We start from the raw sequence: 72,089 nt of genomic DNA on the forward strand, positions 1-72,089 counted from the left end.
CACATGACCAACATTATGTTACTCGTTCATGTCAGTACTTCAAATATAATCATGAACAGATTTACTGGCTTACATCCCTTAGCTTCTAGATAGGCTCTCAAGGAGAGGTGTACGTTTGACCTTTACATACCATGGGTTATATTTACAAGGGCAGTGCACCACCGGAGCGTCATTTTTCAAGATGCTCCAATGGGGCAATACCCAGCTCCATATTTACAATGCCGTGTTAAGCCACTTTGCGTGTCTTAACACCGCTTTGCAAATATTGTACCATTTCATGAAGATATCTGTCTGAAAGGAGAATACAATGGGTGTTGCTATGCAGGACCGGACTGGGAACTGAAAGCAGCCCTGGCACATTTTTCCAGAGCAGCCCCCATACGGCGTGTAGCGTGTGAGCCTGACCACTACTAGGGGGTTTTGGGGTGGTTCTCCCTCAAGAAAATTTTGGAAAAAGACAGACCAAAACAGTGCATTTTACAGCACATTTTTCATTACAAATTTAATTGTACTAAATTTTAAAGCACAGTAAATAGTACATGATTACCTTAAAGAGCACCAGGTTATCCAGTCATTATGCCTAAAGTAAGTGTACGCGGGCCACAGCCTGCACGCACAAGCTGCACGGCACCCTGTCCCTGCGCACACAGAGTACAGAAGCTGGCTGGACTTGTATGTAAACTTGGGTTGAATTTAGAAGTGCATGTGTGAGGCACATGCACTACTAAATTCAATCCAACTACTGCACCGCCACTCACTCAGCTGACCACAGTAGCGTGCTGCTTGCACTGTCCACGGAGGGAGCAGAGCTCCGTTTGCCTTTTGTTCCCGTTTTGTCTGCGTGCCGCCTCCCCTCTACGAGGACTCGCTGGTGTGAGCGAGCCCTGCAATCGGCAGGGCGTGCACAGCGCTCCCAGCTTGAGTCCCCTGGGTCGAGGCTAGGCAATTGAACTCACCACCAACAAGCCGGGGGACTGCGAGGACCAGCAACCTCCACGTTGCACAGCTGGTTCCTCTTCCCCCGGCGGAGACGCCCACGGACACGCCCATCAGCCTATTACCTTTCGTGACACCCGCTTCGCGGGTGCCACTCACTCAGCTGACCACAGTAGCGTGCTGCTTGCACTGTCCACGGAGGGAGCAGAGCTCCGTTTGCCTTTTGTTCCCGTTTTGTCTGCGTGCCGCCTCCCCTCTACGAGGACTCGCTGGTGTGAGCGAGCCCTGCAATCGGCAGGGCGTGCACAGCGCTCCCAGCTTGAGTCCCCTGGGTCGAGGCTAGGCAATTGAACTCACCACCAACAAGCCGGGGGACTGCGAGGACCAGCAACCTCCACGTTGCACAGCTGGTTCCTCTTCCCCCGGCGGAGACGCCCACGGACACGCCCATCAGCCTATTACCTTTCGTGACACCCGCTTCGCGGGTGCCACTCACTCAGCTGACCACAGTAGCGTGCTGCTTGCACTGTCCACGGAGGGAGCAGAGCTCCGTTTGCCTTTTGTTCCCGTTTTGTCTGCGTGCCGCCTCCCCTCTACGAGGACTCGCTGGTGTGAGCGAGCCCTGCAATCGGCAGGGCGTGCACAGCGCTCCAGCTTGAGTCCCCTGGGTCGAGGCTAGGCAATTGAACTCACCACCAACAAGCCGGGGGACTGCGAGGACCAGCAACCTCCACGTTGCACAGCTGGTTCCTCTTCCCCCGGCGGAGACGCCCACGGACACGCCCATCAGCCTATTACCTTTCGTGACACCCGCTTCGCGGGTGCCACTCACTCAGCTGACCTCAGTAGCGTGCTGCTTGCACTGTCCACGGAGGGAGCAGAGCTCCGTTTGCCTTTTGTTCCCGTTTTGTCTGCGTGCCGCCTCCCCTCTACGAGGACTCGCTGGTGTGAGCGAGCCCTGCAATCGGCAGGGCGTGCACAGCGCTCCCAGCTTGAGTCCCCTGGGTCGAGGCTAGGCAATTGAACTCACCACCAACAAGCCGGGGGACTGCGAGGACCAGCAACCTCCACGTTGCACAGCTGGTTCCTCTTCCCCCGGCGGAGACGCCCACGGACACGCCCATCAGCCTATTACCTTTCGTGACACCCGCTTCGCGGGTGCCTCTCACTCAGCTGACCACAGTAGCATGCTGCTTGCACTGTCCACGGAGGGAGCAGAGCTCCGTTTGCCTTTTGTTCCCGTTTTGTCTGCGTGCCGCCTCCCCTCTACGAGGACTCGCTGGTGTGAGCGAGCCCTGCAATCGGCAGGGCGTGCACAGCGCTCCCAGCTTGAGTCCCCTGGGTCGAGGCTAGGCAATTGAACTCACCACCAACAAGCCGGGGGACTGCGAGGACCAGCAACCTCCACGTTGCACAGCTGGTTCCTCTTCCCCCGGCGGAGACGCCCATAGACACGCCCACCGCCCAGAAGTATATAACTTATACTACTTCCTCCGCGCAGCGGGACGCGCGCGGGTCGGAGCCCGGGGCGAAGAGCGGGCCGTTTGAGGCCGTTCGAGAACGTGAGAGTCCGGTCCGGCCCACCCCCTTAAGTCCTACATCCTGGTCGTTCCAACACAGGTATTAACCATCTTAATTGAATACTCTTATAACTTAATAGTTAACATAAAAAGAGCTCCTAACGCTTAAATATTGGAAAGTGACCACAAGAATGAATACAAGATCTAGCAAGCAGAAAAAACCAAAAAAGAATGGTATAGGAGAAATACTATTGGGCCCAATGGATGACTTTTTAGCTAAAGCAAACACATTTATCGACCAAAGCATAAGTCTAATTGAGAGGAGAGTCTCAACTGAACTTGAAATCGCTCGTCGATCCTCACTGGGACTACTGGCAACCGCAAAAACCCCAGAAGTACAGTCAGTACCTAGCCAAACCGTGGTGATCGCAAATAGGCTTCGTCTTCCAAATAATATATGGGCCCGATGTAGGTCGGTCGGTAACGGCCGAAAATCGGTATTTTCGGCCGTTACCGATCGGAATACAGACAACGGGATGTAGGAGGCCGAAATCCAGCGAAATCGGCGATTTTACCGAATCGGAAAGTCACCGAGTCGGTCGGATTCCGAATCGGAAAAAAGTAGTAATCGGAAAAAATCTCCGAATCGGTAGATTACCTATTCGGAGATTTTTCCGATTCCTACATTTTTCCGAATCGGAATCCGACCGACTCGGTGACTTTCCGATTCGGTAAAATCGCCGAATTGGTATATATTCCGATTCGGTGAAAATCCGATTCCATGCGAAAACCCTAAGATTGAGATGTAGGTAAGCACAGAAATACCGATTTTGCTCAAAAATCGGTATTTCTGAGTCGGAAATTACCATGGATTGGAATCAGGTGGTAACCAGGTGCAACCTATAAAAAAGGACCCAAAATGCAGTTCTACTTGCAACATGGCAGCTTTCTATGTCATAGCTAGACGGCTACGGCTACAGCAGGAAGGAGAGAGGGAATGGCAGAGAGAGGAGCAGGTGTACAGGCAGAGGGTGACCCTGTGCATGCTGACAGATCCAGAGATCCTACAGAGGTACAGGCTGGAGGCAGACACCATCAGAGACCTCATCAGGGACCTCCAACCCCTGTTGCAGCACACCACCCCAAGGGCACATGCAATCCCTGTGCAGGTGCAGGTGCTATGCTGCCTACACCTGCTGGCGTCTGGCAGCTATCAAAGTGTAGTTGCTGTGGCAGGAGGGGTGACCCAGAGCAGCCTGTCAAGGTTCTTCCACAAGTTCCTTGATGCCATGATCCAGAGGATGGCCCACTACATTTCCTTCCCTTCCACCCATGCAGAACTGGCACAGACAAAAGCTGAATTCTATCAGATGGCAAGATTCCCCCACATCATTGGCTGCATAGATGGCACACACATACCGATTTGCCCCCCTGCTGACACCGAATACGTATACCGCAATCGGAAGTCACGGCACACCATAAATGTGCAAGTGATATGCAATGCCAAGTGTGTGATCACTGACCTGGTTGCAAAGTTTCCGGGGAGTACCCATGACTCCTATATCTTCCAGAGTAGCGGGATTTATGCACGGCTGATGGCAGGGGAATTTGGCGAAGGGTACCTCCTAGGTAAGACACAGTGTCAGACCCCCATTACCAAAATTGCAGTGTGAAATACATGTATGCATGTGAGTAATGTTACCCCTTCTCCTTCCAGGCGACAGTGCATATGCCCTACGCTCGTTCATTCTCACACCTTACCTCAACCCCTCAACACCCAGCCAAAGGAGGTACAACCGTGCACACAAAAGCACGAGGAACGTAGTGGAAAGGACCTTTGGCATCTGGAAGAGCAGGTTCAGATGTCTGCACAAGAGCGGAGGTGCAAGGCAATATACCCCCATCACCTGCTGCAAGATTATTGCTGTCTGTGCAATGTTGCACAACCTTGCAGTCAGGAAAGGCACTGAGGTAGAGTTATCCGACTACGAGGACCCTGACGATGACAATGCTGTCCCACTACCACTACCTGCTGGAGTCTCTGCACCATCTGACGGCAGATACAGGCGTCAGGAGATCACAGACAACTATTTCTGAGTGAGTACAGATGCACAAACAGGTCAATGTATGTGTTCAGAAATTAAATTTAATAATGTTGCATCAACGTTACTGCACTGATGTGCAACAAAAGAAAAGTTAAACAACAAGGGGTAGGAATGTCCAATGTCCGGGTTGCCTCACCCGCAGTGGCAGTCCTATTTTTTGCTGCGCTTAGCAGGCCCACTGGGATGAACCTCACCCCCTTCAGAATGCCCTGCAGCCTCAGCTGAGCGCCTGGTGCTCCGGCGCGGCTCTGACGCAGCGCTGGCCGGGCTGCTGCGGCTGCTGCTGTCCCCAGCCTCGCCCAGGACGGGATTCACTACGGTGTTGGAGATGAGTAGTGTCTCCATGGCTGTTGTTATACGGCCCATGCCCCTAGTGACCTCGGACATGTTCTGTGTGAGGCTGGCCTCCATGTTTGCCCCACGTTGGCATAGCTGGGCAGTCGCAGCCGCAAGGCGGTTGAGTGACCTGTTCGTGACTCTTGCATCCCTGCGACGACTCAGCTCATGGTCATCCAACCTGGTGCAGAGCTGGGTGATGGCAGTGGTCATTCGGCCAATTGATGTTGCTATTTCCTTGTTGCTGTCAACGAAGGTCTTGAAGCCCTGTGTCATCTCACCCATCTGCAGGTTGTGCAGGCGCAACTGGCGATGGCAGGCCAGGATGGATTTCGCCTGCATCCTCTGTATTGTGACCATGCTGGTCTCCAGCCCTGCGAAGACGCTGCCTCCCGGTGCTGGTATTGGGCTGCTGGTAGCACGTGGCCTACGTGGAATTCTGCTGCCCTGCTGTGTGTGCTCTGGTGTCGCTGGTGTCACGGGGTCTTGTGCAGGAGCCTGACCCGCTGCCCCCTCCATGATGACTAATGGAGCCACTATTCTCCTCCGGGCCGGGGAAGTGGCAGGTGCAGGGTGGCTCTGTGGTGGTGTGTTGTCCGGGGAGAATACCAATGAGGGCGACTGAGACTGAGACAGTCGGGGGGAGTGTGGAGTTGTGAGGGAATGTCCTGTGTCCTCCTCATTTGCCAGGGCACAGCTGTTGTCCTCCTCCACCTGTGCTGCTGTACTGGTGCTTGCCACCGCCGCACTGGCTGTTGGTGCTGGAGCTGGTGCTGGAGCTGATGCTGCTCCCCCGCCTGATGGTGCCCCTAGGTACAAAGAAGCATTTGTCAAGTGGGTGCTAATGTGTTCCAGTCACAACTATTAAAGCATTGCACGTCTCATTACAAACACGTTGATGCTGTATTACAGTTATTTATCTCATGCTCCTGCTGTGGCATTTTTGGTAACTTTTGCTGAGTACATTTAGCTAGATGCATTGCTCATGTCTGTTGCTAGCAGTACTGGCCTGGGGTTTGGTTGTGCATTGGGTCTGTAGGGGAGGTGTCTGGTATGGTGTGTCAAGTTGCGCATGCTTCTTACCTGTAGCTGTAGCTCGGGATGAGCTATCCAGGTCCCCAATTCCCACGACACTGGCCCTCTCGATGGTGGTCGCCACTAGTTCCTCCAGCTGAGTGAGGGGTGGCGCACGGTTTGTTCCTCCTCCAGTGAGTCCAGCCTGCTTGTGCAGGTCGGCCAGTTTGCGCTTGGTCACGCCACGGATGTCATAAAACCTCTTCTTGAGGTCGTCTAGGCTCCTGTGGGTGACACCAACTGCATTCACTTTCTCCCCGATGTCGATCCACAGCCTCCTCTTGGTGCTCTCCGGGACAGTCAGGGACTGCCTGCCATATAGCTGGGTGTGCACCCTCACCACCTCCTCCACCAAAGTTTGTAGCTCCATGGTGCTGAATTTAGGATTGCGCTTACGCCCTGCCTTCTGGCTCTCTGTGCTGGTGTCCATGTCTCTCAGGGATCCTGCTCACAATGCTGCTCTCTCTGTGTTTGCTCAGCTCAGGCAGCTTTCCAGAAAGTTCTGATGAGTTGCACCTGCCTGGGTTGCCACACCCTGTGGGGGAGGGTGCTTACAGCTCATTGGCTGATGTCTTCAGTGTCACTCAACCAGCTCGGCAAAACGGCATTCTCCGAATCGGTATTTTCCGATTCGGTATTTTCCGAATGTGTTCGGTAAATACCGATTCGGAATGTATAATGTCTTCCTATTGGCCTTTCGGCCCATGGGGCGTATTTATTATTCCGATTCGGCGTTTACCGATTTGGTTGGTTCCGCATTTTTTTTTTCCGATTCGGACTTGTCCGACCCGGCCTATACCGAATCGGTAGTTGCCGATTCGGTACGTATCGACTCTCGATACCGAATGCTACCGATTCGGTATTTTTCCGATGATTATTTCCTACATATCATTTTCCGATTTTGAAATACCGATTCGGTACGGATCGGTATTTTAAAATCGGTAAATGCGTTTTACCTACATCGGGCCCTGACCTTTCAGCATCACAAATCTCAGTAACTTTTACAGAAAGCGATCTGGAAAAAACCCCTGACATTTTCCCTGATCCAACGCCTGAAGAAACGAGGCAAATGAGAGGGAGGCGGGAGGGAGCTATAAAGAAAAGGAATGTAAGGAAAAATTCTGAACTCACCGAAAATACCAAAGCAACCGATCATGCAATTTTGGTCGATGACACAAACTATCCAACACTATCCCATCACTCTGTTCCCCCAACAAATAATGTTGTAATAGTGCATCACTTACCACACGATTTACAAGATTCTTTAACTCCAGAACCCTCAACCCCACAGCAATCAGGTAGAGAGAGAGAACTAGCGAGGCTAATTAAGGAGATAGCCTCTCTCCTGAATTCATACATTCGCCCACTAGAATCCAGACTCACCAATATTGAGAGTCAAGTAACAAAAATTTTAGGCTCTCTTAAACATATTCCCTTACAATCTCATCCAAAACCACCCCAAAGTTCCACGATTACTCTTCCTGCAGTTAAGAAATCTGTAACTTTACCTCCCCCACAGTCCAAAACACAATCTATACCAGCCCTTCTAAAACCAGCTAATCCTCCTGTTGCACAAAAACCAGTTCCCAAGCCCTTGACCATTTCCTTACAAACCAACTGCCAATTAACTCCAACAGCAACCACCCCAACTATAAACACACCCGTTCCTAGTACCCCTGCCGCAATAAACACAAATCCACCAAAACCAAAAAGTGCCCCAGGAAGGCCTATTGATCAAAGACCTACTCTAAATATGCCACCTGAGGCATCTCCATACGTGGTAGTTATGACAGGGGTACCCGAACTCACAGGTGAGGGAACTGAACCCAATTGGTCTCTACAGAACAAGGTTCAGCATTGGTTGAATACAAACCGCCCCGTCCCGCCCCCCTGGAACAGCAGAATAGCGTCAGTATGTCGGACCCTGTGGGTAGGTTACAGGAAAAAAACTCTCCGGGGTGATTGCATCGTAATCACCTTTGAGGATCCCAGTATAGCCGAGTACATCTGCTCCGGGGAATTCAACAGCACCTCGGGGGGGATCGCAACAAGATCGTTGTCCTACTTCTACCCAAAAAGGTATAACACCCACAATCATACTCGCCACACTGATAACATCTGGCGGAAACCAATTCCGCAGCCGTGGGAGCTAGAGGTCGCTGGGCCAAGGCTACCACCGTGTTATAGCAACCATGATGACTCCTGGTGGTTAGTAAATCGAAATCACCAGCAGAGAGAAGTACCTTGGCAGTTCGTGGGCCCGCAAAACAGATCTAGAACTTGGGAGCAGTGGGAGAGACCACCTCATCAATTATATGGATCCAACTACAGAGATAACACCAATGGACAAAACTGGCGAGGTATATCGACCACGAACAGGTTCAGCGGCCTGGAAATGGTCGATTGACCAAAAATCAAAAGTCCGGAGGCCTCTCGAATAACTCCGGATCCTCGCACCTCCCCTCCCGCCCCTTCACAAATGAAAAACACAGCCTCAGACAATACATCTACCCACCTTTCGATAGTTTTTTGGAATGTGGCTGGCCTCAGAAACAAAATCGAGGATGGTTCGGCTGCCGGCTTCTTGAAGCATACACAAATCATCTGCCTACAAGAGACTTGGGCAACGACCCCCCTTCACCTCATGGGGTACAGGACATTTACATCTCTAGCCCTTCCCAGCACCTCAGGCAGACCCAAAGGGGGACTGGTAATCTACCTGGCAAATACAATTGCTGACACAAAGATTTACAAGGCAGATTTACTACCGAATTTCCAGATCCTCACCCTAATAATTGGTAAAAATCTCCCCATTACAATAATCAACATATATAACAACCTAGAGGATGATAACTTCATAGTCGTTCTTTCACGAATTGAAGAAAAAATAGTTGAACATTGTCATCCTAAACAGAAAAAAAGAAAATTCCCATGTAATCTGGGGAGGAGATTTTAACCTTCATCCTTGCTCTAACAATGACAATTGTGGATTGGTAGACGAACACGATAACCCCCTTGTCCACTTTATCCACTCAAGAGTGGGGCAAACCATGAATAGAATACTTTCTGATCTGGATCTGCAAATTATTAATCCCATCCAAAAGTTTAATAATAGGCTAGAACCCACTTACAGAGGAAGGGGCCACGAAACCACCGTGGACTATGTAATTGTCACTGAAGCATTGAAAGATCAACTTAACAGTATGTTAATCTTGGAAAACAACCTCAGCGATCATTCCGCATTAAGCCTAAAACTTCAAACAACCCGACAAAGGTCACTGATGGCAACCATAGCAAATACGCTAACCCAGAATAGGCTTGAACTGGGTAAAACTAACGGTTTCACAATAAAATGGGAAAAAGTGGACCCAAACATTCTTACAAAACGGTTAGTAACAACCGCTTATAACAACATTTTAATCTGTCTTGACCCACATGCAGAGCCTAACCAAATTTTGGAAAACTTCAATTTAATAACAGAACAAGTAAAAAAATTGTTAACCAACACACCCAATCAAAATAAGAAAACCTCTATAGGTTGGTTCAATCGAGATTGTACTAAAGCGCAGACCAACTTGAGGAAAGCTCTCGGAAATCCAATCAGAGATAAAACAACCATCCAAGCTCTTCGACGGGAGTATAATATTGCCAGGAGCACAAGGAAAAAAGAGCTAAAACTATCCTTGTGGAATGCCTTGCACAAGAGTGCACTCCAGAAAGACAGTCAGGCATTCTGGAAAATAGTTAAATCCCCGCTGCTAACCGATTCCAACGCCCCAAAAATTGACGTAGCTATTGATGAGGATACGTGGGTGAACCATTTTTCAAAAATCTTCAAACTGCGATCCAACACCGAAGATCACGAGTCCAACTTTAACCCAGTAGTCTATCCCATACAACTGGAGGTCGATCTGCAGGATTTTGAAATGGCGCTTTCCTTAAGTAAGTCCGGAAAAGCCCCAGGCCCCGATGGGGTCCCAGTCGACTTATTTAAACATCTTCCCGACCTTTGGGCACCAATAATTACAAGAGTTTGTATAGCAACATCGAAACTCGGCCTGTTAGACTCATGGTCTTCTTCCATCATGGTCCCAATCTATAAGAAGGGGGAGCGGCAGGACCCTAAGTGCTATCGCCCAATCTCCCTTCTCGACTCTTTGGGCAAATTAGTCGGCAGAGTTCTACTTGGAAAGCTACAACAATGGGTAGAAGACAAAAACATCCTCTCGCACCTACAGTTTGGCTTCAGGGAGGGCTTTGGAACCATCGAACAGGCCCTAAACCTAAGCCTGCTTACATCTAAATATACCCATGCTAAACCTGGTGCCATTTACATGGTATATGTGGACTTTTCTTCCGCCTTCGATTGCGTTTCACACGCAAAGCTTTGGTCACTGTTGGGCACCATGGGGGTTGATCCCGCCCTTTTGGATTTTTTAAGGGAGCTTTACAGTAAAGCTACTGCGAGAGTGAGGTATGGGACAAAAGGAGAACTGACGGCAAAATTCAGCGTAGAGAGAGGAGTGAGGCAAGGTTGGGTCCTGGCCCCCTTCCTCTTCTCTCTCTACACTAATGGACTGGAAGAGGCCATGTTGAGAGGGGGGAAGGACCTTCCAAAAGCAAAAGATCGCTTGATCCCAGCGCTACTCTACGCTGACGATGCAGTCATTTTAGCTCGAACTCCCATTGAATTGCAGAAATCCTTATCTAAATACGCAGATTTCATGGGTGCCTTGGATTTGCATATCAACATCAAAAAAACTTTTGTTATGGTGGTTGGTGGACCAAGAAAAGTATCCAAGTCCATCTTTCTGAACAACCAAAAAGTTGAAAAAACCTCACAATACCCCTATCTAGGTATAATGATAGATGACGCCCTGAACTGGAAAGCGGCGGTTGAGGCTAGGAGACATCTATTTAAATGTGCAATCATGGCGCTGATTAAATTTTCAAATAAGCTTGGAAAAAAACCTCCAGTAGAACTATTACAGATATATGCTGCGAAATGCCAATCCATTGCACTATACGGTGCAGGGATCTGGGGTCATACATCCGTTTGCTCCATACAAAAAGAAGAAAACATTTTTATGAGATTCCTTTTATCAACTCCACGAGGCACTTCCACCTATGCCTCACACATAGAACTGGGAATCTCATACATTGAAGATCTAATTAAAATCCAACCACTCATGCTTTGGAGGCGAGTCTGGCTGTCGGAAAAAAATAATTTGACCAAAAGCATCTTACAGGATACGATGGGTTTGGACCACGCCAACAAAATAGCTTGGCTCTCCTATGTAAGACACTTTTTTACCGACTTGGGGTTACCACAATATTATCACGAACCAGAAAACCTAAAAAACATATCTAAGAAAGATCTGAAGCAAACTGCTTTGAGCCACTTGGACTCCCTGAGACTGTCCTCATCGATTGCAAACAAATCTGTCACGCATGCAATTATGACGCAGCAGTCTCTGAAGATGCAGCTATATCTGACTCTAGAGATATCGACATACGAAAAGATGCTCCTTACTAGGTTCAGAATGAACCTTTTTTTCAGACTAGTGACATTCCCGGAAAAAAACAACTGGAACACTCAGATGGATCTATGTCCATGTGATGGCTTCTCCATACAGTCCACCATCCACACAATATTGTTCTGCAAGTTTTTCCACCCCCATCAAAAAACATGGCTTATTCCTCTATTAAAAAAATGGGGCCACAGACAATGCCGTCCAGCTATGCTGGCACTACAGCACTTGGACTCTGAAACCACCGTGTACCATGTACTAAATTTCCTTAAGTGCATCATAAGGCACAGAAACAACCTTTAAAATGTAGGGTATACCCATATTTTATGTAAATCGTTGGCATTTTTATTTTCATTTCTAATTGTATAATACTTTGCATTTCTTAATGTGAATGTTTGTATTTTATGACATCTTTTATAGTTTTCGCAAATGCTAAAAAACCGAATAAAGATTACATTATTATTATTATTACTGCACCGCAGCACCTCTGTCTGCGTGGGTAAAAAGCACCACTGCCATTCATGAGTGAGAGGTCACCTCACCAATGGCAGTTGTGCTTTTTCTCCGCAGGGCAGAGGAAGGAGTTCAACTGCACTGTGCATAGCTGCCAAGGTTTCAGATTGCTTTGTGTGACATTTTCATAAATTCAGTGTAATTATGAGTGATATTCAATGACTGTGAGTGACACTTTCTCGCGAGCAATAATCAAGCAATGAACATGAGGGAAACATATAAATATCAGATATTGCACCCATCTGAACAACAAGAAACTCCAAGAAGATATTAAAACTGCTGCATAGCTCCCGAAATGGAAGAGCACTAACCAGAGACAGACTGTGTGACTGCAGTTCGCAGTAACAGAGGGCAGGAAGGCACTACAGTGCTCACAAGATGATCTCATTGATCTGATCATTCATGACCACACACTAGCCTAAAAGCTGAATTTATAGCATAGCAGCCACATTTTCAGATTGCCTATGTGTGAGATTTCCATGGTTTTAGTGTACTTTTGAGAGACATTCTACTGCCTAATGTGTGGCAAAATGAGTGGCACTTTCTCCCCAGTAGAAATAAGCAATGAAGTCCATAGTGAGAGTTAAATATCACAAAGTACCACCTTTTGGGCAATGAGAAGCACTTACCAGACAATATTGTCCATTTTAACACCATTAACAGCCAATCACAAGTAGCCTGACCCACTCAGTGCATCCTAACTCCATTGACCGGATCAGAAACAGACAGGGCCAGCCCAGTGTATTGGAACCCTGAACACTTTCAGCAGATTTACCCCTGCTCAATGCACTCTAACCGCCTTACCTCCATTAGAGCCATCCCAACCAGCTGAATTTCATTCTTGCTCATTCATATCCACCAGAACTAGTGTGACCCTGCCCAGTCCCTTCTAAACCGTTTAACCCTCAACAAAACCATACGGGCACTGCCCAGTCGCCTTCTAGTAGCCTTTTTCCAGTTTGATTTAGTCAGCCCCGCCCGGTGCATGCAAACACCATGCAACCCAGTCAGTTTAAGCAAATCTGGCCCCAGATACAGCAACCAGATTCAGACTATAGAGTTGGTACCTGGCTGTTTTTTAATCTGGCTAATTACTATTTTAATGACTCAGCACAAAAATCACTGAAAGCTGGCATTTTTTCCCTCTTATCAGTGCACATTTAAAACAGCAAACATACAAGTAAAAGCGCTTTAAAATGTGTGGAGGAGCTGCTTTGATGGTCCGTGACTGATAAAGTAATAGAAGGCAGAGAGTCAGTGTTGTATAGAGTCCTGTTTATCATGTCTAGACCTTTGGAGAATCTTCAAACATCAGAAAGTGTTGGTATTACTTCCTGGGAAAGGTGGCAGCCGTACTGGCCTATCCCTCGCCACCTTATCCCATTCACAGTACAACTCACCTGTGACAAGTGCACCTCAGTGCCTACCTGCCGGGATGAGCGTCAACGTGTCCTTATTGGGCCGGGCTGGGCGGGCGACCAGGAGGTGCTCTTCTGTGCTGAATATTGCACAGAGAGTGAGTACATGCTGCCTTGCTTTAGAGCCTACAGGGATCGGTCCGTTGCTGCTAAAACAAGGCTGCCACCCACCACCTCAGAATTCACACTGTGTGTGAGACCTGGGACCAGTCACCACCCGGCTCGTCCCAGAATGTGACTGCCGGAATATAACAGATGCACTGAGTGCATATTGTTACAGACAGAGAAATCGTCAAGTACTCAGGCTTAGATTATTATTTTTTCTAGGTTGTAATTTTATTGGCATGAACACTTCAAGAGTTTTGAGTAACTATTAGAACATGGCAGTGAAGGGAGTTGTGGTAGCGATCCAATTAGTAAAATAAATATTTGAATACAGATATTATCACTGATGAGGCAATCAGCATGGGTGAATTGTTCCATTGTTGATATTTGTTGTGTAGCAATGAGCAATTTGTTGAACATAAAATTAAGAAAATCAACATATAAAGATAAATGAAAATGTATGTGTCCATTTTCAACATTATTTAAAATGCACTGCTTATGCTAATTGGAAAAAGTATATGAATAGAGAGTGTAATGGAGTCCCTTTTCTTTTTCAATTGTACTTTTTGAAAAGTCTCTACTGCAGCATTGAGCACTAGCAATTGGGTTTTTGTCAGCTCCCAACCCACAAATTATATGCCATCCAAATGCAACAACAACTCAGCCTAGCCTGGACGTGTGTGGGGAGGGGGGTTGGAGCAGGGCTAAGGTCTCATCTGTTGTGAAGTCCTGTAGTAGATTGAGATCGCGTGCACTCTGCTGTTCAGACCGTGAATTAAAGGCACATTTTTTAAAGGAAATGATGCATTCTGGCCGGCAATTAATTGTGTGGAAAATCAGTGGCATTGCATTAGTAGAAGACGAGTCAATGAGTGCGTTTAGGCCAGCCGCAGGGCAGTCAAATGTTACATCATCCGATCAGTTCTCTGCCAGAGTAAGGTATCGTGGTGTGCCTGTGTCTGAAGTGAAGTGTGTCGCTCAGTGACAGCCCTCACTACCTCTCCCTCAATGCCATTTCCTAGTTAGTGTGCCTGGGTCCAGGGCCGGACTGGGAACCAAAACCGGCCCTGGCAAAGTGCTCGGCCGGCCCCCCTCCCCTCCTGTCGGGGGAGGAGGGGGGGGCGGCCGCGCTCTTTGCTAGGGCCGGCTTTCGGCTGATTTAGTTACAGGGCCGTTTTTGCAGCTATGCAGCTATGCTGCAAAAACGGCCCTGTAACAAAAACGGCCCCCAGGAGCCCCCAACCGGCCCCCACCCATGCGGCCGACCGGGGGATTGCCCGGTGCCCTCAACGGCCAGTCCGGGCCTGCCTGGGTCACTGCGCCCTATACTCACGGTTTCTCCGCCCAGCGTTTGCTCCTCAGTGGACTCTGCAGCGGCTCGGTGTTCGGCACCTCAGTCTCTTCCAGGAGGCCTCCTTCTGGATCCCAAACTGCGTCTGCCCCTCGTGCATGGTTCCTCCCTCTGACCCTCACATGTCACCCCGTACGCTTCTACTCGCCCACAAGTACATATTATTTATACTGCGTGTGATTTTTCATATGGACACTCCAGGGTCGGATACCTGTTACGATCCCATGCTGCCAGAGACCTGGAACTTGAAGCAGGACGTTCTTCTGATTTTGTTGCTGGGGTCCGATTTTCAAAAATCGGCGGCCCAGAAAAAAACGGCCCCCACCCGTTCCGTCCTCCCGGGGGATTGCCCGGTGCCCGGTATTTGCAGTCCGGCCCTGTTGCTATGGGCTGTCCACTGCAGCACCCATTACAAGGACATATAAATCTGAGGCAGGGCCAAAAATCTAACATCACTGAAAAGCAGGCATTCCATTGGAGCAACGAGGAGAAATACTTTTATTTCTCATCGGTTTTTCTCTTTGTATGTGTGCTGCATTTTGCTGCACACATAGATGGAGCAAATCGCCTTTAATGATTTATGTGCAGGAAGGTATCTGCACCAGGGTGCATGGGCGTCTGAGTTTCTGGGAATCACTTTGCAATGCAGGCACTCTTGCACCATGGTGCAAGGGTGTCTGAGTTGGCACAGGCAGCTTTTTTAGTCCCAGCGTAATGGAAAACATAGTATTCTTGTAAATATGGTGCATCCCTACATTTTTTAAATGGCATGGCGCTGCTAAATTACCTGCAGTGCTGCATTGCGCCCTTTCCTTACAAATATCCCCCATGTACACGTAGAGTGGTGCACATTCCCAGTGTGCAAATTTTTGACATTTATCTATAATCCTCACTCAAAACCTCCCACCCTCTGTCGCAGTCCCATCAGATTACTGCTACCAATAGTCTGTATGTCTACGTGATCTCATTTTCAAATATAATACTGAGATCTTTTCCCCAATCCTGCCAAAACTCTACCTTTTAGTTGCCTTCAGCATCAGAATCCCATGAGGAATGTGTGCAGCCAGTTTCTGATTTGCGGCAAGATGTTAAACCGGCGATGATGCCCAAAGAAAAGGGCTGTGAATAGTTCTTGGCAGCATTTGTAGGCAGTAGATGTCCCTTTTAAGTTGAAAATTAATTCTTCCACTCAGCAGCTGAAGATCCATGGAGCCTCATCGTGTGATCTATTGATCAGGAACATTTTGCCAGGATCGCAGTCAATATCAATTATGCAGTAGTATTGCCCTCTTTGGAGACAGCATCCATTGAACATGGAGGCGAGAAAATAAGGGGATGCATTTCATTCAATCAATATTGGCCATTTTAATTCAAATTTAATTTTCCAGTCTAAGTGCTGAGAATAAATCACAAACTTCAGTTTACAACTGGAGCTATCAGCTCAGCGTACCGCGTATTAATATCACTTCCCTTGGCCAAGGTGCCGGAATGGAACGGTGTAGCGCCCACACTTGGGAAGCCTACAGAAGAACCGACAGCTGAATATCTGTGTAGCTGCCTTTAGCGTGACTGAGGTATCTTGGGCATTTGTTAGGTATGATATTGCCAGAGTTGTGGGTAATACCTATTGCTAAAACATTTAGACATACATCTTTGAACATACGCATCTGCTTTGAAGAGTCCACAGCTGTAACCATGATTAAGAACAACATCTCAGATAGAGAGAGGACAGTTGTAACCATTTTGTGTTCACAAGCCAGTGAAACCAGAAGTTCCCCCTCACCCCCCCCCCCCAGCAACAGGGATATTCTACATCAGAGGGTGCTTCTGTAAGCTGTTTAAACTGTGTTTACTAGGGACTGTGCACTTCGTTTTTTGGCCAGGAGAGGGATTAAAGTTTTAGTCAAACAGTATTGTTAGATTTCAAGTTAGTGAGGCCTTTACCTGCAGAAGTCCAAAGTGTGGATTGAGCCTGTCTGTCTCCTAGGAGATTCTGAACAGGAGAAGCAGCTTCCAACTACCTGGCCAGCAAACCTTGTCTGAGGTCGCTGGGACCTTATATGGTCTACTAGTGGTTGGTACATGTATACACTGATTGGTGGTTGTATCTGATGTTTCTATTGGATTAGGGTTAGTGTCCTCATTGGTTGGGTATTTGAGTGTTCTGATTGGTTTCTGGGTCTGTGATTCAATCAATGTAGGGTTGGGACTAGGGCTAGGGTTAGTATTTCTATTGGAAGTAGGGACTAGGGTTTCCTGTGTTATTGGTTGTTGGGACTAGGGTGGGACTATGGCTAGGGTTAGACCTTTAATTGGAAGTAGCTATTAGGGCTTCTGGTGTGATAGGTTGCTGGACTAGTTGTGGGACTAAGAGTAGGGTTAGGCTTTCTATTGGAAGTAGGGACTAGGGCTTCCTGTGCCATTGGTTGCTTGGCCTTGGGTTGGGACTATTGGTAGGGCTAGGGCCTCTATTGGACGTAGAGATCAGGGTTTTTGAACTGATTGGGTGCTTGGACTAGGGCTAAGATTGGCTGTAAGGTCCTGGTCTCCTATTGGTTCTAGATTTTTAGTGCTAGTGTTCTGATTGGATAGTATTAGGGCTAGGGTTCCCATTGGCTGACGGGGTCACCTGATTACTAGGGCTATAAAAGGCCAGGGTTAGGGCATCTCAGCCCGGGTGTCGAGGCTAAGGGCAAAGAGGACAAGGGAAGTTGCCTGTTTGAGCCTGTTCGAGACTGGCCAGGGCCAGAAATGCTGCCCAATATACATACCTCCTTTATGCATCTATATACATTCAATGAATTTATGGATCTATATATTTATCACTTTCAGCTAATTTAGCATTTCCAATGCACTTCCCTATTTCTCAGCCAATACTTCGCTCAATATATCTTCTAGCCCAACCTTCTGACTCATCTCAAACTTCTTTCTACTACTCTTTCCAATGCAATACCCTATCTCTCATCTATCAATAGATCCTCTATATCCACTCTCTCATTTATCCCAAACCCCATATCACTACTATGATCCCCAAAATAACCCTTTTTAGACTCTCTCCTACTCTACCCCTCCTTGCATCATCTGACACCTCTTTTACTATACCGATCCCCCAAAACAAACCTTTCTAAACTCTTCCCTCTTTTCTATCCCTCCCCAACCCTTCTCAATGCAAATAACTGACTAACATATCTGCAACTAAAATTACTTTCATGTTTCACCATACTAATTCAACACTAATCCTGATGGGTTCCAGAGTAGCATGCTACTTGCGCTTCAAAACCCCATCAGGTGTAGCAAGAATTGTATAAATACAAACCTCTTTCCCTTCACTATCCTGCCACCTACCCTTCTCTATCAAATAACTGAATAACATATCCACTACTCAAATTACTTCATATTTTTACTGTACTAATTTTCAACACTAATCCTTTATGGGTTCCGGAATGGCGTGCTACTCGCCAGAAAAGAGCTTCAACATCCATCAGGGGTAACAAGTGCTATATGAATGCAAACCTTTCTTCCCCTTTTATCCCTCCGCTATCCTTCTCACTCCAAATAACTGACTAATATCCACTACTGAAATTACTGTCATATTTCACCATATCAATTCACCACTAATCCTTTCGGGGTAACAAGCGCTATATAAATACAAACCTTTTTTCCTCCTCTATCCTTCTGCTATCATTCCAAATCCAAATAACTGACTAACCTAGCCACCACTTAAAATGTACTTGCATGTTTCACTATACTAATTCAACACTAATCCTCTATGGGTCCCGGAGTAGCATGCTACTCGCAAAAAAAGCGCTTTGCCGCCACGTATGGGGTAGTAAGCGCTATATAAATGCAATTACAATACAATGTAAAGGTAGGTTCTTTTAATATACGTATACAGTTACAGAAGACAAAGACAGCCGTCATGCTTAGCCTCCTCTTTCCTCTCCAGCTGCCTTTCTCACATTAGTGCCCCCCACATTAATCCATGTAAGAACATAGCAGGATGAGCAGAAGAGGAATGGAAATACACAGAAGAGGAAGACATAATGCAAGGTATACTGCATGATTCCCAGTGACACAAACACACTCAATGTAATCTCACGCACAGAAGACAAAACAAGGGGTGTAATAAACCTCAACTCAGCCTTGCAAATAGGTGATCTCTTCTGCAGCAAAGAAAATGGGATCTTGACATTATTTCTGACACACCTTGTGTATGGAAAGGAAATAGGTATCTAGCAACCCATACTCAGACAATGTTCCAGGGTATCTTAGGCTAGCAAGTAGAAGGTGGTCTCCCTTTACCCACCTTCACATGTATATTGTATACTGCAAATATCTCAAATTCAGCATTGTCTCCAACCATGCTATACTGTCTATAGGATGTCTAACCAGGCTATCCTGAGTACAGAAAAGATGACCTATCTACGAACAGGAGCATGACGTAGGCACCTGAAGCCCCGTAATGTGGTGTGGGGGGCAGGGTTCCATGCTTTGGAGGGGGGGGCCCTAACCTCCCAAAGCCATGCCATTGCATGCCTTGCAGAATGCGTGCAATGGCATGAAATAAGAAATAGTTAAACGCTAGGGAAAGTCACTCTGCATTCCGAGCAGGCCGCCTGCAGTATAGGGGGGCCCCAACATTTCAGGGGGAACCCCATGGAGACCAAGATCAATGAATACATGTGAGATCTGGGGACAACAACACTCTTCAGCACACTTTGCAGGGGTGGGCCATCATTTTGTGTTATGTCACTGTGTACAAATTATAAGAATTCTTACAGCCTCTATGGCACGCTGTGGGCCAATGACCGCCTACCAACAAAGCATTCAAAATAAGCCACTTCTGCATGTACAAGTCACAAAGCCCAGAATTCAAAATCCCTGCTATCCAGTGCATGGTTATCACTCAATGAATATTAACATTTATAAGAACATGCAATATGAGAACCAAAACACAAATATTAAACATTAATCACACCTGGTTTGCTCTTGTCCAAATACAATATGTATCCAATGGTATTTCATTTTAGGTATGGTCTACTCTAAAGACGGATTTAGTTGCCTTGCAAGCCTCATGTTTTTATAAAAATATCATACAAAAATAGAAACATATATAGAGAATCTCAATCAACAATCTTTTGCACCATGTTCAGTCAGCCACTGGATGCCTACATTTTGAGGGAATGCACTTGTTCATTTGCATATGTATACATACATCTAAAAAATAGTTCCCTATGATTAAAACCTTTTAGACACTTGTACTGCTAAGTGACAGCTAGTTCTTGTGTATAGCAGGGTGTCATCAACTATTTCCAAAACACTTAAGACATTTATTATAAGTGCAGCATTGACTCATCATTATCAACCAGTTTTGGCATGCTTGTTTATCCTTTAGAAAAATAAGCACAAAGCATTTGAGTAGCAAGAGTGTGTATCCAAATTCCTAGGTGAGAGCCACATCCCCTCACGCTTTGCGATTCACATTACAGGCAATTTTAACTTGAGAGGGATCTCCAGTAGCAACTCGGGGAACTGCAGCAGCTTTGCAGCCCTTATATTTCTTTTCGATACACTGATGTTGCAGTTACAGGTATTTATTGTGCAAAAATGCCAAGATGTTAGAATCATCTGGAATAATTGTCCATTTGTGAAAATCATTTGAGTAGCTGTGCGCTGGGCATAAGGAATGAAACCTCGTTCCTTTTTTAGGTCTCGCCTTTACCATTCCGAAGGAATGGGAAATGGCGAGAATTCAAGTGCTCGAACTGATTGTCAAACCACCGCATTTTTTCGTGGCGTTTTCTTCGAGTGCACGTGGCCACAGGCACGCGCTTTTGGCCCATACACTTTCATGGCCATCTGTTCCTCAATGTCCCTCCCACCCTTTGTTTGATCTTGCCGCGAGTTCAGGCTAATGGCCCTCCCCCCTCCCCCAGCACAGAGCACGCATCGCGGCCGCACAGCACATCAAAGGGCTTCTCCCAGCGTGTGCTGTGCAGCTTCTCCTCCCCTAATTATGTGGCCAGCCGTACTTGTGTTTCCCGGCCGCTTCCCGGCCGCTCTTGTATTTAATTAGCAGCAGCAGCATTTCTCCTGCGCCAGGCCACATCAAAGGCTCTGTGCCACTTTCACCCACACAGCAACACTTACAGACACGCAACGCCACTCACACCCACGCAAGCCCACTATCATCCACACAACACCACACTCACCCACGCAACGCCACTCACCCAAGCAACACCACTCACACACGCAACGCAACTCATCCACGCAACCCCACTCATCCACGCAACGCCACTCACACACGCGACGCCACTCACACACGCAACGCCACTCACCCACGCAACGCCACTCACACACGCAACGCCACTCACACACGCAACGCCACTCACACACGCAACGCCACTCACACACGCAACGCCACTCACACACGTTATGGACTACATATCAGAAGACAAAAATTATGTTTTTTTTACAACCGCAAGGATGAAATGAGGGAGGTAATCCAAAAAGATAATGAAAAGAAATGAGGCATAGTGGGCATGACTCTGAAGAAACCATGGATGACTTATCTCAATAGTTTGTTTGCCCTGCCTGTTATGCAGGTCCCTCCACTATCACACACTAGTGATGACAGCCTATCCAACTGGAAAATCAAATGAAAGCAATTCAATGTACAATTACATCCCTGAGACTGAGTAGAGCCACAGGTCCAGGAATTGTCCTGTGGTAACTATCAAGTCTTATCGGAGGGCAAGATATTTTCACACCTGTTTCATTGTATAGCTAGAACTGGGGTATTTCCAGCACATGGAAAGGCACTGTGGTAAAACCAATTGTTAAGAAAGGTGATGGAAGCCTGTCGTCAAATTACAGACTAGTAAAGCTGCTTGCTGTTTCAGAGGAAAGGTTTTTAAAAATCTGACTGAATCACCTCGAGGAATGGGTTTTGGACAATAGTCTTCTCCCCATTGAACAAGGCGGGTTTCGGGATGGTCACTCAACCACTGGTCACTTTTTCGCCAATTATTAAGAAATCATTGGAAGTAAATCAGAGGCTGTGCTGTTCTTTCTTTGCCTTTTGATACGGTTGAAAGAGGACAGATCTGGGAAAAACTGAGAGCCTGGCAAATACTCCAAGACTTTTAATTTTTGATACAGGCATTATACACAGCCAACTGGGCACAGGTGGAAACGGATACATCAGTACGTTTATCAAAGAAAATCACAATGTTGAATAGCCTGTGTCAATGCTGTGCCCCGGAGGCTTTTCTTTTCAGTTGGTTTATGTCTGATTTATCCACATCTTTAAAGGCAGCTAAGTTCTTTTCACCCAAAATGGGCTCCACTCATATTCCATGCCTCCTTTATACGGACGATCTAATCCTTTTAAATTACACGTGGTTAGGTCTCTAGATGGAAACCCGATGAGTTATCAACATACTGTAAGGAACATGTTCTGAAAATAAACTTAGAAAAAACAAAAATTATGATTTTCTGAAATAGCAACATAGTTCAAGAGGGTATTTGATGCAAAACAGATTGAGATGGTGTACTCTATTAAATATTTAGGATTGCTGTTCTTTGAGAATTTACCATATGACCACATGAAACTGATGAAAACAAGAATCTTGCTGCAAACAGATGCAATGCAATCAGGCTTATTGGGGGAGGGGGTTTATTAGCACTCCTTAGCAAAGCTTGTGAGTGTATAATCCCAGTTCTTGCTTTGTATGGAGCAGAGATTGTGTGCTTAAAATCTGGGTATATCTGCTGAGGGAACAGTGTTAAAAGGTTTAGTCAGTTTACCCAATTGGCTCATGGTCCAAAGCATTCAGTGTGAATTATATCTTGTGTCATGGTATCATGTGACAGGCACACGCCTTTTAAGATTTGTAAATAATCTGTCCTTAGATGGCAAGTCTGCAAAGATCTCTAAACTAAGGGGCCGATTCCTATTCTGGTCGGAAGGGCTCCGAACCATGTTCGGAACACTTCTGACCGCATCGGAATGTGCTGGCCGGATTCCTTTCCAACCGAGCCATTCTGATGGGCTCGGTCGGAATGGAATCCGACTTGGATTTCCGGAAAGCTTACGATGGGTTCGGAGAGCCCGTCTGCCATCCGGAAATCCTTCAGTACTCCCCCGGTCGCCTTTTTACGACCGAGGAAGTATGATGGCAGTTTTTCACTGCCTTTTCGTGCCGGTATTCCCGGCACGAAAAGGCAGTCGGAAACTGTCTCTTGGGGCACCCAGCAGAGCCCCCATGAGTGTGAGGCCACCAAATGGCGGCCTGGGGGCACCTATGGTGCCCCTCTGTTGATCACTGCACCCGGTGGCAGGCACCTTGGGGTGCCGGCCACAGGGTGCAGGGAGGAACTGCACCCCTGCTTTACACAATGCAGGCATGCATTACACTCGGAACAGGGTTTGGTCGCACCGTACTTGCAGGGCCGTAACCGTTGACAGCAGGTCGGTCGGTTACGGCTCCTGACCTATGTCGGACAGACCTGAGTCCGTCCGACATTGGAATCGGCCCCTATGTTGGGAGAAAGCCCTTAACAGTGACCGCAAAAGGGCCATAGCTTCGATCAAAAGAATTTACAAAATTAAAAGTATGCATAAAGCATTTGGAATTGCAAGAGCGTGGGTGCTGTTTCCAAATATAAAAAGTTTGAGAGAGTAAATCTTTCAAGTGTCCCAGGTGTTTGATATGAATTATTTGGCCCAGAACCTTCTATTATGTTCACACTTAATACTTTAGGTCACGTGGATCTTGTGCCATATATAACAAACGTACCCAATCCCAAATTGCATATAGAAATACAAAAAATACAGATTGGCAGTAATCTGACATTTTCAAGGCATAAAAACATGTGGGACAATAATGTTCCATGCCAATGGTCTACAAATACGACATGTGCTATTTGTCATGTTCTTATTGATTGTCCTTTTTTATATAAATGCTAGTAGAAACATTTTAAAACTAGTTTTCTAAAAGTATTAGATATGGTTATGTCATGAGGCAATTGCACTTTTGGCCAACATGTGCTTTTTTGATGTTGCAGCAGGAATCGCACACTTTAGACATTTTTATCAACTCTGGAGCTTCAGCTGATGGAAATTTGTAAATTGTAATTCCTGTTCCATATAATGATTTCTATTGTGTTCCCTATTTTTTGTTACTGCATATGTCCCAATAAACTCAACTATCTATCTATCTATCTATATATATGTATATCTATCTATCTATCTATCTATCTATAAAGAAAGAAAACGTTAATGATGGGAGACAGTCCATGGCAAATCTGATCTTGCAGAAGCTACTATGTTTGTTTATTGCACTTGTTTGAGGAAACCCTGGGCCTAGGTGCAAAACAGAGCTGTATGTATTTTTGCAAGATGTCAGCATTGTGTGCCTTTTGAATAACTCCCTCTTTAACAATATACACGTAGGAAGGGCGATTACACCAATGTACTCTTCTGTGAGAACCGCTGTTGGTAGTATAGTACAACAAGCTTTCCATCTCCACTGCACTCTTCTGTAAGGACCTCTGTTGTTAGGTACAGCGTAACTGCAGCTTTCTATCTCCAGGTCCAATGTATGCTTCTGTGAGACCCTCTGTTGGTTGTAGAGTGCAACAAGTTTTACATCAACATTGGACTCTTTTGTGAGGACCTCCGTTGGTAGTGTAGGCCAACTGGAACTTTCAATCTCCTTTGCTCTCTTCTGTGAGAAACACTGTTGGTAGTATAGCGCAACTTCAAATTTCAAGCACCCTTGTATTCTTCTCTGAGGACAACAGTTTGCAGTACAATGCAACAAGCTTTCCACCGCCATTGAACTCTCCTATGTAGGCTGCATCCTGACACTTATCCACGGCTATTGAGAACGTGAACCTAGATGCAGGTCAGTGCTGTATGCATTTTGTGAAATGACAACTTTGCTTTGTATGGTATGGTGCAAGTATGGATTTGCATTTACACAGAATAAACAAAGAGGTTGTATAACTCAATCAATTGAACACTAAGGGGCCCATTAGGATGGCGGGCGGATTGCCACCGCCAGCCTGTCGGCGGCAATCCGTCTGCCATCCGCACTTATATTCCCCACCCCCGCCATATTAGTATGGCGGGGGGACCGCGGCGGACGGAAAGTCCGTCCACCGCTTTTCCGCCCCGGTCGCAAGGCGGAAAAGGTTTAATATGGTGGCGGTGTCTAATAGACACCGCCAGCCATATTCTGATGGGCTGCTTTAGATGCCTTTCCGCGGCGGGCCCCCAGAGTGAAGGAGAGGTGGGGGGTGCACACGGGGGGTACCTGTGGTACCCTCCTGCATTTGCATAGACAAAGCGGCAGGCACCACGCGGTGCCTGCCGCTTTGTCTATGCAAATGCATTAATGCATTGTTAGCATTGTGGCGGGCGGTGCTGAGAGCACCGCCCGCCACAATGCTAACAATGCAGGATGTGCCCGCCACTGTGGCGGGCACATCCTAATACCCCCCACGGGACTCCCGCCCTTATGGCGGGCGGTCCCAATCCCCGTGCAGATGGCAGGCGGGCAAAGTCCACCCGCCATCCTAATGACCCCCTATGTATTGATAGTGCAAGGCAGATATATTTTTTTTCACCTGCTACTGATATTCCTATCTATAGTTATTAAGAAAATATTGCAAATAACAGAATGAACGAGAAACCTAAAACTGTATGTGTGATGTCAGGAACTACTTTTCAGATATAAAATACTTCCTCATACATTCAGAAAAAAGAGGATGAAGTACAAAAGAATAAAATGCTACTAAGGGATGATCCAAGATGTGTTTAACAATGTCTCAAGCCAATAGTGGAGGAAGGCAGACCTGAATCCCCTTTCTATACGCAATAAGGACGTACTGAACAGAATATGGTTACCAAAATGGTGCAAATACCATTACAAGTCAAACCTAATGCTGGTGGAAAAGCATTATTTTCATTCTTTTATTAAATGTATAATGCGCTCAATAATGCCATATCAAAGATACAGACCTAATGGCTTTGCCAATGCCTTTTTAGGCAATAATTGTTTTTATTTTATGTGAGAAGCAAAACATATTCCAAACAGTATGCATTCTGACAGATATGTCTATAACAAAAAAGGCATACAATTGGATGAAAAGTAACACAAGATACAATACAAGACATCATAACATTTTGTTGAACAATTTTAAAGGCATATCATGACAGTTGCTACTAGCGCCTTGATATCCTCCGGGATGAATGCTTCGCTTTATAAATAAATAAAAATAAATAAATATCACTTAGGACCTTATTATGACTTTGGCGGTTTAGGAGCAGGGCCACCATGCCGCCGCCCTGCTCTAAGACTGCCAAAGATGTATAATAGAAAAAGTACGGAGGGACCAATCAACTTTTTATTTTCGTAGAAGGCACTATCAATTACCCTGAAGTTTACAAATGTCTTACATCAAACTATACATGATTCAATAAAATACACGTCATATGACGGGGCTATGTACATGAAATCAAATACTTATACGTTAGACGTAATATATACAAAACTTAAACCAAAACATAAAGTCACAACACATATGTAGAACAATACATATACACAATATATTCAACATTTACAAAAAACCCTAAATGTAACTTAGATAAATGTACACTCCATATTCTGAGTAATACACTCTGAGGAAGTCCCCTCTGCGCCTGAGGTAACACACCACTTTTCTCTTATGTCTATTGGTGCCCTTACTCTAAGGAAACATTCAAAATAATTAGACTCCTCCTAAATTTGATAAAAAAGTTGATTGGTCTCTCCGTACTTTTTCTAGTATACATCTATGATGTTCTATGCCCAGGTATAGGAGGGTCATTTGGGCATACCCCTTCTATTGTTACTAAGACTGCCAAAGCCATAAGAAACCACCATCCAGATTAAACTATTTTTGTCTCTGGCAGGCATTTCTTTGGCAGTCCCACTGAGGTGCCTTTGAAAAAAACACTGCAATGGGAGCATCAAAGGTAGTTCCTACAGGGCATGGTCTGTCAAGGCCATGCCCTGCAGGAACTAGGAGTGCATGCATACAGGTGGACACACCATGTGCCCCTCTGCATGCATCCCCTGGAGCAGAGGCAACAGAGGGCCCTGTACGGCCCCCTTTGTTTCCTCACCTCCACACTTTTCATGGCAGTCTTACTGCCATGAAAACTGTGGCGATGAGGAAACTCCTAATATGCTTGGTGGTGCTGCAGTGGCACTGGCAGCATTTTAGGTGCCTCAGACCACTGCAAGACCGCCAGGGATCGCTGATCCATGGCTTCAGCAGCGGTCCCATGGTGGTCTGACCGTCCTACTTGTAATAGAGCGGTCAGACCACCAGTGAGGCAGTAGCCGCACTGCCACTGTGTGTTTGGCTGTCAGCCAAGCTAGCTTGAATCCAGTGGCACAGTGAGCAAGGGACCCACGTCTGGGCATACCCATCCCACTTAGGATGAAAAGTGTAACTGCAACAAATGATGGATGTTATGCTGAATGATTCAAGCATACTCCCCCAGTCAAGCGATCTGGGTTAAATCCATCGTTCTTTTGCCCACTATGCCATCCCAGTTTGGACCCAGCCATATGCAAATCAGTCTTGACCATGTGCCTCATGGGAACAGTCCAGACCTAACTGCCACACCAGGTCCTCCCTGGACTGGAAACAAGCATCCTGGGACCGGTTTCGGGGTATGTCATCAGCCAGGCTAGCTTGAATCCAGTGGCACAGTGAGCAAGGGACCCACGTCTGGGCATACCCATCCCACTTAGGGCGAAAAGTGTAACTGCAACAAATGATGGATGGAATGCTGAATGATTCAAACATTCTCCTCCAGTCAAGAGATCTGGGTTAAATCCATCGCTCTTATGGCCACTATACCACCCCAGTTTGGACCCAGCCATATGCAAATCAGTCTTGACCCTGTGCCTCATGGGGACAGTACAGACCGAACTGCCAAGCTAGGTCCTCCCTGGACCAGAAACAAGCATCCTGGGACTGGTTTCAGGGTTTGTCACCCTTCATCAACCAGGCTAGCAACAGTGAGCAAGGGAAACAGAAAATGAAAGCAAAAGTGCACTCAACATGGTGCTGTAATGTCTTATGTTGAAGCCATTCTGAACTCTACTACCCACCTGGAAGATAGCCTCTCTTGCAAGTGTAACCTCAGTCTAGAAGGCAAGGGAGATTCATTCATGCTCCTCTGAGGCACTTTTCATCAAATTTCACCATGAAAAAATCTCACTTCTGGCATATCTGCCGTTCATACTGAAGATGGTGTACAAATTTCACCTCAACCAGATTGCTTTGCTGGTGTTTGTAGAGGTGTCCAAGTCTAAAGCAGAGAGAGCACTGCACATGCTGAGCATGAAGATGGCACATAGCTACTAGATTGCCACAACAAAATCTCTGATCTCTCTCACTCATCTGTTTATGTCTTTTGGGCAGCCCAAATAAGTCCAGGCAGATTCCAAGGCTATCCTTGCCAGATAGCTAAAGGACTGAATCAGGTTTGCCTTCCAGACGGCAGACAGACAAATGTATGATAGAGTGGCTTCCCACTCAATGAGGGGGAGGGATGAGTCAATGGTATTCATGACCAACACTTCTCTGATTGGCATTTGTAATGCACCCATATCTAGTCAGTTTTCAAATGATAAACCCATCATTGTTCGTAATACAATATTCTGGAGGATATGTTCAGACCAGTTTTCCTTATTTTTTCAGTAATGGTCCAATCAATGTCATTCTCTTCATCTGTCAAAAGAATGTTTAGTTAGTTTTGAGTTTGTTTTCCTGTCCCTAAATGCGCCTCTGCATACGAGGAAAGCTATCAGCATGATAGCAACAATATAAAACAATGGAAACACTGCCCCGTGCTCACGAAAGGCGATCACCAGATGAGGAGATATAGGTAAAATTACCAGAAACAACCCTTGGCCTTATAAGACCATACCTTAAGTTTAACTGAGACAAAATCCTAACTTTATGAATTTTGGTATTCACAAAGGGCATTTAGGAGTAGTAAAGTTAGGATTCCTAACTTTACTACGCCTAAATGCCCTTTGAGAATACCAAAATTCATAAAGTTAGGATTTTGTCTCAGATTTCTTTTGTGAATCGGGCCCTACATACCCATGGTGTTAATTGCTTAAGGCTAGGAGGCTATAAGTAAGGGCCATTTCCTCTCACTCTTCTCTAAGTGTATAACAAACGTCATGGCAGTACTGCCTGGTAAAGGTGTGGATGGACACCCATGCAACAGACTGGCACATATTAATTTCCGGAACACTCCTGGCCAAGGACATAGTGGGAGCCTTGGCTCTAGTAGAATGAGCTAAAGGCCCTCAGGAGGCTCCTTCTTGGTGAAGGCACAGCACAGTTTTATAAAGAGCACGAACCTTCAAGATATAGTCCACTTTTGGAATGTCATTTGCTTCTTAATATCCGTAAACCTCATCAAAAGTTGGTCATCCCTACAGTGCTTCCTCCATTCAATATAACAGCTAAGGGATCTCCTGGGGTCCAACCGGGGCAGGCTGTCCTCCTCCTCAAAGAGGGATGTAGTGGAAAGAAGAAAGCAGGGCGCATCATGGACTGGCAACACCACTTTCAGCAGAAAAGATGCCCAAGTACGGAGCCCCAGTTTGTCTGGAAAGAAGGCGGTGTACAGAAGTTGCAATGACAGTTTGCTTAGACATCACACAGAATTATTCACAATGAGAAAGACAGTCATAAGGGTCAGCAGCCTCAACAGGTAGCTCAGCCTATGCTCAAAAGATTTACACAAGAGTATAAGCTCCATATTAGAGCCCAACTGCAGTATAACAAAAGACGAAAGAAGAAACATATAAGTAAGCTCTTTCAGAAAACACATCACATCAAGTGACGTAAATAAAATGGGTAAGGCAGACGCAAATAGTCTTTAACAGTCCTCATGGTAAGACCTTGCTGGGCCAATAACAGAACAAAAAGAAGTACTTAAGAAAGCTTTGTCTGCAGAAGATTGACCCTAATGGTCCTCACACCAGGTACAAAGTTTGCCCAGCGTCCAGAATAGATCAATTTGTGAAGGCAAGACAAGTAGTCAAGATGACGTCCACCACTTACTCAGACAGGGCAATACCACTTAGCTGGTTCTGCTTAATCACCATGCATGGAGGTGAATGTTGTAGAGATGCATACAAAGAACCCTGCCCTTTTGCTGGGACAGTAGGCCCTAATGAAGAGAAAGACAGAGTGGAGGGCAGATGCGCAGAACCAGCAGTTGGGAGTTTTAAATCCTCCAAGCCCAGTCCGGGGCTATCAGGATGATCTGAACCTGTTCCTTTCTGACCTTTTTCAGAACCTCAGGGAAGCAGCAACAGATGTGGAAATGCATAAAGGCCACCAGAGACCCATGGGAGATGAAACACCGTTTTTTCAAGGAGCCCTGCGGTGGAAACTCCAGGGCACAAATGGTGCGAGACTAAGTGCCCTCTGCAGTAGAAAAAGCTCTACAAAGGCACGCTCCTCTAGGTGAAGATGCCTTAAACCACTGTGTGCAGACATGACTGTGGTTGGCTATATGACATCTGCAGAACTTATCCACCAAAGCGTCCAGCGAGCCAGCCAGGTGGTAGACTGGTAGGGAAATCCCTTGAAGGGCCAGCTACCTCCAGAGTCCAGTACTTTCCTAACACAGCACACAAGATCCCACACAGCCCTGCTTGTTGCAGTACTACATGATGGTAATGTTGTCCATCAGGACCTGAAAAGGCTTACCTGTTTGGCTGCAGGAAGGCAGTTACGGCTAACTGAATCATATAACTGCATCAGATTGGTATGCTGCCTCTGCTCAACTAGAAACCAGATGCCTCTGATCTCCAACTTGTCTAGGTGACCACCCCAGCCCGCCCTTTCATCAGTCACTACCCTCAGCTCTGGACTGAGATATACAAAAGGGCTGGCCACAAGACATGTTGGCATCCTTCAGTCACCACCAACAGTACTGGGCTACCATGTCTGAAATTATACAGTCCAAGAGGCATCTCCAGTGTTGAACCCACTAAAAGTGGAGGCTCCACTGTAGGACCCTCATATTCCACCAGAAAGACACATGAGGCTAGAAGACCAAGAAACAACAGAACCATCTGGCAACAGCATAGGGAAAAACTTGGATAATTTCTTGAAGGCTTCAGACTTGATGCAGAAGAACTCCACCATATCTAGGACCACCTCTATAAAGAGAATTCTCCGCAGTGGCCAAAGATGAGATTTAGGCTTGTTGATAGAGAAACCCAGGGAGCACAGCAGAGAGACAATCATCCTCAGGTCATCTATGAATGTATGCTGTGAGCCCGCTTCAGAAGTCAGTCAACATACAGAAATATGTGTATCTATGACCTGCGAAGATGGGCCACAACCACTTCTTCATCTTTGCAAATAACCAGTAGCCAAGTTAAGGTTGAAGGGAAAGAAGGTGAACTGAAAGTGTGCAGACCCCACAACAATATGGGGTAATCACCCTTGGGGTTACATTGAGGTTACAATAGGGACACATGAAAGTCAGCATTCTGCAGGTCCTTAGGCACCATCCAATACCCTTGGCCCGAGGCAGACAAAACCAGAGCCAATGTCAGCATCTTGAACTTGTCTTTAAGGAAACATTCAGGAACCAACGATCCAGACTTGGTCTGAGCCTGCCGTCTTTCTTGGGGACTAAGAAGAAGTACCGGCTCTCATTCCTCTCCACTTGGGAACCCTCTCTATTGCCCTTTAGCGAGAAACAAATGGACCTCCTTGGCAAGGATGTTGACATGATTTACCAAAGTCTGAACAAAAATGATGCGCAACCATGTCTGAACACAAATGGGAGGAAGGAGAGCGTAACTATGTTGAACAATATGCAGGACTAATTGGCCCGAAGTAATTGCTCCCCACCAGCCCCACATGACCATGGCCTCTACCTGTACCACATTATCTTAAGCCAAGCAGTCTGGGTCAGCCGTTGCACCGGTTGTGAGAGTTTGTCTCTAGCAGTAAATAAGGATCCCCAAGTAGCCTCAGAACTTTCGCTAATATTTGTGTACCTAGCAGGATGGAGATTGCAAGTTTCCCAAGGATTCTGCAATAGCACAGCTATCTTTGAACTATACCGATGGCAAGCCAACATGTACAAAAACACCTTGTCCATAAAGGACACCTGCCTGTCCCCAGAAAATGCTGTGGTGAAAATCAAGGAAAAAACAAATGGAGGAGTACCACCAGTGAGAATTCACAAGTCGCTGTAGGGGTGGACGGTTTTCACAAGGTGGAGGAAAACTCTTTTTCTTAGAAACCCCTCACTCATCACCTAGTGATGACATGCTTCATCATCGGGGTCCACCCTAATGACCTAGCGTCATCAGGGTGTGCTTCAACACCTGATTGCAGTGGAGCAGGTTGTGAGTGGTGGTGCGTGAAAATAATAAAAAGTAAGTGTGTTAAAAATTGTCCTGGTTTGAACTTGAAGAAATAAAGATTTTTTATTGGTAAGCAACTGGACAATGTTAAAATCGTGGCGAGATAAAAATAAGGGCAGTGATGAGCCCGTGTATCTCTTTATTTATAGGGTCTATGTGTTGGGTCTACATGTTTCAACCTTAGCGGTTATGGTGAACCAGGTTTTCGTCAGGACCTCAAAACCAAGTTGGTGGATGGTCTGTGTCCCCTAAAAGACGCACCCAATCCTACCACCTGGGACCACTGGATGGCGAAAATGTGCCCGTGGTGTTAGCTCGCTCCACAATGGGTGAGCTCTAAAAAATTAAAACACCTGTAAAAGAAAATACGGACATTTGTCACATATTGAGCGTATTTACAAGCCTGTAACGTAGTGCAGTGCTTCAACGTTGTGTCAGCATGCTGTCACACCCTGTTAGATGGTGAATTCAATGGTAGCATCATACGTCTAGCGTTACCGGTGTTGGGCTCTACTCCAGCATAATTCTAGAGGAGGGAGGGAAGTGATAGTGCACAATGTGGGGCGGTGAAAATTACCCGCAACTTGCACACAGAAGGAGTATTGTGATTATTTTTCTATTTACAACTTTTACGCAGTACAATCAATCATCACCGCGTGGTACTAGCTCGCATACTGACTAGTTAGTGCGAGGCTATATCCATTTGGATAGTGCATGCATTGTCAAGGTAAACTGTACAACACAAAACAAAACAAACACGGCACAGACACGTGACAGACAAAGAATTTATAAACAAGGCTCACTCTCAGTGGAGTGTTCAAGGACTTCATGGGGCAGGGGAGGTTACCCTCGTGAATAAACGTATTCTGTAAAAGAATGGTATTTTAAAGGAAGACGTTATTGCAGGCAAGAATGGCTTGTGAGCATCAAGATCGTGTCCTGTGTGCGCTCGTGGAGGCGCTAGTTGGAAGGACACGCCCTGAGGGAAACGAGCTTCTCTACTTACAGTTTGACGCCGAGGATTTCAGCTTGTAACCTACTGCCTGCACCGCCCCGCTAGTACTGGGCTCGGTGAAGGCGGTGGTAGATAAACTACAAACGCTTCCGTGATGGGCGTGGTTAAGCCGCGATCACGTGTGCAGGGGCCCGGCAGAGGCACTGGGACGGTGGCCGCATAGGATCAAACAGGTACAGCATTAGCGAGAGTTCGAACCTCGGGCAGGGTGGCTAAAGGAGATGACGGGCTCAGTGTTATTACATTAATAACTATAAACGGACTGAAACTACTAAGCAAAGTTAAGTGATTATATAGTAACCACTGACTGAAATTACTGTCCAGTTTTAGTGACTGCATCATAATCAGTCGTGATTAAAGAGAGTTCCCAGACAGCTGTGGGGTGTATGTACCATGGGGAAATCTGTATTAAAACCCCAATTAGAAAAACCAATGTGGGAATATGAGCGCAGCCTAACTAGATGGCTATGTTACCAGGGGTTTTTTGGTAAGAGCCTGGCCATGGTGATTAGTTCATGTTCGCCAAAAGGTAGATAGCTCATCAGGTGATCATAAGTAGGCAAATTGTTGCTTAAAGAACAGTAGGTAGAGTTAGAGTACTGAGGCCCAAGGGATATTGTCATTAAGGCCAAGGATATGAGTAGAAAGTCTGTAGACCCAACGTTGTTCTTTTTCGTGTAGGATTTTTTGGGAGTTGGGTCCGTTTGGAATCTGCTCGATGACGGTCCATCTCATATCGTTTGGGGTGTGGTTTGCCCCCAGGAAATGGTCTGTCAACTTTGTGGCGTTTTTTCTGCAGCGTATTGTGCTGCGATGCTCGCAGATGCGTTGTTTAACCTTCCTGGTCGTCATACCAATGTAGTTTTTACCTCAAGTGCACGTGATCATGTACACAACGTTGGTGCTGTTGCAATGCGTGTGTTTGCGCTGTTCCCACACTCTACCTTCTTCAAGATTTAGTGTTTTCGTGTTCTCCGTCAGATGGCATACACTACAGTCTCCACATTTGAAGTGCCCAGTAATTGGTGGCAGGTTCCACAGTTCGGTAATGCTAGGGTTAGGGTTGTTGGTTGCATTTTTTGGCCTTGTGTTAACAAGGCTGTCTTTTAAACTCGGTGCTTTCTTGTAAGAAAAAAGCGGTTTGTCCCATTTGAGTGTGCCTGTGTTGAGGATTTGCCAATGTTTGTTGATGCTCTTACTCACCCTGTTTGATACGGTGTTATACGTTGTGACGCATGTGAGGGGAATTGAATCATTCTGGGCCATGTTTTCTTCAAGTAGGACATCACAAGGTTGATTCCTAGCTCTTTTTTGGCACTTTTCAATTACTCTGTTGGGATACCCTCGTTGTTTCAATTTACAGGTGAGGTCTTGAGCTTGAAGTTTATAATCTGCTAGTTTGCTGCAGTTCCGCCGTAGTCTCAGATATTGGCCATATGGTAGGTTTTCTCTGAGCGGACGGGGGTGGAAACTCTCGTACCTTAGTAGATTGTTCTTGGCAGTGGGCTTAAAATGTGTTTTAGTTGTCAATTCCTGCCCCTCTTTCTTGATTTCTATGTCCAAGAAGATCATATGTTGTTTATCAAACGTGTGGGTAAATCTGAGGTGTGGATCTCGAGTGTTGATCCAGATGGTAAAGTCTCTGAGTGTTTCTTCAGGCCCTTGCCAGATTACCAAGACGTCGTCAATATAACGACGCCAGAACTTGATATGATCTCTGTAGGGGTTCTCTTGTGTCAGGATGTGCCTCTCTTCAAAGTTATGGACATACAGTCCGGCTATGCTGGGAGCAAAAACACTGCCCATAGATGTGCCACCGATTTGGAGGTACAAGGAGCCCTTATATTCAAAATAGTTCCTTTTGAGTGCGAGCATGGCACACTGTAAGATGAATGTTCTTGGTGTTTGGTGTTCCCAATTGTTGTTTTCCAAGATGGTTTGGAGAACATCTAGGGTGGCATCTTGAGGAATGCTCGTATAGAGGCTCTCAATGTCAAAACTGAGTAGGATGGTTTCATCATCTACTTGTACGCTGTTCAGGAGTGTTAGCAGGTTTTTTGTATCTTTGAGGTACGTTGGAGTTGATTGTACGATAGGTTTCAAAAAGAAATCACAGAACCTAGAGAGCGGTTCCAAGAGTGAACCAATCCCTGACACGATCGGTCTTCCTGGGGGGGGGGGGGGTTTCCTTTGTGCATCTTTGGCAAAGTATAGAAATACGGGATTTTCCCTTCCGTTTTGCAGAGGTAATCCGCTTCCTGTTTCGAAATTGCACCAGAGGCCTCAGTCGTCTCAACAAGTTCCAGAATTTCTGCTCTCAGTTCCTCAGTAGGGTCTCTTGATAGAGGCTGGTAACTCTTGATGTCACTGAGTAACCTCCTGCATTCAGCGTCATAATCACTTTTATTCATGACAACCAGGCCGCCGCCCTTGTCAGCAGGTTTTATTATGACTGAGTTGTCATTCTTCAGTTGCATTATTGCTTCTCGTTCCCCCCTGCTGTTGTTTTCAAATTGTCTGGTTTCCCTCATTTCTTCAATGTCTTTGAACACGGCCTGTTCAAATGTGTGGATTTCCACAGGGATAGTGTGTGGTGGTGGTGTGAACTTTGACTTAATTTTAAGGCCTGTTTCGTTGGGTGTTTCGTCAGTTTCATTGCTTGGATGTTTTTCAAAGAATGCTTTGAGTTTCAATTTCCGAAAGAAATTGGCCAGTTCACAATGGAGTTTGAACTTATCCAAGTGTCTTGTGGGTAGGGCAGTCTTGAGGATCAGCATGATCCAATCATGAGTGCAATGCCATGCTATACGTGCCCAGTCTCTTCGGAATTCATGATCGTCCAGAAAGATACGGGGGGCATTGGATACTAGTAAGCCTTTTGGTGCCATTTGGTTTGTCACATATTCCTTCAGTATAGTGCCATGTAGGATGGTTCTGATTCTGTTCTTTTTCATTTCTGTCAATTTGTCCCAGTCTGATGTCTGGGATATTGTACTACTTATGTTTGCATCTGCAAACGCCGCAAGATTGCCCATGATAGAGTCAATTTCGTCAGTTGAGTATGTTAAGCCTTGGGTGTCTGCCATGGTCAATAGTCGTGTCTCTTTCTCCGTGTAGACAGTAAAGAGGACAATGCTGCTATTTAATAACCCTCACAGCTGTGCGCTGCCAAGACATACAAAAACAATGGAGAGAGCAAGGGTTATGTTCACCGGAGTGAACAGGGAGTACTCCTGTACCCCTGGATACAATAATAGAAAAAACAAATGGAGGAGTACCACCAGTGAGAATTCACAAGTCGCTGTAGGGGTGGACGGTTTTCACAAGGTGGAGGAAAACTCTTTTTCTTAGAAACCCCTCACTCATCACCTAGTGATGACATGCTTCATCATCTAGGTGATGAGTACAGGAGTACTCCCTGTTCACTCCGGTGAACATAACCCTTGCTCTCTCCATTGTTTTTGTATGTCTTGGCAGCGCACAGCTGTGAGGGTTATTAAATAGCAGCATTGTCCTCTTTACTGTCTACACGGAGAAAGAGACACGACTATTGACCATGGCAGACACCCAAGGCTTAACATACTCAACTGACGAAATTGACTCTATCATGGGCAATCTTGCGGCGTTTGCAGATGCAAACATAAGTAGTACAATATCCCAGACATCAGACTGGGACAAATTGACAGAAATGAAAAAGAACAGAATCAGAACCATCCTACATGGCACTATACTGAAGGAGTATGTGACAAACCAAATGGCACCAAAAGGCTTACTAGTATCCAATGCCCCCCGTATCTTTCTGGACGATCATGAATTCCGAAGAGACTGGGCACGTATAGCATGGCATTGCACTCATGATTGGATCATGCTGATCCTCAAGACTGCCCTACGCCTCTCTGAAAAAATCCAGATCGAAATACAGGTGACTGAAGCACAAATAAAAACTAGCATCACGGGATATAAAAAGAAACTAGATGATCTCAACAAAGAGATGAATGAATATGGGGACAACCTTACCCAACAGAAGGTACAAAAGTTCCAGAAAGATCTGAAACGCTTTTCCTTTGTAAAAGCCTATCCCTACTCAGATGCTGACTACAAAGCCTCCACAGGACCGGATCAAGACACTGATGCATCCAGCAACACGTCCAACAGCTCCAGCAACAGTGGTGGCTCAGGGCATGGAAATCAAAGGCAAAGACAAAGAGGAGGATTTAGAGGACATTACCAATGGCCACAATATAACCAACCTCCTTTCCCTACACCATTCATGCCAGACCAATCATTTCCCATGTATGGATGGCAACCACCATTTCAACCGCACTTTTTTCCACCCAGCCAGTACCGCCCTCCTTTTCAGAACAGAGGCAGGCGCGGAAGAGGTCGGAAGAGAACCGGGAACAATGTGCAGTGGGAAGACGAGGACCCAGTGGGCAACAACACCAGGAGCAGAGCAGGAATGAGCAAACCGGGACCAAGCAACAAGACGAACTACTCACCAACCTCTCTTCAAGAATTCTCACTGAAACCGAAACCAAAGTGCTCAACAAGGGCCTTGGTTTTGTACCCACAAGACACTTGGATAAGTTCAAACTCCATTGTGAACTGGCCAATTTCTTTCGGAAATTGAAACTCAAAGCATTCTTTGAAAAACATCCAAGCAATGAAACTGACGAAACACCCAACGAAACAGGCCTTAAAATTAAGTCAAAGTTCACACCACCACCACACACTATCCCTGTGGAAATCCACACATTTGAACAGGCCGTGTTCAAAGACATTGAAGAAATGAGGGAAACCAGACAATTTGAAAACAACAGCAGGGGGGAACGAGAAGCAATAATGCAACTGAAGAATGACAACTCAGTCATAATAAAACCTGCTGACAAGGGCGGCGGCCTGGTTGTCATGAATAAAAGTGATTATGACGCTGAATGCAGGAGGTTACTCAGTGACATCAAGAGTTACCAGCCTCTATCAAGAGACCCTACTGAGGAACTGAGAGCAGAAATTCTGGAACTTGTTGAGACGACTGAGGCCTCTGGTGCAATTTCGAAACAGGAAGCGGATTACCTCTGCAAAACGGAAGGGAAAATCCCGTATTTCTATACTTTGCCAAAGATGCACAAAGGAAACCCCCCCCCCCCCTCCGGAAGACCGATCGTGTCAGGGATTGGTTCACTCTTGGAACCGCTCTCTAGGTTCTGTGATTTCTTTTTGAAACCTATCGTACAATCAACTCCAACGTACCTCAAAGATACAAAAAACCTGCTAACACTCCTGAACAGCGTACAAGTAGATGATGAAACCATCCTACTCAGTTTTGACATTGAGAGCCTCTATACGAGCATTCCTCAAGATTCCACCCTAGATGTTCTCCAAACCATCTTGGAAAACAACAATTGGGAACACCAAACACCAAGAACATTCATCTTACAGTGTGCCATGCTCGCACTCAAAAGGAACTATTTTGAATATGAGGGCTCCTTGTACCTCCAAATCGGTGGCACATCTATGGGCAGTGTTTTTGCTCCCAGCATAGCCGGACTGTATGTCCATAACTTTGAAGAGAGGCACATCCTGACACAAGAGAACCCCTACAGAGATCATATCAAGTTCTGGCGTCGTTATATTGACGACGTCTTGGTAATCTGGCAAGGGCCTGAAGAAACACTCAGAGACTTTACCATCTGGATCAACACTCGAGATCCACACCTCAGATTTACCCACACGTTTGATAAACAACATATGATCTTCTTGGACATAGAAATCAAGAAAGAGGGGCAGGAATTGACAACTAAAACACATTTTAAGCCCACTGCCAAGAACAATCTACTAAGGTACGAGAGTTTCCACCCCCGTCCGCTCAGAGAAAACCTACCATATGGCCAATATCTGAGACTACGGCGGAACTGCAGCAAACTAGCAGATTATAAACTTCAAGCTCAAGACCTCACCTGTAAATTGAAACAACGAGGGTATCCCAACAGAGTAATTGAAAAGTGCCAAAAAAGAGCTAGGAATCAACCTCGTGATGTCCTACTTGAAGAAAACATGGCCCAGAATGATTCAATTCCCCTCACATGCGTCACAACGTATAACACCGTATCAAACAGGGTGAGTAAGAGCATCAACAAACATTGGCAAATCCTCAACACAGGCACACTCAAATGGGACAAACCGCTTTTTTCTTACAAGAAAGCACCGAGTTTAAAAGACAGCCTTGTTAACACAAGGCCAAAAAATGCAACCAACAACCCTAACCCTAGCATTACCGAACTGTGGAACCTGCCACCAATTACTGGGCACTTCAAATGTGGAGACTGTAGTGTATGCCATCTGACGGAGAACACGAAAACACTAAATCTTGAAGAAGGTAGAGTGTGGGAACAGCGCAAACACACGAATTGCAACAGCACCAACGTTGTGTACATGATCACGTGCACTTGCGGTAAAAACTACATTGGTATGACGACCAGGAAGGTTAAACAACGCATCTGCGAGCATCGCAGCACAATACGCTGCAGAAAAAACGCCACAAAGTTGACAGACCATTTCCTGGGGGCAAACCACACCCCAAACGATATGAGATGGACCGTCATCGAGCAGATTCCAAACGGACCCAACTCCCAATAAATCCTACACGAACAAGAACAACGTTGGGTCTACAGACTTTCTACTCATATCCTTGGCCTTAATGACAATATCCCTTGGGCCTCAGTACTCTAACTCTACCTACTGTTCTTTAAGCAACAATTTGCCTACTTATGATCACCTGATGAGCTATCTACCTTTTGGCGAACATGAACTAATCACCATGGCCAGGCTCTTACCAAAAAACCCCCTGGTAACATAGCCATCTAGTTAGGCTGCGCTCATATTCCCACATTGGTTTTTCTAATTGGGGTTTTAATACAGATTTCCCCATGGTACATACACCCCACAGCTGTCTGGGAACTCTCTTTAATCACGACTGATTATGATGCAGTCACTAAAACTGGACAGTAATTTCAGTCAGTGGTTACTATATAATCACTTAACTTTGCTTAGTAGTTTCAGTCCGTTTATAGTTATTAATGTAATAACACTGAGCCCGTCATCTCCTTTAGCCACCCTGCCCGAGGTTCGAACTCTCGCTAATGCTGTACCTGTTTGATCCTATGCGGCCACCGTCCCAGTGCCTCTGCCGGGCCCCTGCACACGTGATCGCGGCTTAACCACGCCCATCACGGAAGCGTTTGTAGTTTATCTACCACCGCCTTCACCGAGCCCAGTACTAGCAGGGCGGTGCAGGCAGTAGGTTACAAGCTGAAATCCTCGGCGTCAAACTGTAAGTAGAGAAGCTCGTTTCCCTCAGGGCGTGTCCTTCCAACTAGCGCCTCCACGAGCGCACACAGGACACGATCTTGATGCTCACAAGCCATTCTTGCCTGCAATAACGTCTTCCTTTAAAATACCATTCTTTTACAGAATACGTTTATTCACGAGGGTAACCTCCCCTGCCCCATGAAGTCCTTGAACACTCCACTGAGAGTGAGCCTTGTTTATAAATTCTTTGTCTGTCACGTGTCTGTGCCGTGTTTGTTTTGTTTTGTGTTGTACAGTTTACCTTGACAATGCATGCACTATCCAAATGGATATAGCCTCGCACTAACTAGTCAGTATGCGAGCTAGTACCACGCGGTGATGATTGATTGTACTGCGTAAAAGTTGTAAATAGAAAAATCATCACAATACTCCTTCTGTGTGCAAGTTGCGGGTAATTTTCACCGCCCCACATTGTGCACTATCACTTCCCTCCCTCCTCTAGAAGTATGCTGGAGTAGAGCCCAACACCGGTAACGCTAGACGTATGATGCTACCATTGAATTCACCATGTAACAGGGTGTGACAGCATGCTGACACAACGTTGAAGCACTGCACTACGTTACAGGCTTGTAAATACGCTCAATATGTGACAAATGTCCGTATTTTCTTTTACAGGTGTTTTAATTTTTTAGAGCTCACCCATTGTGGAGCGAGCTAACACCACGGGCACATTTTCGCCATCCAGTGGTCCCAGGTGGTAGGATTGGGTGCGTCTTTTAGGGGACGCAGACCATCCACCAACTTGGTTTTGAGGTCCTGACGAAAACCTGGTTCACCATAACCGCTAAGGTTGAAACATGTAGACCCAACACATAGACCCTATAAATAAAGAGGGCTCATCACTGCCCTTATTTTTATCTCGCCACGATTTTAACATTGTCCAGTTGCTTACCAATAAAAAATCTTTATTTCTTCAAGTTCAAACCAGGACAATTTTTAACACACTTACTTTTTATTATTTTCACGCACCACCACTCACAACCTGCTCCACTGCAATCAGGTGTTGAAGCACACCCTGATGACGCTAGGTCATTAGGGTGGACCCCGATGATGAAGCATGTCATCACTAGGTGATGAGTGAGGGGTTTCTAAGAAAAAGAGTTTTCCTCCACCTTGTGAAAACCGTCCACCCCTACAGCGACTTGTGAATTCTCACTGGTGGTACTCCTCCATTTGTTTTTTCTATTATTGTATCCAGGGGTACAGGAGTACTCCTTGTTCACTCCGGTGAACATAACCCTTGCTCTCTCCATTGTTTTTGTATGTGGTGAAAATCAAAACATGAAGCTAAATCACCAAAAGTGTGCCCACAGCGCAACCAAGACAGTATGTAGTGTTTAGACCTGCCAGTAAAATATATTTGGCTATTTCTTGTCTTTTATCATCCATCTGGGCAACAGCATTGTGGAACTCTTTTTGGGAGAGTAGTCAAGATCTTGCTTCCTATGTCCCAAACAGCAAGAGTATAGCATCCTTACACGCAAACTCCACTGAGAGACCCCAAAGCCAACAGTATGGTGAAAACCCTCTGACCAGGCAGCGCAGTAGGGTAGACATTAGGCATTTAGATGCACATTGCTGGTGAAGCCTGAACAACAAGTCTCTGTGTTGTTGAGTGCTGTGCCAAAAAGGGTGTGTCCCAGGACTAGGCATGTAGTGCTTCGGAATGGGATGACTCAATGATGGTACTGAACATGGTTTCAACCGTGCTGCACCAAGCTCTCTGTCAAGGCTTCACTGAAAGAGGCCAAAGGAGAAGGGCCAGGCTGCAACATTTCTGTAACCATGTTTTTATTGGTCTCCGCAGCACTCCCCAGTACCTCTGAGGCTCAGTGAGAGCACTACCACAAAAGAAGTGCTTCTTCAGTCGGGAGCACCAATTCAATTTCAGGAAATGTATATAAAGGCCACTGGCATTCTGGAGGTCCTAACACCAGAGACAATTAAAGGCATGGGCAAAGTGGGCTCTGGTCCAGGGCCACAGTCTTTCAGGGGGTCCCCTGAGAGAGTCTTGCGATGATGATCTTGAATAAATCTTAAACAGATTGTTGTAAATTGCGTTTTCCTTTCATTTATTTTAATGTGGGTAATGTGTGAGAGTCTATTACAGACATTTTTCTGACAAATGTGTTTATGTTTCATGCACTATCCATTAAAAAAGTTTCTTTTAGATGAAAACAGGACCTCACATATGAGAAATTGGAGGGGTGTCACAGAGATTATTTGCAGTAATATTAGTGTGCTACAGCTGTGTTACAATATTGAAAATACACATCACTATCCCTGATTATTAGATGTAAACACATTTAGAATGTGTACCAGTGTGCCTGTGCCCTGTCAGTGACCTGACCAAAGAGGGCATGACAGAGGTGATACTGGATCAAAATTCAACGCTGCTGTGAACAAGGGTCCTCAAAATACGTTTGGCCCAGGCCCCCAAAATCCTAAAGACGTCCCTGCCTAACACAGACCAGCATCAGCATAGTGAGGATGTTTCAAGTTGCCTGCCTCCACCTCCTCCTCACCATCATCATGTGGAGCATTCTGAAGGCCTTGAATTGCATTCAAATTTGAACCAAAATCTGCCTCTAGTCAGTAGGTCTGACTTTGAGGCAAAGGCGTAGCTGCAGAATCCTCGCTTACCAATGGCTACGTCCTAGTAATCGCATAACAAGATGTCAGCCAAGATCTGACCGAACTCAGCTCTGGAGCTGAAACTTTCTTTGAGTTTGATCCAGATCAGCACATCCGTAACCGAGCCCTGCACTAAAATGGCCAGAATTGGTGTGGCCTTTATCAAAGGTGTGGCAGTGAGGCCTAGCACCATGCGGAAGCCAACAGGCTTAGTTAGTTAGGGTGAAGACCCTGCTGGTAGAAGTCCGACTGGGTGCGCCTAGAGAGCTACTGGGTCTGAAGTTGCTCAGGAGGAACGAGGAATCCTCCTAAAAAACTGCAGCATAGCCTCCTTAAAGGTATCAACCTGCTGCAGAATTTATAATGGCCCAAGAAATTTGGGCTACATCAATTCCAGTTGGGAAATGGAGTGAAGTCAGAAGAATGACATAGGGTAGGGCTCTTGGCATGCCAACTATGCAATCTCTTCTTTGAGTGAGATTAGTGGGGGGAGGTCTCCCACCTGTACTTCGTGAGCTTGCACTGAGACTTTCCTTACGACTTTGCCTTGGATGAACTCAAGAATTGCAACTTGGATCAAGATCGGGATTGGGAGTAAGCACAGGACTTGGGGCACAGCCACTCTTGTTCTGTGAAATATACCTGTACCTTTTACTCCCTGATGGCCTTTGGCTGCATCAGGGAACATTTGCTGCAAATAACCAGGTTTTCAGTTTCTTTTTTTTTTTAAACGGATAATTTAAAGAGCGGTGTTCAAGCAAGGGTAAATTCCAGGCCTTCGCAGCAAGATAGGAAAAGGAACGATCGCCCCTCCTGGCGTGTCTCATCCTAGCCTCTACAGCGCAAAATGTCTGGGAGGAATGTAAACCCTTAGCCAGTGAACAGAGACAGAGTCTCATTGTCAAGTACTGAGGGACAACCTTCAACAAGGCCCAAGAGCCATAACTAAAGATTTATACAGAATTCTCTTCTTTACAGGTAGCCAATGTAAAAAATGCAAATGAGGAGACATGGGTGTGTGCCGTGGCAGCCTAAGAATGAGCAGAGCTGCAGCATTGTGAACAACCTGAAATCTAGTAATCAAATAGTCAGGAAGACCAAATAAAGGGCATTGGCACCGTCAGGCCTGGAAGTAGTAAGGACATTGTAACGGGGTGTCCGTACAGGAAGAGGCCGATTGCTTTAAAGAGACATTGCAGGACATTGTTTCCCCTTCAACTCCCTTCTTCTACCCTTCACAGAACACAGAGAAAACAAACTGCATACCGGAGAATGAGAAGAGCCACTGGCCCTTTAATGAAGACTCAGCAGAGGCATGGGCAGGGCTGTATGATGACGCTGAAGCGTCATATACGGACGAGCGAGAATACCAGGTGTGCTTGTTCACCGAGAGGGAAGAAGACGCCGAGAGTGGAGTAGACGAGGAGACGGAGAAAAAAGAAGACGCGAACAGCGGAGACACCACGACGCCAAGAGCAGAGGAGAAGCCAGGAGGCCAACGACTTCACAAGTCGCCGGGCCACACACCCAGGGGAGGTGTGTGGCTAACACAGGTACGAAATTCTATACGGAACTGGGTGGGACGTAAGGGCGTTTTACCTAAATTGCCCTGATCACTTCTTGACCCGGTGTACCTTTTCCTTGAGCACTGACCTGCACAGCCATTAGTTCAACGCTACGAGAGCTACACGGGTGAATGTGTCCTCACTCCCTTTTCCCTTTCAACATATATGTAAAACTCCCGTCTCACGTAAGACTGTTTCTGTCTGTTTAAATCCGAGAGCCAAAACGGATCCAGACGTAAAGCCCCGACGGACGAAGGAGGTGGTTCGACGTCTCGACCCAACGGAACGACATCACAGAAGACCGAGCAGAAGTAGATCTCCCCGTCGAAACACAAACTTGAGAAAGAAATGCACAGACTTGTTGTATAATACAATAAAACCCACTATAACTAAAACCCGACTATTACCGATTCCTCTTGACCCCGTCACAGTGGTGGAGAATGCGGGCATAAACACCGTCTGTATAGAAAAGATGGAAACGGTAGTCGATCGATTAGTGAAGGGTCAAGAGAGACTGGAATGGGTAGTGGAACAACAATTATCATCGGCACAAGCGGATAGAGAAATACTGAAGAAAGCTTTAGAATCACGCACAGAAGTCCTTGCCCCGTGGACTGACCCGGTACAGCAAACCGGGAACGGAGAAAGACCCATACAACATGGAGCCCCAGCAGTTTCCCTCCAAAAATATCAAACGGGGGAAGACCCCGATTCTTTCTTGTTAAATTTTGAACGAGCCGCTAGAGCATGCAGCTGGCCCATTACAAAGTGGCCCTTCTTTCTAGCGCCCTTATTAGTAGGCGAAGCACAAGCCGCATATCAGGTGGCGAATCCAACGGGAGATACTACATATGCGGACATAAAGAAAATAATACTAGACCACTTAGGGCTCGATGCTGAAGCTTATCGATTACGGTTCCGCAAAGAAAGGGGGAACACAGGAGAAAATACAAAAACTCTATTTGTTCGATTAAAGATGGCTGCGGATAAGTGGCTTACCCCAACTACCAGTAGTAAGGAGGAAATACTAGATCGTATATATCTTGAACAGTTCCTAGAGGCCCTCCCTTATGCAACTCAAAAATGGCTTAGACAGCATCATAATCTAACAACCAGTCAAGCGGTTGAAAGGGCTTCTACTTTTTCACGAGCTCAACCGAAAAATCCGAATTGGGAATATGAAAAGTTCTTCAAGACAAATACAAAATCCAACTGGGAGGCGGAAAAATCGTTCAAAACAAATCCAAAGACTGAAAAACGTATAATGCGACCGATAGAACCTTCCCGTTCTCGCACATGGAGAACGGACGACCCCGGACCTTCGGAACCACAATGTTTCGATTGTGGTAACTGGGGTCATATCGCACGGATGTGTCCAAAAAAACGGAACTCAGAAGAACCCATGGAGGTTGTATACTTGCCACGACCTGTCCTATATTCCGCCGAAATGGGAGCTACCTACAGAGTAAGTGTTAAAGTAAATGGTTCGTGTGTACAAGCCCTCCTAGATTCAGGCTGTCGGCAGTCAGTTATCCAATCTCAACACGTTCCCCTTGATCAGTACATTCCCCAAAAGAAAATAAATATCAAATGTGTACATGGGGATATAAAACCTTACCCACTAGCCGACGTACCAATCCAACCTACCCTGGGAAAACCTCATACTATCAGAGTAGGAGTTCTGGCAAATTTACCTGAAGACCTGATCATCGGGACAGACAACCCCAGGTTCTTACAAATGTTTAAAAAGACGATAGAGCAAAATTCGGACATCCAGTCACAAGAGGTTTTTCAAAGAAAACCAGTATTGAAAGACGGCAGATACCAAGAAGAGAAGGAGGGTGTTCTTCGCTTCGTAAAACTATCTAATAATGCCACCTCCACTACAAGAGGATCTGGTCGAGCCGCTGGGTACGATCTGTACAGTGCCTACAACTATACGATTCCTCCTCAAGAAAAAGCTCTCGTGAAAACTGACATACAAATTGCCGTACCCATAGGCTGCTACGGAAGAATCGCCCCACGGTCTGGACTAGCGGCGAAACATTTCATTGATATAGGGGCTGGAGTTATTGACGAAGACTATAGAATGAATGTGGGAATCCTACTATTTAATTTTGGAAAAACAGAGTTCCAAGTGACGAAAGGTGATCGAGTGGCACAACTGATTTGTGAACGCATATCCTACCCTACTTTGGAGGAGATGAAGACTCTAGATCAAACAGGACGGGGTACAGGAGGATTTGGTTCCACCGACATACCAAATAAAACATCGCTGGCGGGACTGTCCCCAGATCCCCGATTCTACCCTCTACAATGCCTGGGAACAGGCACATGCTACCCAGGGTACAGAGAGCAATGTATTTCCTAAATTTGTAATACAAAAAGATCTATTGTATAGACAAGGAAAACCAGAGGAACCTTTACAACTCCTAGTGCCCGTACCTTTTCGGGAACAAGTTTTATTTTTCGGACATAGTCATTTGATTGCGGGTCATACAGGTTCGGAGAAAACAACGCAAAATATCCTGAAAAATTTTTTGGGGCCCGGAATATATAAAGACGCCTCTGTATACTGCAGGGAGTGCAGTATTTGTCAAAGGAAAAACATGACCAAACTACCGTCTGTTCCTTTACAACCATTACCGATCATTGGAAAGCCATTCGAACGAGTCGGAATGGATCTTATTGGACCCTTGCCTAAGAACAGAAAAGGTTTCCAACACATACTAGTGATTGTGGACTATGCTACTCGGTTTCCAGAAGCATTTCCCTTATCAACTACTACGTCCAAACAAGTTGGTGAAAAAATGATTGAATTATTTAGCAGGGTGGGATTTCCCAAAGAGATTTTAACGGACCAGGGCACTCCATTTGTATCAAAATTGATGAAAGACATCTGCCACAACCTGAACATACACCAGATTCGTACGTCAGTATACCTCCCCGGTCTGGTGGAACGATACAATCGCACTCTGAAGTCCACCCTCAGGAAAATGATGGAAGTAAGTGGGTCTGACTGGGACCAGATGCTGTCCCTTGCTTTATATACGATAAGGAGTCAGAAACATAGCAGTCTCGGACTGTCACCGTTCGAACTCCTGTATGGTCGCCTTCCGCGCTCTCTGCTGGAAATGACTAGAGATGCTTGGGTGCATGAAACTCCGGAAGAAACTGCTGCCACTCTCGACTATGCCAGATATTTGAAATCGAGACTGGGTAAATTGAGGGAATTGGCCGAGAGACAACTTGAAGAGAGCCAGAGACGTCAGAAAACGGCCTATGATAAAGGGAAAAAATGGAGACATCTTTGCGTGGATGACTGGGCTCTGGTCCTCCTTCCTTCCTCCACACAGAAGTTTCGAGCAGAGTGGGTGGGACCCTATAAAGTGGTTGAAACGGTTGGAAGAACAAGCTATAAACTGCAAGTAACACCGAGCAAACAGCAAACGTATCACATCAACTTGCTTAAAAAGTGGTTGGGTCCACTACCGGATAACGTGCACCTGGTGTCTGAACCACAAAAATGCGCGTCCACTCATGATCAAGTGCTTCTGAATGATGAACTCAGCGATCAGCAACAGAAAGACCTGCAAGATGTACTACGGAGTCATGACTACCTGTTTTCAAATACTCCAGGTAGGACTACACTGGCTGAGCATTGTATTGACACCCCTCCAGGTCAAAGAGTGAAGATCCGCCCATATAGGATCCCTGAGGCAAGACGTGCCGCCATCAGGAAAGAAGTTAAAGACATGTTGGACATGGGGGTTATACGTCCCTCTAGGAGCGATTGGTCCAGCCCCATTGTAATGGTACCGAAACCCGACGGGAGTCGGCGTTTTTGCATGGACTTTCGGGCCCTGAATGACATCTCGACGTTTGATGCATACCCGATTCCCCGGGTGGCCGAACTTATTGAGAAACTCGGTGATGCCCAATACATCACCACGCTAGACCTCACGAAAGGTTACTGGCAAGTGCCCCTCAGAGAAGGTGACATGAAAAAAACGGCTTTTTCCACCGAGGATGGTCACTTTGAGTTTACCGTTCTTCCATTTGGATTACACGGGGCACCCGCCACGTTCCAGCGTCTAATGAACACTGTTCTGAAATGTCTTTCTCACTTCACTTCGGCGTATCTTGACGACATTGTCATATATAGCCCAGATTGGTCCACTCATATATCACACTTACGCTCTGTTTTCAACGTCTTGGGAAACGCTGGATTGAAAATAAATGCAAAGAAATCCAAAGTGGCCTTTCAAAAAGTTAAGTACTTGGGCTATGTACTTGGACATGGTCTTATTGAACCACAGATTGAAAAAATCCGAGCCATTGTTGATACACCCTTCCCAACAAACAGGAAACAAATGAGGGCCTTCCTCGGGTTGGTTGGATATTACAGACGCTTCATACCCCAGTTCGCTCACTTGGCCGCACCCCTCACTGATTCTCTCAAAATGCAAGGGAAATCAACAACTCCCATTACACCCACCACGGAAATGCAGATCGCTTTTCAGGGGTTAAAAGCCATCATCACATCTACCCCGGTCCTTAATTCTCCGGATTTTTCGAGACATTTTATTTTGCACACCGACGCCTCAGACTATGGCATTGGCGCGGTACTGTCTCAAAAGGGGGCCGACTCTCATGAACATCCCATATTGTACATAAGCAGGAAGCTTTTTCCACGTGAGCTAAAGTATGCAACTATTAAAAAAGAATGCCTCGCCATTAAATGGGCGGTCGAAAAACTTGCATACTATTTGGAAGGCCACCAATTCTCTCTGTATACTGACCATGGCCCCCTGTTGTGGATGGCTCGCAACAAATCGAACAATGCCAGGGTTCTAAGATGGTTTCTATCCCTACAGCCCTATAAATTTACCATACATCATCGTAGAGGCTTGGACAATGTTGGGGCTGATTTTCTCTCTCGACACCCACTCACCGATCGTGAGTGTCTAAGGGGGGAGGTGTGTAACGGGGTGTCCGTACAGGAAGAGGCCGATTGCTTTAAAGAGACATTGCAGGACATTGTTTCCCCTTCAACTCCCCTCTTCTACCCTTCACAGAACACAGAGAAAACAAACTGCATACCGGAGAATGAGAAGAGCCACTGGCCCTTTAATGAAGACTCAGCAGAGGAATGGGCGGGGCTGTATGATGACGCTGAAGCGTCATATACGGACGAGCGAGAATACCAGGTGTGCTTGTTCACCGAGAGGGAAGAAGACGCCGAGAGTGGAGTAGACGAGGAGACGGAGAAAAAAGAAGACGCGAACAGCGGAGACACCACGACGCCAAGAGCAGAGGAGAAGCCAGGAGGCCAACGACTTCACGAGTCGCCGGGCCACACACCCAGGGGAGGTGTGTGGCTAACACAGGTACGAAATTCTATACGGAACTGGGTGGGACGTAAGGGCGTTTTACCTAAATTGCCCTGATCACTTCTTGACCCAGTGTACCTTTTCCTTGAGCACTGACCTGCACAGCCATTAGTTCAACGCTACGAGAGCTACACGGGTGAATGTGTCCTCACTCCCTTTTCCCTTTCAACATATATGTAAAACTCCCGTCTCACGTAAGACTGTTTCTGTCTGTTTAAATCCGAGAGCCAAAACGGATCCAGACGTAAAGCCCCGACGGACGAAGGAGGTGGTTCGACGTCTCGACCCAACGGAACGACATCACAGAAGACCGAGCAGAAGTAGATCTCCCCGTCGAAACACAAATTTGAGAAAGAAATGCACAGACTTGTTGTATAATACAATAAAACCCACTATAACTAAAACCCGACTATTACCGATTCCTCTTGACCCCGTCACAGACATGGACCACCATCTTCCTAGAAGAAGACAAAGGAAGAAGAAAGAATGTCTTTAAGGCTTGGAGTAAACAATGCATGTTCCCACCAGTGAGGATACCTGCGGTTGAAAGGATAGGAGGTTACAAATCTTACCACTAGATTTTTTACAACCAATTAGGGTGATGGGGGCAGGTCTTGATCAGACCAACAATTTAGCCACCATTCCTCATGAAAAGACCAACACAGAAGAATTTCTGTCTTATCCGTGTTAACCGTGAATCACGGGCACAAAGCCATTCGAAAAATACAGTGAGGCAGACCTTGAACCGATGGCAGTCAACTTCTGCCACCTTCGCAAAACGGAAGAATAAGCTGGGCGTCATCAGCATAAGAAACTACCTTAAAGCCAAATGATTCCACCAAAACTGCTAACGGAGCCAAATAATCATTATAAAGGGTTGGTTTAAGGGAGGAGCCCTGAGGCACACCAATTGAGAGGGGCTTCGACCCAGAAGAAAATGGGGCTATCCAAACAGATTGACCATGATTTTCCAGAAATTATTCAATACAGTCTAACGCTAGACTGCTGACACCAAGAGATTTAAGACATTGCTTGAGGAGCGTATGCGACACGGTGTCAAACATGGCAGAGAGACTGAGTAAGATTAGTGCCACCTTTCCACTCTTATCAAGGGTTTTCTTGATGCATTCAGTTACTTCAAGTTATGCTGTCTCTGCGCTATATCTTGGGAGAAAACCAGATTGACTGGCATGAAGCAGTTTATTGGTCTCCAAGTAATACGATAAATGCCTATTTATTAGTTTCTCAAGGTACTTGGAGATCTCAGGAAGAAGGAAGATAGGTCCAAAATTAAAAAGAACATTGGAGTCTGCTGAAGGTTTTTCAAAAGTGGAATGTGTTTAGCCTATTTGCAGGTAGAAGGCACCGTGGCAGTTAATATAAAATAATTCGGAAGCCTATTAATATAGAATTCACCAACTCAATTGCTGAAGAGAACAGGAAAGGAGGACAAGAGTCACCTGGCGACTCTGACTTTATTCCTAAAATAATAGATTCAAATTCCATCCATGAGATGGAATTGAACCAATGGAGCGGGCATTGCTCATACTTAAGTCTAGGGTTCTTCAAAATTGACTATCATGGTGGTATTAATCAAACTCACCTGAATTTTAGAGATTTTATCCTTAAAGAACTCTGAAAATCTATACAGCTCCTGAGAATAGGTGGTTCCATTACTGCAGACCACAGGGGATGAGAACCCCTTCACAATATTCAAAATCTCCTATGGTCCATTATTGGCTGAGGAAACTTTTTTATAAAAAAATGATGCTTTGGCTGTCTTAATAGCTGAATGTTATTTCCTGAAACCGACTCTATAGTCCTCCTTATCCTCCTGCCGATAGCGACTGCGTCATCGTCTCCCAGCCCTAGAAATGAGCCCTGCTGCCGGGATTTTGATTAAAGACATAACATGTTTCTTGTTTATTGAAACCTGAAACATGGGGGATATTCAAATAGCATGTGCATTTATAAAGTTGGTAATGTTTATTTTTCTGCAACTACAGGATTGATGTTTCAGTTCTTCTATTCAAAGATGGCGGTAGAGGATGCACATTTATCCATGATGGATCTTTCAATGGATTTTCTTAAATGATATGAAAAAACATTGAAAGAGGGTCACATTGGATGCGTGTGCACTTGCATGCACTTGAATTAATTTTCTTATGTTTTAAGAAAATCCGTTGAAAGATAGGCGTTGCCGAATTGTGCCTCCGCTGCAGCCATCTTTGAAAGGATTTTCTTAAAACATGAAATATTATTGCTAATGTTGATGTATGACGTTACAACGCATGCTTTTACCACGCATGCTGTTACAACGCAAGTATTACAACGCAAACCTTTACAACACATTACCCTTTGGGGGTGCTAGATAGTGAATAGTTTAATTTACTATTCCAACTCCAGTCCCCGTGGACACTAGGGAAGGTGTTGGATAGTAAATTAAGACTATTCCCTATCCTAGAGCGCCCCCCAGTGTAATGCGTTGTAATACTTGCGTTGTAACAGCAGTGCGTGGTAAAAGTTTCGTTGTAAAGGATGTTTCCCTGCTAATGGACATTGGTGCACATACACAGACGTTCATTGTGCAATGGGTAAAAAAGCATTTTAATACAACTGCGTTGCAATAAAGTGACAGGTGTTGCTTAGAATCTGAGGAGGCTGAGAGGGCAAGCAGGTGCTGGGGGTTGATTATTAACAAAAAGGAGAAGAGATCAGAGGGACAAGAGAAGGAAAGAAAATAGTCCCTCGTCTGTACTCCTATGCAAGAAGAACTGATGCCAGCACTGGACGGATCTTTGAAATCCATTCAAAACTCGTTGAGATCGAAACACTTCTCTAGTGGGGCAAACAAAAGAATAGAGGAAAGTCATTGAGTCAGGAGCAGGGAAGTGATACAGACAATAAAAGACATCCAATCATAAGCAAGGAGCTGATCTATAGCCCACTCTGTGTTGTTTTATTGTTCACAATAAATCTTCAACAATAACCGCTAAAGGCAAGACCTAAAATCATTACAAGCCGGTCATTTAGGAACATAGGAAGAAGGGCATTTTAGACAGGCATTTTCTCCTGGGGCTTCAGCTTCAGATGCCCAAAGCACGGAAAAGCGTGAGAATGTTGGCATTGCTAAGTCTCCTTGAAGCTCTAGGTAGAAATGGACCGGACATCAAAGCCTTGCTCGAGGGAGGTGGTTTAGTGTGACTCTAGGGCAGCACACCACAATTAACACAGTTGCAATAAATGTGTACAATAGTTTAATAAAGCCTCAAGGTGGATGCGGGGGTGTCTCCAGGCGCTGGGGTTCTGTGAGCCTCGTTCGGAGGGCCATGGCGGTCGAAGAGCTGTGGCTACACAAGCCATTTTCAATCCAGTTGGCTGACAAGCCAACGGGCTGTGGGACCAATTGAGCTGCATGATCAATGTATAAAACAAATTATTAAAAGGTGGTGCAAAGAGGGAACATGCTTACCAGGCAAAGTCACCACTGCGCTCATCGGAGCGTGTAGTTGAAGAGGTCTGGGTGGCTCTTCGGTTTATGGAGAAGACACATAGGGCTCCAAGGCACTGAGCTAGATAAAAGCATCCATGTCAGCAGCATGACAGGCCACTAAAACTTCAGGAGGGGCCCTGTGGCTCATTCTTACCGGAGAGGCAGTGGGCAGCACACTGCTTCATATTCTGGAAACACCGACAGCTGCAGAGTCCACACATCTGTGATCAACATGCTGGAGGTGGACTCCAACTTATGTGTCTAAGTTCAAGCATCTTGGTAAGTACCACTGCCAGTTCTCCAGATTCAAAGGGGGCTTCTGTGCAGATCACTCAGTGCACCTTCCAGAAGGCTGTTACAAACAAAAACCCTTGAGCATTCCTTCCAACAGCCCTAAAAAACAAACAACAGCCGAGAAAGAAGAGCAACTTGCCACTGTCATTCCTGTCAAAATAAATGTTTGTGATCAGCTATGGATAACCCTAAAGACAGGTGCATGTGAAGAATTTACAGTGCACCCATGTGCCAATGATCAGAATCGATATTGCAGAAAGTATGCATATTGTTCGCAAGTATCTAAAAACAGTATGAAAAAATAAACACATGACGGTCCCAATTTACCCTAAGCCTCTTGTATTTGTAATATGTGTAGGCAGACCAGTTACCTATTTGCAAATAAGCACCCGAAAAACTGAAAACGTTGCCACATGCGAGGGCATGCCATTTGCCCTGGCACTGTGGCAACATATTCATAGATATAAGAACTTTGAGGGACAGAGACAAACTGCTGCACCGGTTGTTAGTGGCTTTGGTCCTTACAAAATGCAAGCAGGACATTTTCAGGACACAAGAATGTGCATTACAATCCTACTGCTGCACTTCTGGTCTTGTTTGACCATTTTAGGGCTATCATTTACTGATTTTCCCGCAGGTTATAAAAGGATAGTGAAGTTGGGATCCGAACACTTGTTACATACATTTAGACTTTGCTTCAGCATGTCATTTGCAACTGACAATCACACAATCACATAACTCAGACTTTCCAGTCGCCATTTGCATTGGAGTGAGGAGGTTCTTAGGTGGGTGATCTGTTTGAAGTCAATAGGAGACATCTTGCTGGTTGGGAGGGATACGACAAGTCCAAGAAGCACAAAATATGGGTGAAGAGTTTTATATGCGTTCAAACCTGTTCATATTTGGGACTAATCTGTGTTATTTTTTAACTCTTATAAAGACATAAAAAAGAATATAGGCATTCTTTTACTAAAAGGCTATAAGCGTTATTGTGCATTTTATTTTTCAATTAATAAAGCTTATGCTTTGCATAATGCAGGTTTATGCTTGTTCTAAGTTTGCTGTAAGTTTGCCCGAAACTATGATTTTTGTATTCTGATTGTGCCATTGCAATACAGAAATTACTAAAGTTTCTGGATTTAACAGGATCAGACTGCATTTTCAGTTTATTTCTTTTTTACAAAACATCTCTTTATTGAAGGCTTGTGGTCAGCCGCGGCCTGTGCAAATAAGAGCAGCGGGGGGGGGGAGGGGGGGGGCGGTGGCGCTGGGTGAAGGGGCATTTCGACGAACGATGACGAGGGGAAATTAAATAATTAATTAATATTCACTCATCATTAGTCGTCGAAATCCCCACCCCCACCACACTCGGCCTCACCGCTTCACTGCGCTCTTGCCTGCACGGGCCGCAGCTGCTTGTGGTACCAAGATAACAACAAATGGTGCCTTGGACTTAGCACAGCCGCAGTATTCCAGCACAGTGTGTTAACCAGTTGATGTAGGCGGGTGCATACTTACATGAAAAGACAGGGCTCCTGAGGCCCTGCTGAGCTCTTCCAAAGAGATAGGATCTGCAAGCAGCGCAGTATGAGAACTGTCAAGGGGGTCCCATTGACAACCCGCCAGCTAGCTGGTAATGTCATTTAGGGGTCCTTCCTGGCTCTTATAGAGCACCTGATAGAATTAATGAAATGCCTGTTTATCCGTGCCGGAGGTGGCCCATATTGCGGATGTCGTTTGCGAGCATGGGCTTGTTGCTGCCAGCACTTGTGTGCCAAGAGGGTCCCCACTTTAATACCCCTTTTGTTAGAACTGGGATTTTCTGATTGGCTAAGGCTTACGCCAAAGTCAGGCAGAAACCACCATTCTAGTCAGGGCAAGGGGGTCACACGCCAAGATAACCCCTGCTCACCCCCTTGGTAGCTTGGCACGAGCAGACAGGCTTATCCCGGAGGCAATGTGTAAAGCATTTGCGCACGCACACAACAGCAACAACATCCTAGGCACACCACAAAAGGAACTCCACACAAGGTTATATAAAAATAACTTTTGTGTTGTCAAAACACATCAGATAGTAATCACACAATATACATTGTGCCAACTGGCACAGGCAATATTCACACGGGATTATTTACATCAGGACAGGGCCACGTGGGCCACTGTTAGAATCAGCACTTAGTAGAACTAGCACTTAGAATAACTGTCACACTAAATCACAATTATAGATCACAACCAGTAACCACTGGTAACAGGTAGCTACATACTACGCAATACTAATAACCATAGGCCTAGATCACGCAGGACACATAAACTCTCTAGTATAACATACTATGAAAAGTAAACTCCTAAGCAATAACACATTTAGAAGTATAACACAAGCATAAAGGCAAAGAACATTACGCAGCAATCACATTTAGGCCTAAACAGTATAACTACAGTAGGCAATCTCTCACTAGTCTAAACACATTAGACTCTGCCTCCTAAGAATAAATCACATTTAGGGGCGTACCTCACAGTGGAGTAAACTCTCACTGACATAAACTCACATAGGTAAAATAACCTCAGAATCATAGTAAAATCACATTGCGCAAAAATCACATTACGCAAATACCACTATAAACATAGTAAAATCACATTGCGCAGAAATCACATTAGGGCCTTGCGCTCTACCCACATACCAGCCCCCTGGCCAACTGGCCATCTCAAGAAGGGGCTCAAATGCCCTGTGTTCAGAATGCCACAGGCGCAAACCTAAACGTTGCAGCTGCCCACTAATTGCTGGGCAGCTGAGAACAATCACAAGGGCCTAAACTTTGCAGCTGACACTAAGTGTTGCGCAGATGTGGAAGACCTGGCACCTCTGTGCCACTCCGTCCCTCACAAGGACTTTCACTTAAATGGCGCCTAAATGGTGCAGCTGCCCACTAATTGCTGGGCAGCTGTGAACTTCAAAATCGCGGCAGGGGCCCTCACTGGCCCTCAGTACAGCACTGCGCCAACACGTTGGAGCCCTCTGGCTCTGGACCTCACCATTAACATGCTGGGGCGACCCACTGACACACGGGCCGCTCTGGTGCAGTGCCTCACCTCGGCACCACAAAGAACTGCCCCCAACCGTTGGAGCGCCCCCCTAGCTGGTGGGAAGGCTGCTCTGATGAGGATGCTGCCTTGCCCCCTGCTCAGCCCTCACTTACCGGGTTTCGGGGACTTCTCTCTTGGTGGCAGCTGCCGCTGGACTCTTCCGCCAGGGCTCTCCCTAGCTCACGGGAGCCCTGGTGGCTTCACTGAGGCAGCGGGCGGGGCTCTCCATCTCCGGGGCTCCCTCCTCTGCATGGGAGCCCCGCAACACTGGCACTGGGTTGCTGGCGGCCCCGGGGCTCTCCCTCACTCTTGGGAGCCCCTGGGCCGCGATGACTCGGCCGGCTTTTCTTCCCACTTGCGGAGGCGGGGTGGGCTCCCGACCTCCTTCCTGCCTCATTCTCGTTCCCGGCCGCACTTCCTCTTCCGTCCGCGGCCCCGCCCACAACCAGGCGGGCCGCGGACGCGGCAGCCATTATCAAAAACCTCTCGGGCCGCGGCGACGATTCTCCTAGGAACAATAATGAGGGGTGGGCACCCTCGATTGTAAAAATAATTAAATAAACGGGGTGGCACCCGTAATTAGAAATATAAAGGGGGCATAATGCAGGGTAGGCTCCTGCTATCACGGGCCACAGGGGGTATCCCTACGAGGGGGATTCCCTCGATATGGGCTGCAGCGCCACGCTGCTCAGCCCCCAGGCTCTCCCTTCTCTAGGGAAAGTACATAAGTACATAAAAAGCGCGCCCAGTCCAAAAATAAGGCGCAGGAAGGCTGCTGAAGGTCCTGGCAAGGGCAAAATCAGCCAGTAAGGTCCCAGAAATCCTGGAGATCAAAGGATGGAGCAACACAGCTCCCAGCAAGGAAATCCTCCAGGCATCCAGTGGCTGGGCAGGGCCCAGGAAGGCAAGCCTCCCCCTGGGCCCAAGCAGCAGCACGCCCCTGGTAGATTCCAGTCAGAAACAAGAACATCTTTAGGGTGTCACAGCACCCTTTTTATACAGCAAAAGCCTTTGTCTAGCAGGGTGTAGGCAATGTGAGAACCAGCTACAACTGGTTATGGGCAACTCCCTTTCACTGGCTAGGCTAGGGGCATCAGACGCACCACAGGGGGTGGAGCCAGCATTGTGTGGGGAAAGCCCAGCCCTATTCAGGTCCCAGGTGCAGCCCTTCCCTCACATCAGCATGCTAATCTCAACACTCACCACTGGGCAGACCCATCCTGACTCCTGGAGCCAGGCTCACCAGCCAGCTCCAGCCAATCACACGCCAGACACAAATTACACTAACATGCCAACTTCTAGAAGTGGCACTTCCACACTAGACACAATCATGTCGCATACATCATTACGCAGCATTCAATCTCACGAGTTGGCACATACCAAACTCGACCCTGCACTCCCCACACATCAAGAACTACCATGGTCACACATATTCCCAATGCATTCCTATGGGAGGGCAAGTCACTCACCACACATACACATAGAGCTCACGTACTTTACACTGTACCACAGTGAAAAAGTGCGCAGAGGCCTAAAATCACCAACACCAGGTTACAGAAATAGGCTAGAAAAAGCAAAAAGTTTCGGGGTGAACCTGCCAAAAAGGGCCGGGTCCAACACCTTTGTAGTATTTTTGTTTGAGTGAAAGGAGGGAACGCTCCACCATATTAGGGCGGTGTATCCGTAATTGACCCTGCAGGAGGGCTAGTCAGCATTTAGTACGCTGGGATGGGACAGCGTGGTCCTGGCGTTCCAGGTCCTCAATTTCTGTGGCCAAACCTGGCCTCTAGTACCCGGGCGATGGAGATACAAACTAATGGTAGCTTTAAACCCATCCCAGAGTGTATGTGGAGAGTTATCCGGGTGAGTGTTAGTCTCAAAGTAGTTTGTTATCACAGTGTAGATAGCCTCAATGTCTACAGGGTCGTACAAGCGTTTAGAGGGAAAGCACAAGTGCGGGGAAGTATGGGGCACGGTGCCTAAACTAGTTCAAGGCTGTTCTTAGTGTCTGTGGTCGGAGATCAAAATGTCAGCGATGAGGGAGGAGTCGAGCTCTCGTACATGAGGGTGGGTGAGTAGTTGATACGTGAATATGACGGATAGACATGGGAGAAAAATGAGAAATCTCGACTGTCGGGGTGCTGGTATCGCCAAGCTTCCATCGGCGCTGCAAATTTGCACTAAGAAGACACTGACATAGCTCCAGCATCCCAGGGTCTAAGACCAGATTAAAGTCTCCAATCAAGATTATGTTGTCACCCTCCCAGGACAGGTGTTCCCTAAGCAAGGTTATAAGGAATGCATCTTGTGCCTGATTAGAAACATATGCATTCAGGAATAGTAAGCTTCAAGAAGCGGCCCTCTCTATCCCAGACCACCCGCAGGGTGTTAGAACAGAACAAGGCCTTGCAGAGTATCACAACTCCAGCTGTTTCGGAAGTTGCAGAGGCCTAGTGACGGATGGGGTAGTTATGATGCACCATATGCAGAGTGGGTTGCTGAAGGAGGAGCGTAACCTGCAAGAAAATCACATTCACATCCTGCTGAAGGATATATCGCTACTATTAAGCAAGTTCAGCCCTCGCACATTAGGTGAATTTAACCCCGGCGACTGTGGTCATGGAGGGGGTTGGGTGTTAGCGACGAATGCCCTGTGCAATAATATAGCCTGAGATAAGTAGGGGGTCAAAGGGAGAGGTTGGGTTATCTCTGCATATAGAGTATGAACCAGGGTCTGACTCCCTAGAGTGTTACAAGTGGGTGAATAGAAAAGGTGGAGCAGTGAGGAGCATCCCAGTTCCAGCTGGAAAGGACAAGGCGAGAAAGGATGGGAACTCCCAGGGTAGCATGAAACCTAGAGAAGAAAAGTGCACAATAGGTAAAACACTAACATCAGACCAACTGGGCCAAAACAGTTGATCCAGAGGTGACGGAGGCCAGCTTAAGGAAGCACCAATTAACCTAGGGAATTTACTCCACAAAAATATGGATTTGGGGGACAGGCTGACAGCAAGTGTAGGTCCAAAGCCCATTGACCCCCAATGTCCAAAATGGTCAGGGTCCACTATGCATCATAAGGGATTACTGATGTCGACTGTGTCCACATACCCCAATAAGAAAAGGCGCTCTGTGGTGTTGGGCGTTACTCGCTGGTCGGGCATGTGACGACTCCCATCCCCCCGGATGCTGGCTGGCATAGGCCTTCTTTCAGCAATATGAGTATTCTAGGCCTGCCCTCCCATTCAAAGATGATGGCAAATGGATGGCTCCATTGTTAGCACATATTGAGTATCCAAAGTTTGTTAGTTACCGGGCAGAAGTCCCTGTGACGCCGGAGAGTGCAAGATCCTAACACAGCTAAAGTGTATGTCCCTTATACACCAGATTGGCCTTTTTCCATGAGGCTTGCAGGATTTCCTCCTTTTCGACAAAGAAATGCACTTGGGAAGGATATCAGGAAGTGAGCCAGTTCCTCCAGAATTCCTGCCACCCTATGCACCCTATTCAACATGGGAGGGGAAGTGTCTGGATTACCCCGGATGGCATGCAGTAGATCGGCGATGATGGACATGATGTCAGGACCCTCCAACCCCTTCGGGATGTCTCTGATGCCAATATTGTTCCTTTAGCTGCGATTTTCGATGGCTTCGTGCATCAGTTGTAGATGAATTTGTTGATCTTCCAGGGTCCCCATTCAGCACCACAGGGCCTCTATCTCTTCCAACCGGCAATCAAGCATTTGTTCCATGTCGTTGACTCTTTCGCCAAGACAGCCGACATTGCATTTGATTTCTTGAATGCAAGATTTCAGTTCCGTGTTAAAAGAGCCAATCTCAGCTCAGAGTTTGCTGAGGAAATTGTCCATGTACGCTTGGGTGAGGGGATTGAAAAAGGTGATTGAAGGAGGGGGGCTCTGCCTTCGCTGTGGAGGAATCAATGTTCAGCAGGTTCGCTTTGTGCCACAGGAAGGTGATGGATAAGCCCTTAGTTGTGGCTCCAGACGTGGTTCTTGTGGTTTTGACTCGGGCATGACAGGGGGCCACAGCAAGTCGGGGGGGCCTTTCACACAGCCATCTTCAAGCTCAAACTGTTGTGTCACCCCACAAAAATACGCGCAGACAGGTTGGTCAGCCTTATGTACTTTATTGGTTTCTTCGTCTTGGTGCCCACATGAACGTCCACTTCCTTGCCCTTGTCTTCCTAGAATGCCCTCCCCACTCCCTGACCAGAAGTGGTGTTCGGTTCCTGTCCCCTCCCCACTTTAGGGTGCAGGGTCCTAGTGCCCTCTTCCCCAGGTTACGACATCTCCCCCCCCCTTGTGGAAAGAATAAAAAACGGCGAAAGAGAGATGGTGTTTCTGATCCCCACCATTACGTTTCCTCAATCAGTCTATTTGGGTTACTGCTCACTCTCCTTAGTTGTGACCCTTCTGTTCTTTTGTTTGTTGCCTCTTCTTGTCTCTCTCTGTTTTGTGTCACTTTTCTCATACTGTCCATACGTTCCTCTTTGGCATGTGTTGCATTGTTCTTAGATGCTGTATCTCCTCCGTCTTCATCTGATGTTTTTAGTCCCTTGAAGTGGGAGCTATTTCAGTGATCCGATAGAGGCCTGATGCAGCTGTTATCATTGGCCCCTTGACATTTATTATTGTAAGCGGTTCGTCTGAGAACGGACTGTCTGACTTTCTTGATTGTTGTTAGCGCACCAAAACTGAGAACCCTGTCTCAGGTGTGATGATGTGGCATGTCTCCTGGCGTCCGCATATAGTTTCATTTTGTTTTTCACTTCCTGATCTCTTACTACAATGCTATTATATTCTGGTGGCCCTTTTGCCTTTAATTGGGGCAATCTTGTACTGCTTGTCCTGTCCTAGCTGGACATTGTCCCGTGGAGCTGTGAGGGGTGTTTCGGTAGCCTCTTAATATTTGACAGAGTGCCTGTCCTATGGAGATCTGCGCCAGTTTTGCTCTTTGGACTGCTTTCTTGATGTTCCCCCTGAACCTTTCCACCATGCCGTTTGCTTTTAGCCATAGGGGTGTTATTTTCCGGTGGTGAATGCCTAAGTAGGCCATAAACTTGCGCAACTCTTCTCCCGAGAAAGGAGGCGCATTTTTGGTCTTCCTTGTTTGTGGGGAGCCCCAGGCTGTAAAGATGTCATCAAGTATCGGCAACGTTGGGGTCGCTGATGTTGACAATAAGTGTCTTACTATGGGAAATCTGGAGTACTCATCAATGACCACTAGCAAGTAGTTGCCCGTGTCCAATGGACCATAGAAGTCAGCTGCTGATGTTGTCCACACTGCCCCTAGAAGCTACGACATCTGTAGCTGTTCTGGCTTTGCTAGTCGTCCTGTCCTTTGGCATAAGTGACAATTTAAGAAGGTGTCCTCCACCAGTCGATCTAGGCCTGGGAACCATACTCTTTCTCGTAGCATCTTTTTTGTTGCTACTATGCCTCCGTGGGCTCATGTGCCAGGTTTACAGTCTGTCGCTGTAATGCTTTCAGCCTTTCTATCCTTGCTCCTCTTAGTACGATTCCTCTTTCTGTTTCCGAAAGTTCCTCTTGTATGTTTTTGAATGCCAGCATTTCTTTCCTGTTCACTCCTTCTCCTATGTGTCTCCACATTTGCTGTTGTGCTGTCAGTTTGACTGCTTGCAATGTGGCATCCCTTGCTGTCTCTTTTTCCAGTTCTTCAATTGTTATTGGTGCGGGAGTGTTCTGCATTAGCGCAAAATGTACGTATTCTTCTGCCATTGATGTGTTTTCTGGTGCCTGCGGTAGGGGATGTCTTAACATGTAGTCAGCTGGGTTGTGTGCCTTTCCAGGCTTGAGCACAATCTTGAAATCATAGTCCATCAGTTTTACTCTCCATCTTTCAATGAGCGGTGGTACCTTTGCATTCGGGTTTCCATATATTGTCACTAGGGCCTGATTGTCTGTTACAATGGTGAACGGTTTTCCATAAATAAACTTGTGGTAGTGTTCCCACACCCATATCACTGCTAGACTTTCCTTCTCTGGCTGGGAGTATGCCCTTTCAATGTCAGATAAACTCTTGCTCACATATGCGACAATTTGCCTGGGAGAGTCTCTTCCAGACATGTGTTGTGCTAAGATTGCTCCTAACCCTACCGGGCTGGCGTCAACGGTGAGCTCAGTGCATAGCAATGGGTCGAAATGAGCAAGATGATCAACAGCCATTACTGCATGTCTTATGGCCTCAAATGCCCTATCACATTCCTGTGTCCAGAGAAATTTCTGACCCTGCTTTGTTAGGTGCCGAAGCTATGTGCTCACTGTGGCAAAGTCTTTTATGTAACAAGCACAGTAGCTTGCTAACCCAAGGAATGACCTCACTTCTGCTACTTCTGTTGGAGGCCTTGCTATTTCTAGTGTCTTTACTTTGCTGGGGTCTGGCCTCAATCCTTTTTTTGAAAAGATGTGTCCAAAGAATACTAGTTTTCTTTTTGCCAGTTCGCACTTGTCTTCATTTAGAGTCAGGCCTGCTTGTTCCATCTGGTTGCAGACATCACGTTTGTCGTGCTCCTCATCTGAGCGGCTGAACACCAGGATGTCATCATGTAATTCAAACTGTTGTTTACCAGCCTTATTACTTGCCTTATGATCTCTTGAAATATCTTTGTTGCTGATGATATACCAAAGCTGAGTCTCTTGTAACGAAAAAGGCCCATGTGGGTGGAGAATGTTGTAATGTGCCTTGATTGCGGATCAAGCTCCAGTTGATGGTATCCTCTGCACAGATCTAGCTTTGAAAATCTGCATGCGCCAGTGAGACAGCTGATCATGTCATTGAGGCGAGGCCCTGGGTGTCTTTCCCTTTCAGTTGCCGTGTTTGGTATTCTCATGTCAATATATATGCAAATCTTTGAGGTGTTCTTCTTTGGTAGTGCTACTAATGGAGATACCCATGGGGTCGGTCCTTCAGCTGGCTCTATGATGTCTTGCGCCAGTAGGCTTTGTATTTCTTCTTCCACCTGTGGTTGTAGATGTATGGGCACTCTTCAGTGATGCTGAGGTACAGGTTTGATTGCTTCATTGAGATGTTGTGTTATTTGCTTTTCCTTTAGTTTGCCCAGCCCTTGTAGTGTGTCTGGATGTTCCCTCAGAATGTTCTGTCTTTCTGACATGTTGTAGGTATTAGCTAGGAAATCCATCACCTGTGTGGTGATGATGCTTAGCAGACAGGGTGCTGGAATGTCTCCTTGTAGTACATGTATTTCCTCTTTGACCGACCTTTCTTTGTATGTCAGTGTCTCTATGCACTTCCCTATGTTCACCACTGGTTTTCTCGCGCCCCCGGTGAACATATCAACAGTGGAAGGTGATAGTGGCGTTTTCACTCTCATCTTCTTATATTCTGACATGCACATGATGTTACACGTAGCTCCACTGTCTAGTACGAAGCTTGTGATGTGACTTCCTACCTCAATGTACACCGTCGCTGTTTTCTTTATATGGTGTTTTTCTACGAGATTAATGTGTTCTGGCTTGCGATTTTCCGTTGGTGCATCTGACATCAGTCGTTCCGTGGCCTCTGGCGTGTTTACTCCATCCAATTCAGCTGAGGGACTGCGATTCTGTGTTTCTATGTGCCATGCGTATCTGCTTGTCACTATCCTTGGTCTTGCTGATCTCCCTTGCTCACTTTTGAATTGTCCACTCATGCAAGCGCTCGCAAAGTGGTTTTCTCTGTTGCATTTCCGGCATTGATGGCACATTGCCGGGCAGGTGCCGGCATGTGGAAATTCAAGTCTGCATCGATAGCATGTTTTTTCTTGCTTTTTCCATGATGGTGGTATATTTTCTTGTTTCTTGACTTTTCCGGTTATGCAGTTTGCTTGTTCCACTCTTCTTGCCTTCCCAAATTCCATTTGTCTGGCATGTGTTGTAACTCTGGCCTCCGCTCGGGCCATGGTCATTATTTTCTCTAGCGTGGACTGACTGTTCCTTCAGAATTTGTGCGGGGAACTCCACTGATTGACAGCCTTCAATGATGCGCAGTCGTATGGCTTGCTCGTTCTCAAACTTGTCAAATTCGCAATAGGTAACTAGCTTTCATAGTCTGGTTGCGAAAGCATTGAGGGACTCCTCTGCTAGTTGGCAAGTTGTATTGAACATGTACCTCTCAAAATTCACAATTCTTTGAGGGTCAATTTTGTCTGTGAGACACTTTATCAGTCCTTTGTATGTTGCGGGCTGATCTCGGGGAAATGTTATTAACAGGTATTCAACCTCATCACCTACGACGTTTAGGAACAAATCTATGTTTTGGTCATCTGTGTACGCCTTGCATGTGGCACGCATGTATCGTTCGAATTGTCTTATCCTTCTTTCCCACCGAATGCCTGTTTGTGGTTCTGACAAATTGAACGGTAGTGATCTGCGGAAAATTGCGTTTGCGCTATTCTTGTCGCTAACGTCTTTTGTCATTTTGTTGTGGTGCAGACCTTCTTCTGCTTACTCTGTGTGAAGTTTTTCTTCTTTTGCTGTACTTTATTTCCTTTCTTTTACCTTTCTTTGTTGTAATTTCTTTTTATTTCTACTTTATTTTCTTTCTTTCACCTTTCTTTGTTGTAATTTCCTTTTGTTTTTCCCTTTTTTGCTTCTTTTGGGCCTTTTCTAGTGCTGCCTGACTTCAAAATGGCCGCCTGGCCTTCTCCGGCTCCTTATTGGCCCTCTCACCTGACTCCAAAATGGCCACTGAGATTTCTGCTCAGTGAGATTCCCTATCTCTTCTATTGCCTGACTCCAAGATGGGCGCCGGGCCTTTTCCAGCCTGCGATTGGTTCTCCTGCCTGGCTCTAAGATGGCCCCAGAGTTCTCGTGAGATTTCAGCTTGAAATCTACGCGGGAGGCTCTGGCTATCTCGTTAGTCAGCAGGCAGCTGCAGTCACGGTCAGGTGCACCGCTCCCCTTCTCCTCACCTTCTTCACTCGATGTGGCCGGGGTGTGCTCCCGAAGTCGCTCTATTCTCTGCACGCGGACCAGGGTGGGCTCCTGGCTTTGCTTTACTCGTGATCGGGGTGGGCTCCCCATTTTGTGTTTTCTCGTCTGGGGGCCGGGGGACCAGGGTAGGCTCCTGGTTTTGTTTCTTGCGACCGGGGTGGACTCCCGATGTCGCTTCTCTTAGTTTCGGCAGTCGGCAGACCAGGGTGGGCTCCTAGTTCCGTCTGGTCGTCTGAGCACGCGCTTCTGGTGGTGATTCCAGATCCCACCTCTTCGTCGCCAGTTGTCGAGTCACCACACAAGAATACGCGACAGGTAGGTCAGCCTTATGTACTTTATTGGTTTCTTCTTCTTGGTGCCCACATGCACGTCCACTTCCTTGCCCTCGTCTGCTTAGAATGCCCTCCCCACTCCCTGACCGGAAGTGGTGTCCGGTTCCTGTCCCCTCCCCACATTAGGGTGCAGGGTCCTAGTGCCCCAGGTCACAACACAAACCATGGTGCTCCAAACTGGCTGAATGCCCGGGACATGGTGGAGACAGAGAGGGATCCTCCTTAAGAACACTGAGCTCAACAGCTGTCACTAGGCCTTGTTAGTCACGGAGGAGGTGGAGAGTAGCAAACTTCGCACTCTGGCTCAGGTACGTTGCATGGGGGCCTGCGCCCTACAGGGTGGCCTCTGGCCACACTCCTCCATGTTGACTACTCTGGTCAGTTGTGAGCGACACAAGCCTCCCAGCCAGCCCCATCTCTTATCTCCCGCAAGGAGTCTGCCCAGGCATAGGGGGGCTGTCTAAACAGTTCCTGGGCACCGCTATATAGAGTGAGGTCCCTGCTGATGTTCCTGATGTGGCTGGGCAGCTATGTCATTGGCACTGATGCATTGATCTCGCTATGGCTTGCATTGGGGGGCGGGGTTTCTGATCTCGCCTGGTGATAAGCAGGTGAACGGCTGGGGGTATGCAGTTCTGTTTGGTTTTTTGAGGCTGGGATGTGGTATTGTACATTATTGTGTTGCCTTCCCAAAAATGAAGATACGTTCCTCAAATAAGGTGCCCTGTCCTTGTGATAAGAAGAGTAAACAAAGCATGCTGCACTTTATATTGTTCTGCAAATTTTACTGTAATTTTAGGAATTTTTATTTGAAGCCCCTGTTTGTTAACCGTGAAATCACGTCCCATAAATTGGCAATGAAATTCCTTGTAAGCCTAGAAGATCCTTTGATATGTTATAGCACTGCCCTGTTTATTTTTAAACTCAATTTCCGTAAGGGAAAGCTTTGTGTTATAAACTAGCAATGGATGACACCAATGTCTGTACTTTTTTAATATGCACCAGTTTTTATGTATTATATTGTCTGTACTTTTATGGCTGTTTTTTAATAGTCGAATAAAGATTTTTTTGATTGATATGATGAGACGGATCCTAGGGTTGAAGCTATAGATGAGCAATTGACCGTCCTTGAGGCTAATGCTGATGTGGGGAGTGAGCTGTGACACCTGTGCAGGAAGCAAAGAGAAGTTGCAGATCACAGCTGCACCAAATAATGTTTGCTTTTTTGGTGTGCCAGAGGATGAGGAGGCAAAGAACATGGAGGGCTTTCTATCTGTTTTCATTCGTCAGCTTATGGGGTTGGCTTTTACACCTCCATTGGAGTTTCAAATGGTGCACTGATGGTGTGCCGGAACCTCAAAGGCTGTATTCTGTGCTAAAACGATGGGAGGGGAGGGAAGGGTCTGAAGCTGCTGCAAAGGAACATGACAAGCTCGCTCCCCATCAAACTCTGACTGTTTATGTGACTCTTTCTGACCTGTAGATTCAATGTTGAACTCTGGTTATTGTCTTAGGGAAGCTTCATGTTGGAATACTTCACATCTTATTATTGCCTGTTTCCTGCGCCATCATCAAGCACGTCAGATCATTCTTCCGGACAAGAGACATAATGGTCCCTTTTTCTTTTTCATGGCACTAAAGTTTATGTCAATGCTGATTTTTCACATGATACTGTGCTTCATCAGAAGAAATTCTTACCATTTCGGCAAACTTTGAGAAAACTTGGTATTCGTTATGGTCTTTTAGAACAGGCCACTATGCTACTCATCATTGAAGGCAAGCATACAGAATTTGAGGTTCAAGATGAACTTGATCTTTATGTATCTTCTCTGCCTGGAGCACACAGGAGTTGTCACAACCTGACCCTGACAGCGCACCATAGTCATGTTTGAGATTTGTTCCAGCACAGCGAGAAGTTTCCAGTGGCGGTGTGCCGGAACATTAAAGCCTGGATTCTGTGCTAAAACGGTGGGAGGGGAGGTCCCCTAGGGAAGGATCTGAAGCTGCTGCAAAGGAACATGACAAGCTCGCTCCCCATCAAACTCTGACTGTTGATGTGACTGTTTCTGACCTGTAGATTCAATGTTGAACTTCTGGTATTGTCTTAGGGAAGCTGCTGTGTGGTTTGTGTGATACTGCATGAGCTTTGGATGGATAGATGGGATGCCTTTTTGTGCTTGGATGAGAGTAATTTTTGTTTGTGTGTGACTATTCCTACTGTTGAATGATCAGATGGTGTGACTTCTTGTCTCATTTGTCCTACCCACTTGACTATGATGACTGTTATATTCTTTCTTAAGTTCTTTTTTGTTCCTTTTGGGGATTTTTTTTAGTACTACATTTATGTGAGAGTGGAGCACTTTGTAGAATACTTGGCATTTCATTACAGTTGTTTTTCATGTGTAATGAAAATTTCAATGCAGAAATGTATTTAAAAAAATGGAAAGCATTTAGCTGTGGCAGAGGAGATTCAAGCAAAGCGACTGTGAGTTTGTATGCTGCTGATCTAGTTTCTGTTGTTACGTTCAGTCAAGCAAACACCAGTGAGCACTGCAGGTGCTTTACATTTTCTTTCACAATATTTAACCTTTAATTTCAACAAGTAAAAAAGGTAACTGGGCAAGTAGCTCCCTCCTCTTATAAAAAGTGGGCACTTTTAGTTACACTATTAGAATTAATATATTTAGCCATTTGGAAGTGTTCTTTTTGTCAGGGCTTGCAGACTTTAAAGCCTTTTTTCCCATGGAAAAGGAATATAATTCACAGCATAACTTTCATATTAAATCTGATCAGCCTTAATAAGGTCAACATCACAACTATTTATTGGCTCACTCGAGAACATATTATCTCAGTTGCTGCTTTACAAACTGGCAAGGAGAATATAACTAATTTTTGTAAAACTGTGGGCTTCAGACGACAACTTTAGAAAATCAAAGTCAGTTCTGTACACTTAGTACATCAGTGCCTACAATTATACATCTGGAATGAATAACCTGTATTCATGTGACTGGCATATGCAGATGATGGGAATAGATTTCAGCATCTGCAGCTTTGCACAGTTATTGAGAGGTAATCTTCTTTTCTTCTTTCTTAAATAGCAAGGCTCTATCCCAGTTAAGTAGTAGGTCTCAGACAAAAAGAAACACATTTCAAAGTAGAATGTTCAAAGTCCAGACAAATTTAAAAATTCACTCTGCATGCCTACAGTATATTCCATGGAAATAACTTAATTTCTTTATAAGTAAACCAAGCAACTGGCTTTTCCCAGAACAAAATTTACCACACATTAAAGGATACTTAGGGTGTTCGTTTTCCAGCAGAGAAATGATTTTAGGCATGTAAAATCAATCAATCAACATTATTATAAAGGCCATTGTTGTTTCACTTAGAACAGTTTTGCAGGATGTGGGCAACGTTTTGGTTGGTAGGGTTCCTTAGTTGCTGGCTGGCACAGAGCCCATGTGCTGCAGGCATTTCCCATGGCAACTGAAAAGAAATTGGGATTTCTTTGGACGTAGTGTTTAGATATGGACTGGTGGAGAGGCGGTAAATGCCCCATTCTGTCTACCCTTGGGGTAGACGTATTGTCTGGTGCCCAGGGGTGGGGACCGATGTTATGATGGTCCTACGCCTCATGTCGTTTCTTCTTCCACCTTTTTCCCCAATAGTCTGGAGGGCTTTCAGCCCCATCAACTTTAAAATGGGATGTTTATTTCAAAGGAGACTCAGGGAGGCCATCAGCCTATCAAAGGGAAAAGCGATAAACAGAATGGCGTGCGGCGCTTGGCCATCCTGGCTCTAAACTGCGGGCCACAGTCTCGGGCACCAGACAATATTTCTGCCTCCTCGCCAGAAAGATTGGAGGATTCACCTTCTACATTCCTGCCCCTGGGGATAGAAAATCCAGTAGACACCAAGGATTGGTATAAACAAATGCATGATATGTCTGGTGCCCATGTTTTCATCAGGTCCTAGCTGCAGGCACCAGAAAGTCACAGTGCTACCCGTGAGAGGCAGAATGAGGAATGTATCCCCTCTCTGTCTCCATATATGTCAAAACTATGCCCAAAGGAATACAACTTTCCTCTCACTTACTAAGAGAAAGACTGCAGCATGTGAACTTGAGTCCTTGGGGGTGTCAGAAAAATTGTCAAACAAAACCATACCTAAACCGTTAGGTGTTTATCATAATATGTTACATAGCTATTCTGAATGCACTAATATAGAGCTCTCTGGGGGAACATATAAACAGAGCTCTAATGTGGTCTGCATCATTTGGCTGATGGGTATGAAGATAACCTCTGCATTTTTTAAATATGCTTGAGATTATAAATGTAGGGATTGGAGGAATATCAGTTATTTGTATTACTCTGATTTTGGGCCTACCCATACTATCACGTGATTCAGAGGGCAAATGGTACCCCATTTGTATGGATGCGTCTATCACTTGCGACAAGAAAGACTCCACAACGCAACAATGAAACAACTTGTTTTTCCTTTGAAATTCACTTGTTCTGGCAATATGGGTATCTGCTGTATTTCGACCCGAGCTCAACTAGCACTCAAGGAAATCTTTTCATGAAAAAAGTGACAGAGTGCACAACTATTTTCAAAATTTTCATCTTTCAACTTGCTTTATTTCCTTTCATCCAAGGCGTGCAACCGGAAACGTGGTCAGCCCAAGCCACGATATTATGAATAATCCCAAAAACCTGGAGTGGATCGCCACCAAAACAAATGGAGCCTTCTCCATTTTGTTTCCCAATCAATGATGTAGTGCAGACTATCCAAGAAACTAAACATAATGTAAAAAAACTAGGAGTAATTGTCAATGCTACATCACCTCTTTAGACCTGATAACTGATCAGCTAGACTTGCAGAAGAGAATGGCCCTGGACTATGTCTTTACAGCCGAATGGGGTTTGTGCCACAGTAGGGCCAGAATGCCACACTCACATCCCTAACACCTCTCTCAGCATCCACAAACAGATAGAGCACATCAAGAGGAGTGTTACGCAATTATTAAAAGTTAAAATTAAAAGTGACTTAGAAATGAACGGAAGTGTCATCTGGGTTTGATATCTGGATTATTTAGGAAATATAATTTTTTGAAATAGTAATAGTTTACCCTCTAAGTTTTGATTTAAGTGATGTAACTGAAAACCATCGCTTTCCAAATATGAGATCTGTTTAATTTGATGAACTTCAACATGCGTGCAGAAAAAAGGCCCTTCTTATCCGCTTGATATCACTGATGGTTCTGTGAATTATGAAGAAAAAAAGAGATGTGACAACGGGAAATGTCATGCTAAAATGATGAGACTTTACACTACTTCGCTGTCGTGCTTTTTGACCTCACAGTGAAAAGGGAGTGACTGAGAGTATACTATGGTACTGCACATTAACATGCACTTTAAATGTACAGCCATTTTGCATTTCAAGGTTGTAAAATGGACATTTGTCCTGACTGTTCAACTAAGCATAACCTCATTCTGAATTTGCATAATAAAGAGAGAAACACATATGTAGGGCCTGATTTAGATCTCAGTAGATGGGTTACTCCGTCACCATGGT

The sequence above is a fragment of the Lissotriton helveticus genome, chromosome 6 (genome assembly GCF_964261635.1).
Source record: "Lissotriton helveticus chromosome 6, aLisHel1.1, whole genome shotgun sequence".
Lineage (NCBI taxonomy): Eukaryota > Metazoa > Chordata > Amphibia > Caudata > Salamandridae > Lissotriton > Lissotriton helveticus.